The sequence below is a fragment of the Ictidomys tridecemlineatus genome, chromosome 10 (genome assembly GCF_052094955.1).
Source record: "Ictidomys tridecemlineatus isolate mIctTri1 chromosome 10, mIctTri1.hap1, whole genome shotgun sequence".
Classification (NCBI taxonomy): domain Eukaryota; kingdom Metazoa; phylum Chordata; class Mammalia; order Rodentia; family Sciuridae; genus Ictidomys; species Ictidomys tridecemlineatus.
Window position 1 is genome coordinate 115,952,022 of NC_135486.1, and position 67,150 is coordinate 116,019,171.

The 67,150-nt window shown below is 55.1% G+C and overlaps 6 protein-coding genes and 1 long non-coding RNA gene across 7 annotated transcripts; 6 read left to right on the top strand and 1 right to left on the bottom strand.

Annotated features, from left to right (window-relative positions):
• Positions 1 to 5,350: 5,350 nt before the first annotated feature.
• Muc3a (mucin 3A, cell surface associated) lies at positions 5,351 to 20,105 on the top strand. The gene is made up of 3 exons (XM_078024720.1): positions 5,351 to 19,364; positions 19,472 to 19,660; positions 20,092 to 20,105. The coding sequence occupies exons 1-3, from the start codon at positions 5,474 to 5,476 to the stop codon at positions 20,103 to 20,105; spliced, it is 14,094 nt and encodes a 4,697-aa protein (XP_077880846.1). The 5' UTR covers positions 5,351 to 5,473.
• An 860-nt stretch (positions 20,106 to 20,965) lies between these two features.
• LOC101963142 (mucin-3A) lies at positions 20,966 to 24,856 on the top strand. The gene is made up of 9 exons (XM_078023825.1): positions 20,966 to 21,077; positions 21,178 to 21,236; positions 21,712 to 21,860; positions 22,218 to 22,283; positions 22,619 to 22,781; positions 22,939 to 23,112; positions 23,196 to 23,287; positions 23,536 to 23,588; positions 23,724 to 24,856. Exons 1-9 carry the CDS (start codon positions 20,985 to 20,987, stop codon positions 23,763 to 23,765), a joined length of 891 nt encoding a protein of 296 aa, XP_077879951.1. The 5' UTR covers positions 20,966 to 20,984; the 3' UTR covers positions 23,766 to 24,856.
• A 7,769-nt stretch (positions 24,857 to 32,625) lies between these two features.
• Positions 32,626 to 44,096, bottom strand: LOC120887540 (uncharacterized). The gene is made up of 4 exons (XR_005730830.2): positions 43,758 to 44,096; positions 33,754 to 34,014; positions 33,472 to 33,591; positions 32,626 to 33,362 (listed from the first exon to the last, which is right to left on the bottom strand). It is a non-coding gene; the product is annotated as an uncharacterized LOC120887540 (long non-coding RNA).
• On the top strand, positions 38,155 to 42,876 carry LOC144367285 (uncharacterized). Its single transcript, XM_078023017.1, has 4 exons — positions 38,155 to 39,632; positions 40,788 to 41,145; positions 41,221 to 42,704; positions 42,860 to 42,876. Exons 1-4 carry the CDS (start codon positions 38,255 to 38,257, stop codon positions 42,874 to 42,876), a joined length of 3,237 nt encoding a protein of 1,078 aa, XP_077879143.1. The 5' UTR covers positions 38,155 to 38,254.
• An 869-nt stretch (positions 44,097 to 44,965) lies between the features above and the next one.
• Positions 44,966 to 48,279, top strand: LOC144367634 (uncharacterized). Its single transcript, XM_078024721.1, has 2 exons — positions 44,966 to 46,299; positions 48,111 to 48,279. The coding sequence occupies exons 1-2, from the start codon at positions 44,966 to 44,968 to the stop codon at positions 48,277 to 48,279; spliced, it is 1,503 nt and encodes a 500-aa protein (XP_077880847.1).
• A 5,147-nt stretch (positions 48,280 to 53,426) lies between these two features.
• Positions 53,427 to 56,500, top strand: LOC144367635 (uncharacterized). Its single transcript, XM_078024722.1, has 2 exons — positions 53,427 to 56,012; positions 56,478 to 56,500. The coding sequence occupies exons 1-2, from the start codon at positions 53,528 to 53,530 to the stop codon at positions 56,498 to 56,500; spliced, it is 2,508 nt and encodes an 835-aa protein (XP_077880848.1). The 5' UTR covers positions 53,427 to 53,527.
• A 459-nt stretch (positions 56,501 to 56,959) lies between these two features.
• Positions 56,960 to 63,407, top strand: Muc12 (mucin 12, cell surface associated). Its single transcript, XM_040278111.2, has 9 exons — positions 56,960 to 57,065; positions 57,343 to 57,407; positions 59,454 to 59,605; positions 59,934 to 60,005; positions 60,112 to 60,274; positions 60,919 to 61,080; positions 61,737 to 61,813; positions 62,904 to 62,992; positions 63,079 to 63,407. The coding sequence occupies exons 2-9, from the start codon at positions 57,343 to 57,345 to the stop codon at positions 63,118 to 63,120; spliced, it is 822 nt and encodes a 273-aa protein (XP_040134045.2). The 5' UTR covers positions 56,960 to 57,065; the 3' UTR covers positions 63,121 to 63,407.
• Positions 63,408 to 67,150: the final 3,743 nt, after the last annotated feature.

A 67,150-nucleotide genomic window follows, 5' to 3' on the forward strand; every position in this document is an offset into this window, starting at 1 on the left:
GCCTCCAGAGCTGCTGCAATACAAGGTGTGTGCCACTGTACCCGGCACAGATGAGCCCTTTACAAAGTTACCTGAATGGAATTATTGTGCATAAATTCCTCAGCAAATTGATTCTTATCTTTTACGTTGCCCTATTTCTCATACTAGTACCAAAGAACTTTCCATTACCATTTCATCTCTTCTACAAAGTGACCAGAAGTGACAGTTATCATCTCTGCTTCTTGTGTTGACAAGTGACCCTGTATTGACCACAGTGTCCAGTTCAATGTAGGAGTGTCCCCTCCTGTGTTGCTTGGGGTTCTTCGACATCCCTGACCACTGGGGCCAAGCCTACCAGTACCCCCAACTATCCTTCCTCATTCTGTCCTCAAAGGACCCTCTCAACTTTGGCTTTGACTAAGACTCACCAAGGATTCAATCCTGTCTGCCAGTGTCCCTGTTGGAATCTTTATATATGTATATTTTAGTTGTAGATGGACACAATGCCTTTACTTTATTCTTATGTGGTGTTGAGGATCGAACCCAGTGCCACAGACGTGCCAGGCACATGCTCTACCCCTGAGCCCCAGCCCAGCTCCCCTGGTGGAATCTTGAATAGCATAAGCCATAACCATGCCAGGATCCCAGCTGTGGCAGGCTGTGTTGCTGTTGGGACTATTTGCTTTCCCTTCCTGGGGTGGATTAGACCTCCCCGCCCCTCTGATATCATGATTGATGTCTATTTGACTGATAGTCTTTAATCTCCTTGTCCTGTCAAACTGCAGGAGAACCAGGTGACTTGCTTTGATCAACAAAACATGGGTCGGAATGTGCGTGTCATTTTTTTTTTTTTTTAGTTGTAGATGGACACAATACCTTTGTCTTATTTATTTTTATGTGGTGCTGAGGATCAAACCCAGTGCCTCACATGTGCTAGGCAAGCGTTTTAGGCAACCACTGAGTCACAACCCTAGTCCTGCATGTTGTTTCTTGAGAGCAGCCTTGAGAACCATGGGATGGTTTTGTCACCTGCCATTTTCTACTGCCGTGAGATTGACAAATATCCCAGACAGAAGCTGCTCCAACAGCCTGGGTCCCAGAGTGAAGTATGGAGGAGAGGGTAGGCATTGAGATGGGCAAGCAGCAGGAGTGAGAAGTAAACTTTTATAGTTGTAAGCCACTGAGTTTTTAGGCCTACTTGTTACCGCAGCATAACCTGACATCTCCTGACTGACATACTAACCCTCACTGGCTTCCATTTGTCTCAAAATCAAGTATTAGTTGCCATCAAGAAAATCAATGCCCCCTCCCCACCCACCACGACTTCAGAGAGAACTCTGGGCCTGTCAACTGCCACCACCCTGATCCCATTGGCAAGATCCACAGCCACGATCCAGGCCTAACATTTCCAGCCTCCTCCTCCCTTCCTCGCACCTTGGGGGGAGAAAGGGTGACCCATTCCTGGCTCTACTTTCAACACTTTGCCCCCAAACCTTGGCTTTTGGGGAATGGCTGCAGCTTCCCCCAGGTCCCTGTGAATGGCCAGACTTCCGAGAGAAGCCTGTGCCTCCCTTTAACTTCCCGGGAGTCCCACTTTCATACTGCCTGGCCTGTGGATTAAGGCACTGTGAGGTGCCCCTGCAGTGGGTGTCACTGAAGATCATCCTCAGCCCCTGTTTCCCCACCTCTGCCTTTTCTTGCTTCCCAAGGAGCCTGCTGGTTCACCTGGCACTCCGCTCCGGCTGGGTTTGTATTAATGTCTGGGCTCACGTCTGGGCCTCAGCTGCATGGAGGCGGCCCAGACAAAGGCAGTTCAGCAGGGCTTCCCAGCTCCTGCGGGTGTTGCACCACAGGGCCCTGCCCGCTGTGCTCTCCAGCCTCCCCACCACGCCTCCATCGGCAGTGAGGGACTGCAGCAGCCTTAACCGGCCCTCTCCTCCCCCCATGGTGCTACCATGACTCTAGAGACACAGCAGCCACCGCCCCAGCGCACAGTACAGGGGAGATCCCCTCTTCCTTGTGGGCAGGCATTCAAATGGCTGAACTGTCAAGTGCCATGGGGGAGCCACCAGTAACCGGCACCACTGAATTGCAGGAGTTCACTTCCTGATTGATATATTGCTTTCTGGTAAAGGTGAGAAAGGCCCGGAGTGTGAAGGTCAGGAGGAGGAAGAGAGGTGCAGAGGGTACTTGGGGGTAGAGCAGCTCAGGCAGAGGCCCAGAGGAGGTGAATGGGGGGGGGGCAGCTAGGGGCCCTGTTGGTGGGAGCAGGAAGGAAGGTGTGAGCAGAGGGGAATGGAGCAGAGTGGGGGACCATAGTCTTTGTCCCAGGGAGCCTGTGTTTCAACAAGGACCCGTCATAGTGTGGCTCCAGCATCACATTGAGCATTTTATGGTGTCTGAGAGTTTAAAAAGGGGGAAAAAATAGAGCAGAAACTCCCCAACTTTCCAGTTGTTCTCAGTGTCTTGGTTCGTGCTTGACTACATGGCTTTGGTGGTTTCCATGGAAACTGCTCTGGAAAACAACACGACTTTTTGAAAACAAATACAGATTCTCCTTGACTATTGGTAGGGTTACTTCCTTGTTTGAACCCAGGGTATTTTGGTACCAGGGATTGAACTCAGGGGCACTCGATCACGGAGCCACACCCTCAGCCCTATTTTGTATTTAGAGATAGGGTCTCACTGAGCTGCTTAATGCCTTGATTTTGCTGAGGCTGGCTTTGAACTCGTGACCCTCCTGCCTCAGCTTCCCGAGTCACTGGGATTACAGGTGTGCGCCACTGTGCCTGACTGGAAATTGAAAATATCTTAATGTCAAAAGTGCATTTAATTCACCTCACCTATCAAACATCACACCTTAACCTAGCCTACCTCCGGTGTGCTCAGAACACTTAGGTTGGCTTATGTGGTGCAAAAGCATCTCGCTTGAAGCCTACCTTATACCAGAGTGTCGAATTTCTCAGGTACTTTATTGAATACTGTGGAATACAGGTGGCTGTAGGGTCAAGGACCATCTGTCTTACACTGGGCAAATGGACTCTGAGAATAGTCTTGTGTCCTGGGCCACAGCAATGGTGTCATTGTGTGGCTGTGGGCGCGACTTCACTTGGATGCTCTTTTTACTCCTTTGGGTACATCCCCAGTTGAACCACATGCCTTCTGAAGCCAGGGCAGATAACATTCTCCAATTTTATTACCATGAGGCCTGTGACAAGTGCCAGTCAGAGTTGGGTGCTGGGTGTTCACGACCCCTGTCCTCCCAGTGACTGGATCTAGACAAGGTCTCCCAGGAGTCAGGACAGCATAGCCCCTGGAGGACCTCCCAGTGGGCCTGGCCTCTCCAGCTGCCTTTGCAACCCTTTTGCCCCCTCTGAGCCCTGGGCCTGCTGGGAAGCAAGGGATTTCAGGCTTCCTCTCTGCACAGCCTCATCCCAAGGTCTTAGGGATGGTCCCACCCCCAGCCCCCTTCATTTCACCTGGAGCAGAGGAACTGCTAACTGTGTCCCCTTTAGGTACTGAAGCCAAGGTCACCTGGATGTGAGGTTGCAGCCCCAGAGCCCAGCTGAGGTGGGGTGCAGAGAGGGAGGCAGCAGGGGTGAGAGGGTCCTTGGCAGGTGGGGCTGATGCTAAGGGGTGGCTGCAAGCTTCCCCAGACTCCAGAGATCAAGCCTCAGCCAGGTGTACCTGACTGGGGAGGGGGAGGGGGAGGGAGGAAAGCCGCGTCCTTGGACTGAAAGGCTGGCGTGGGCTTGGCCGGATGGGGTGGGTCCTAGTTAGCTCTCCCTGCCTGACCCCTGGAGCTTGTCTCAGCCCCTCTTCTCCCTTCTCTTTGCACAGCGCTGAGGTCCCGGATTAGGGAGAAGGGGTGGGGAAGGCTGGGCTGTGCAAAGGTGACACGCTGGCCCTCACGCCCAGCAGGGCAGGTAATCACCACTTTCAGTTGCAGCCACGGCCGGCCGGGCTCTGCTGTGCAGGCCCTGGCTGTGTCCCTGCTGCCACCCTAGTCCTGGCACCTGCTCTGCTCCCAGGCTCCTCTGCCCACCCGTCCATGCTGCTGCTCAGGCTCCTCGGCCTCCTCTGGATGCTCAGGGCCTCCCCAGGGGCCACAGGTGAGAGGGACTGCGAGCAGGAAGGGAGCTGCTGTTCTGAGGCGCAGTGGGGGTGGCTCTGAGGCTCACACTGGAGGGCTGAGGAGGGGTCACTGTGGTCCCCCCTGGGTGCACAGGAGGGCGGCTGAGCTGCTGTGCTCTTGACCAACGGCTGAGCAGGCTGCAGGACTGGGCACTCTCTATCAGCATCTGGAGGGTGGGAGTGCACCTTCCAGAACCTTCCAGGGACAGTGTTCCTCTGACTTGGTCCCCCTCATGCCCACTGCTGCTGTCTACCCCAGCCTTGGTCTTCCTCCCACCCTGGACCTCCGGGACGGCACCCTCTGCAGTCCTGGCAATCCTCTGTCCCCGGCTCCTCTTTCCCTCTCTTGGGCTTTTCTGCCTTTGGTTTCTCTACTTCTCTCCCCAGTTCTGTCCCTCATGTCCCTAACCCAGCCAGGTCATTAGCTGCTGTGATCAGGGCTGGGGTCAATACAGTCCCCTTTGTTTCACCCAGAGGGTGGCTCTGAGACCACCCACCCTAGGCCACCCAGGTTTGTGCCTCTCACTCCTTTTCAGGGCCACATTCTGGCTGTAAGAGGCCCAGGCTTGCTTTCCTCATGATTCCTCCACCCCACCTCCCTGACATCCCCAGCCAGCCTGAGAAGTGACACCCAGCCCTTAGGAGGAAGCACCACAAGTCCCCATCTGAGAAGGACTGTGGCTGAGTGGCAGGAGGGGGGAGGGATGCTTCCTGCCTGTCTCCCCCACCCCTCACCCCCAGCCCAGCCGACCGCTGATCCTCAGTATTACCATGTATAAAATGGGTTGGTGATCTCTAAAGAACGACGGGGTACACTAGTTAACCCAGTGGCTGGAACAGAACTAGCTGTAAGAAAATGTCCATTTTTAAAAAATTAACTGCAAGGACTTAGGTCTTCAGAACTCCTGCCCGATGGCTCCTGTTTCCTCTTTTTTGGGGAGTTTGTTTCTTTTCTGTGCTCCTTGACGTATCAGTTCCTCAATCTCAGCACAGTCTGAGCTGCAATCTCTTTTCCCCCTTCGGGGTCCTCTTTGCACATCTCCCTCTCTGATCCCTGACTTCTGATTTCTGTGACATGCTCCCTCGCCCGGCACAGCCTTGAGAGTTGTCTCTCCTTCTCTGGTGTGGGGGGGGAGGGGCTGGAGGACGCTGGGCAGCAGATGGACAAGGGGAAGAAGGAGGGGAAGGGAAGGGCCCTGGGGTGTGGAGGAGGGAGGAGGAGTGAACTGGGGTGCTCAGCACCGCCTAGCAAGGGGCTGAGGGTGTCCTCTGCTGTGCGGGGACAGACCTCTAGATGGTGGGCTTCAGGACCCCAAAGCCCCCAGCTCCAAACTGCCCCTGACAGGGAAGGAGCTGGGATATGTGTCAGGAAGCTGAGAGAGTGACTAACTTACGTGTTGTGACAAGGACAAATGTCCTACAGATTCACTCATGGCCTCTCTGTTGCTGTACCGCCAACACAGGGGCTTTCTCCACGGCCACATCTTCCTCTGCTGCAGCCCACCCTGCCCTGCGCTCCAGGGGTGCAGCATGGGGGCCCCTGGGTGCTCCCCACACAGCTCCTCCCACGCCTGGCCACAGAGGAAACACACCTAGGCCTCTCATGTCCACTCACCTCAAAGCCGGTTCTGAAATAGGGCCCAAATCCCCAGTCAATGCCAACCCCTCCACCACCCCCGGGGCCACCTTCGCCATCAGGGTTGGAACCACGCCCCCTACAGTCTTTGTCTACAAGTCTACCACTGAGTGTATAAATCCCAGGACCCTTGTCTTTACCGCCACCTACCCCACCACCACCTGTATGACCAGGATCAGAGTGCCCCTCACTGGTTCATACACTACCACTCCCGTGACACAGAAGCCAGTGACAACCATCACCAGGACTTACCCTGTCACCACTACCCAGAAGGTGACCTCAGTCATGACCTCTACCACTATGGGGAGCACCTCCATGATAATGGCCATACCCTCCTTCTCTTCTTCAACCTCAGATACCACCAGGGACTCTGTGACCTCCTCTATAAAGGGGACCACAGGATGGAATACCCTGACCCCATCAGGTGTCCATGCAACCAAGTCTCCAACCCCAGGAATGACCTCTCTGACTGCTACTGTCCCTTCTCTAATGCCAACAAAAACCTTCCTAACAAGAGTCACTAGTAACACCTCATCACCCACCACTAGGGGTAGTTTGGTCACAACACAGTTTCCTAACACCAGCAGCACATTTGAAACAGAAACTGCCACCACGCATTCAGCTGGTGCCACCCACAGATTAACAACACCTGTTGCTTCGGCTTCTGTGCAAACACACACTCATCCAGACAAACCAACAATGATAATGACGTCCAGGAAAACCACACACACTCCCATCGCTGACACTCCCAGAGAAACTCCCACCACAGAAAAGATATCCTCCTCCCCAGGGATGTCAACTGTCACACTGGCCGGTACACTCCTTACCTTGAAACCCAACACTGCTCCACCAGTGGCCTCAGAAACCTTAACAATACCAAAAAGCACGCTTCTATCTTCCACAAACCCCACTACCAACCACACGAGGTCCACCGTGTCCACAACTGGCATCACCTCAGCTCCCACCACCTCAGGTACCATGGAAACTTCCAGAATAGTAATAGCAGCTTCAACGAGTAGAGGTTTCTCCACCACAACACCGACATCTAGCAGTCACTCAAGTGAGATCACAACAGGCTTGTTCTCTGTGGGGACAGGACTCATTTCAACCCAAAGAGCAACCCAGAGCCATTTCATTTCCTTGTCCCCCACCGTCCAGAACACAGAAACACCACGGGCTAGCACCACCCTGACCGCCACTCCCAGCGTGACCACTAATCTCATGAGTTCTGGAAGCTCCCCAACAGGTTCCCTGGCAACAGGGACTCCAGCCACATCTGCACCCTCCTCAACCATGGCAGCCAGCAGCTCTTCTGCCATGACCAGCAACATGGTCATGTCCCCCACAAGTACAATCCAGTCTTCTGCCCAATTCCCAGGCACACACCCAGTCACTGCTGCCACTACGCACACCATCCCATCATCTCCCTTGGTCACCACACTCCCAACCACCACTGCCACGTCTACAGGGTCATCAGAGATATCCTCAGCCAGTTCTCCCTCTAGTGGTGTCACACATTCCACATCTGATGTCACCTCTCCTTCCACCATGACACACACACAGACCAGCAGTGCTGCTTCCCTCACTCCCACCTGGTTTTCTGTGTCCACCTCAGAAACCTCCAAAACTTATCTCACAATGCAGGTGACTGTGGCCACCATGACCACCTCTCATGGAACACACAGTGACACCACTTCCAATGTCTACCCCACTCATAGCACATCCCTAACTGCCACCTCCTCACCCCCTAGGACCTCAGATAGCACAGAGACCTCCACACCCAGGATCACACCTTCCTCCAGTCCTGGCCTCCCTACAGTCACAGTGACAACCAATGCCACCTCATCTACAGATAACACTGGTCCATTGACCACGATGACAGAGATGACCTCCACCTCTACAGCTTCCAGCAATCCAGCAACCCTCACTAAGACCCTTGGCTTGTCTCCCACTGTCCAGAGCACGCAGACAACACCAATGACTAGCACCACCCTAACCGCCACTCCCAGGGCCACCACGAGTCCTGGAAGCTCCCAAACAGGTTCCCTGGCCACAGGGACTCCAGCCACATCTGCATCCTCCCCATCCATGGCAGCCAGCACCTCTCCTGCCATGACCAGCAACGAGATCACATCCCCCACTAGTTCAATCCTCTCTTCTGCCCCTGTCCCAAGCACAGACTCAGTCACTATTGCTAACACTCATAACACCCTATTATCCACCTTGGTCACCACAGTACCTACGACAGATGCCAGGTCTATAGGGACATCAGAGATGTCCTCAGCCAATTCTCCCTCTAGTAGTGTCACACATTCCACATCTGATGTCACCTCTCCTTCCACCATGACACTCACACAGACCAGTACTGCTTTGTTCACACCCACTTTACCCTCTATGTCCACCTCAGACACCTCCAAGACTGCTCCCACTATGAAGGTGACTGTGGCCACAATGACCACCTCTCATGGCACACACAGTGTCACCACTTCCAATGTCTACCCCACACATAGCACATCCCCAACTGCCACCTCCTCACCCCCTAGGACCTCAGACAGCACAGAGACATCCACACCCAGAATCACATCTTCCTCCAGTCCAGGCCTCCCTTCAATCACACTAACAACCAATGCCACGTCATCTACAGACAACAGTGGGCCATTGACCACGATGACAGACATGACCTCCACCTACACAGCCTCCAGCAATCCAGCAACCCTCACCAAGACCATTGGCTCGTCCCCCATTGTCCAGAACACCCAAACAACACCACTGACTAGTACCACCCTGACCACCAATCCCAGGGCCACCATGAGTCCTGGAAGCTCCCCAACAGGTTCCCTAGCCACAGGGACTCCAGCCACATCGGCAACCTCCCCATCCATGACAGCCATCACCTCTCCGGCCATGACCAGCAACGTGTTCACGTCCCCCACAAGTATGATCCTGTCTCCTACCTCTGTCCCAAGCACAGACCCTGTCATTACTACTACCACCGATAACTCCACATCATTGACCTTGCTCACCACAGTATATGTGACAGAAGCCATGTCTACAGGGACATCAGAGATGTCCTCAGCCAGTTCTCCCTCTAGTGGTGTCACACATTCCATATCTGTTGACACCTCTCCTTCCACCATGACACACACACAGACTAGTGCTACTTCCCTCACTCCCACCTGGGCCTCTGTGTCCACCTTAGACACCTCCAAGACTGCTCCCTCAATGCAGGTGACTGTGGCCACCATGACCACCTCTGATGGCACACACAGCTTCACCACTTCAAGTGGTTACCCCACTCATACCACATCCCCAACTGCCCTCTCCTCCCCTCCAAGCACCTCGGGTACCACAGAGACATCCACAACGAGACTCACACATTCCTCCAGTCCAGGCCTCCCTTCAATCACACTGACAACCAATACCACCTCATCTACGGACAACACTGGGCCATTGACCACGATGACAGAGATGACCTCCACCTACACAGCCTCCAGCAATCCAGCAACCCTCACCAACACCATTGGCTCATTCCCCACTGTCCAGAACACCCCAAAACCACCACTGACTAGTACCACCCTGACCGCCACTCCCAGGGCCACCATGAGTCCTGGAAGCCCCCCAACAGATTCCCTGGCCACAGGGACTCCAGCCACATCGGCAACCTCCCCATCCATGGCAGCCAGCACCTCTCCTGCCATGACCAGCAACATGTTCATGTCCCCCCTGTCTTCCACCTCTGTCCCAAGCATAGACCCTGCAACTACTACTACCACCCATAAGACCACATCATCTACCTTGGTCACCATAGTGCCTATGACAGATACCACATCTACAGGGACATCAGAGATGTCCTCAGTTAGTTCTCCCTCTATTAGTGTCACATATTCCACATCTGATGTCACCTCTCCTTCAACCATGACACACACACAGACTAGTGCTGCTTCCCTCACTCCCACCTGGGCTTCTGTGTCCATCTCAGAAACCTCCAAGACTGCTCCCACTATGGAGGTGACTGTGGCCACCATGACCACCTCTCACAGCACATACAGCGTCACCACTTCCAACGTCTACCCAACTCATAGCACATCCCCAACTGCCACCTCCACACCCCCTAGGACCTCAGAGAACACAGAGACACTCACATCAAGGCTCACACCTTCCTCCAGTCCAGGCCTTCCTACGGTCACAGTGACAACCAATGTCACCTCATCTGCGGACAACACTGGGCCATTGACCACGATGACAGAGATGACCTCCATCTACACAGCCTCCAGCAATCCAGCAACCCTCACCAACACCATTGGCTTGTCCCCCACTGTCCAGAGCACGGAGACAACACCAATGACTAGGACTGCCACTCCCAAGGAGACCATGAGTCCTGGAAGCTCCCCAACAGGTTCCCTGGCCACAAGGACTCCAGCCACATTGGCAACCTCCCCACCCATGGCAGCCAGTAGCATCAGCACCACACACACTGGCAGTGTCTCCTCAGCTCCAACCACCCCCCGTTCACTTCACACAATAGCCACATTCACACCAACCTCATCTCCAGGACCACCTCCCACCACTGCACCAGTGACCAGAACAACTCAGGACCCCCTCACCACCCCCAGGGCCTCGTCCCCTGCAGAATCCACACTGGCTCCTACCACACACATTCCCACAGGATCTCACATGACAGAAGTCATTACTACTCCCCCGATCACTCCTTCAGTCCCCCTCACAAATACACTCACTGTGGCCACTTCCAACACTTCTCCTGCATTGACCAGCAACGAGATCACATCCCCCACGAGTAGTACAATCCTGTCTTCTACCCCTGTCCCTAGCACAGACCCAGTCACTACTACTACCACCCATAACATCCCATCATCCACCTTGATCACCACAGTACCTATGATAGATGCCAGGTCTACAGGGACATCAGAGATGTCCTCAGCCAATTCTCCCTCTAGTAGTGTCACACATTCCACATCTGATGTCACCTCTCCTTCCACCGTGACACTCACACAGACCAGTACTGCTTTGTTCACACCCACTTTGCCCTCTATGTCCACCTCAGACACCTCCAAGACTGCTCCCACTATGAAGGTGACTGTGGCCACCATGACCACCTCTCATGGCACACACAGTGTCACCACTTCCAATGTCTACCCCACACATAGCACATCCCCAACTGCCACCTCCACACCCCCTAGGACCTCAGAGAGCACAGAGACATCCACACCCAGACTCACACCTTCCTCCAGTCCAGGCCTCCCTTCAATCACACTAACAACCAATGCCACGTCATCTACAGACAACAGTGGGCCGTTGACCACGATGACAGACATGACCTCCACCTCCACAGCCTCCAGCAATCCAGCAACCCTCACCAACACCATTGGCTCGTCCCCCACTTTCCAGAGCACCCAAACAACACCACTGACTAGTACCACCCTGACTGCCACTCCCAGGGTGACCATGAGTCCTGGAAGCTCCCCAACAGGTTCCCTAGCCACAGGGACTCCAGCCACATCTGCAACCTCACTATCCATGGCAGCCAGCACCTCTCCTGCCATGACCACCAACGTGTTCACGTCCCCCACAAGTACGATCCTGTCTTCCACCTCTGTCCCAAGCATAGACCCTGTCACTACTACTAGCACCGATAACTCCACATCATTGACCTTGGTCACCATAGTGCCTATGACAGTTACCACATCTACAGGGACATCAGAGATGTCCTCAGTCAGTTCTCCCCTTAGTGTCACACATTCCACATCTGATGTCACCTCTCCTTCCACCATGACACACACACAGACTAGTGCTGCTTCCCTCACTCCTACCTGGGCCTCTGTGTCCACCTTGGACACCTCCAAGACTGCTCCCTCAATGCAGGTAACTGTGGCCACCATGACCACCTCTCATGGCACACACAGTGTCACCACTTCCAATGTCTACCCCACTCATAGCACATCCCTAACTGCCACCTCCTCACCCCCTAGGACCTCAGATAGCACAGAGACCTCCACACCCAGGATCACACCTTCCTCCAGTCCTGGCCTCCCTACAGTCACAGTGACAACCAATGCCACCTCATCTACAGATAACACTGGTCCATTGACCACGATGACAGAGATGACCTCCACCTCTACAGCTTCCAGCAATCCAGCAACCCTCACTAAGACCCTTGGCTTGTCTCCCACTGTCCAGAGCACGCAGACAACACCAATGACTAGCACCACCCTAACCGCCACTCCCAGGGCCACCACGAGTCCTGGAAGCTCCCAAACAGGTTCCCTGGCCACAGGGACTCCAGCCACATCTGCATCCTCCCCATCCATGGCAGCCAGCACCTCTCCTGCAATGACCAGCAACGAGATCACATCCCCCACTAGTTCAATCCTCTCTTCTGCCCCTGTCCCAAGCACAGACTCAGTCACTATTGCTAACACTCATAACACCCTATTATCCACCTTGGTCACCACAGTACCTACGACAGATGCCAGGTCTATAGGGACATCAGAGATGTCCTCAGCCAATTCTCCCTCTAGTAGTGTCACACATTCCACATCTGATGTCACCTCTCCTTCCACCGTGACACTCACACAGACCAGTACTGCTTTGTTCACACCCACTTTACCCTCTATGTCCACCTCAGACACCTCCAAGACTGCTCCCACTATGAAGGTGACTGTGGCCACAATGACCACCTCTCATGGCACACACAGTGTCACCACTTCCAATGTCTACCCCACACATAGCACATCCCCAACTGCCACCTCCTCACCCCCTAGGACCTCAGACAGCACAGAGACATCCACACCCAGAATCACATCTTCCTCCAGTCCAGGCCTCCCTTCAATCACACTAACAACCAATGCCACGTCATCTACAGACAACAGTGGGCCATTGACCACGATGACAGACATGACCTCCACCTACACAGCCTCCAGCAATCCAGCAACCCTCACCAAGACCATTGGCTCGTCCCCCATTGTCCAGAACACCCAAACAACACCACTGACTAGTACCACCCTGACCACCAATCCCAGGGCCACCATGAGTCCTGGAAGCTCCCCAACAGGTTCCCTAGCCACAGGGACTCCAGCCACATCGGCAACCTCCCCATCCATGACAGCCATCACCTCTCCGGCCATGACCAGCAACGTGTTCACGTCCCCCACAAGTATGATCCTGTCTCCTACCTCTGTCCCAAGCACAGACCCTGTCATTACTACTACCACCGATAACTCCACATCATTGACCTTGCTCACCACAGTATATGTGACAGAAGCCATGTCTACAGGGACATCAGAGATGTCCTCAGCCAGTTCTCCCTCTAGTGGTGTCACACATTCCATATCTGTTGACACCTCTCCTTCCACCATGACACACACACAGACTAGTGCTACTTCCCTCACTCCCACCTGGGCCTCTGTGTCCACCTTAGACACCTCCAAGACTGCTCCCTCAATGCAGGTGACTGTGGCCACCATGACCACCTCTGATGGCACACACAGCTTCACCACTTCAAGTGGTTACCCCACTCATACCACATCCCCAACTGCCCTCTCCTCCCCTCCAAGCACCTCGGGTACCACAGAGACATCCACAACGAGACTCACACATTCCTCCAGTCCAGGCCTCCCTTCAATCACACTGACAACCAATACCACCTCATCTACGGACAACACTGGGCCATTGACCACGATGACAGAGATGACCTCCACCTACACAGCCTCCAGCAATCCAGCAACCCTCACCAACACCATTGGCTCGTCCCCCACTGTCCAGAGCACAGAGACAACACCACTGACTAGGACCACCTTGACCACCACTCCCAGTGTGACCATGAGTCCTGGAAGCTCCCCAACAGGTTCCCTGGCCACAGGGACTCCAGCCACATCGGCAACCTCCCCATCCATGGCAGCCAGTAGCGCCAGCACCACACACACTGGCAGTGTCTCCTCAGCTCCAACCACCCCCCATTCACTTCACACTACAGCCATATCCACCCCGACACCACCCACTGACGCCACATTCACACCAACCTCATCTCCAGGACCACCTCCCACCACTGCACCAGTGACCAGAACAACTCAGGACCCCCTCACCACCCCCAGGGCCTCGTCCCCTGCAGAATCCACACTGGCTCTTACCACACACATTCCCACAGGATCTCACATGACAGAAGTCATTACTACTCCCCCGATCACTCCTTCAATCCCCCTCACAAATACACTCACTGTGGCCACTTCCAACACTTCTCCTGCATTGACCAGCAATGAGATCAGGTTCCCCACCAGTAGTACAATCCTCTCTTCTGCCCCTGTCCCTAGCACAGACCCAGTCACTACTGCTACCACCCATAACATCCCATCATCCACTTTGGTCACCACAGTACCTATGACAGATGCCAGGTCTAAAGGGACATCAGAGATGTCCTCAGCCAATTCTCCCTCTAGTGGTGTCACACATTCCACATCTGATGTCACCTCTCCTTCCACCATGTCACACACACAGACCAGTACCCCTTCTCTCACTCCCACCTGGCCCTCTGTGTCCACCTCAGAAACCTCCAAGACTGTTCCCACAATACAAGTGACTGTGGCCACCATGACCACTTCTCATGGCACACACAGTGTCACCACTTCCAATGTCTACCCCACACATAGCACATCCCCAACTGCCACCTCCACACCCCCTAGGACCTCAGAGAGCACAGAGACATCCACACCCAGACTCACACCTTCCTCCAGTCCAGGCCTCCCTTCAATCACACTAACAACCAATGCCACGTCATCTACAGACAACAGTGGGCCGTTGACCACGATGACAGACATGACCTCCACCTCCACAGCCTCCAGCAATCCAGCAACCCTCACCAACACCATTGGCTCGTCCCCCACTTTCCAGAGCACCCAAACAACACCACTGACTAGCACCACCCTGACCGCCACTCCCAGGGCCACTATGAGTCCTGGAAGCTCCCAAACAGGTTCCCTGGCCACAGGGACTCCGGCCACATCTGCAACCTCCCCATCCATGGCAGCCAGCACCTCTCCTGCCATGACCAGCAACATGTTCACATCCCCAACAAGTACGATCCTGTCTCCTACCTCTGTCCCAAGCACAGACCCTGTCACTACTACTACCACCCGTAACACCACATTACTGACCTTGCTCACCACAGTATCTATGACAGATGCCAGTTCTACAGGGACATCAGAGATGTCCTCAGCCAGTTCTCCCTCTAGTGGTGTCACACATTCCACATCTGTTGTCACCTCTCCTTTCACCATGACACACACACAGACCAGTGCTGCTTCCCTCACTCCCACCTGGGCCTCTGTGTCCGCCTCAGAAACCTCCAAGACTGCTCCCACAATGCAAGTGACTGTGGCTACCATGACCACCTCTGATGGCACACACAGTGTCACCACTTCCAACATCTACCCAACTCATAGTACATCCCCCACTGCCACCTCCTCACCCCCTAGGACCTCAGATAGCACAGAGACATCCACACCCAGGCTCACACCTTCCTCCAGTCCAGGCCTCCCTACGGTCACAGTGACAACCAATGCCACGTCATCTACATTGACCATGATGACAGAGATGACCTCCACCTACACAGCCTCCAGCAATCCAGCAACCCTCACCAACACCATTGGCTCATCCCCCACTGTCCAGAGCACGGAGACAACACCACTGTCTAGCACCACCCTGACTGCCACTCCCAGGGCCACCATGAGTCCTGGAAGCTCCCCAACAGGCTCCCTGGCCACAGGGACTCCAGCCACATCTGCATCCTCCCCATCCATGGCAGCCAGCACCTCTCCTGCCATGACCAGCAACATGTTCATGTCCCCCACAAGTAGGATCCTGTCTCCTACCTCTGTCCCAAGCACAGACCCTGTCGCTACTACTACCACCCATAAGACCACATCATCTACCTTGGTCACCACAGTATATATGACAGAAGCCATGTCTACAGGGACATCAGAGATGTCCTCAGCCAGTTCTCCCTCTAGTATTGTCACACATTCCACATCTGATGTCACCTCTCCTTCAACCATGACACACACACAGACCAGTACCCTTTCCCTCACTCCCACCTGGCCCTCTGTGTCCACCTCAGAAACCTCCAAGACTGCTCCCACTATGGAGGTGACTGTGGCCACCATGACCACCTCTCACAGCACATACAGCGTCACCACTTCCAATGTCTACCCCACACATAGCACATCCCCAACTGCCACCTCCACACCCCCTAGAACCTCAGAGAACACAGAGACATTCACATCAAGGCTCACACCTTCCTCCAGTCCAGGCCTCCCTATGGTCACAGTGACAACCAATGTCACCTCATCTACGGACAACACTGGGCCATTGACCACGATGACAGAGATGACCTCCACCTACACAGCCTCCAGCAATCCAGCAACCCTCACCAACACCATTGGCTCGTCCCCCACTGTCCAGAGCACCCAAACAACACCACTGACTAGCACCACCCTGACCGCCATGAGTCCTGGAAGCTCCCCAACAGATTCCCTGGCCACAGGGACTCCAGCCACATCGGCAACCTCCCCATCCATGGCAGCCAGCAGCGCCAGCACCACACACACTGGCAGTGTCTCCTCAGCTCCAACCACCCCCCCTTCACTTCAAACGACAACCATATCCACCCCGACACCACCCACTGACGCCACATTCACACCAACCTCATCTCCAGGACCACCTCCCACCACTGCACCAGTGACCAGAACAACTCAGGACCCCTTCACCACCCCCAGGGCCTCATCCCCTGCAGAATCCACACTGGCTCCTACCACACACATTCCCACAGGATCTCACATGACAGAAGTCATTACTACTCCCCCGATCACTCCTTCAATCCACCTCACAAATACACTCACTGTGGCCACTTCCAACACTTCTCCTGCATTGACCAGCAATGAGATCAGGTTCCCCACCAGTAGTACAATCCTCTCTTCTGCCCCTGTCCCTAGCACAGACCCAGTCACTACTGCTACCACCCATAACATCCCATCATCCACCTTGGTCACCACAGTACCTACAACAGATGCCAGGTCTAAAGGGACATCAGAGATGTCCTCAGCCAATTCTCCCTCTAGTGGTGTCACACATTCCACATCTGATGTCACCTCTCCTACCACTGTGACACTCACACAGACCAGTACTTCTTTGTTCACACCCACTTTGCCCTCTATGTCCACCTCAGACACCGCCAAGACTGTTCCCACTATGAAGGTGACTGTGCCCACCATGACCACCTCTCATGGCACACACAGTGTCACCACTTCCAATGTCTACCCCACACATAGCACATCCCCAACTGCTACCTCCACACCCCCTAGGACCTCAGAGAGCACAGAGACATCCACACCCAGACTCACACCTTCCTCCAGTCCAGGCCTCCCTTCAATCACACTAACAACCAATGCCACGTCATCTACAGACAACAGTGGGCCGTTGACCACGATGACAGACATGACCTCCACCTCCACAGCCTCCAGCAATCCAGCAACCCTCACCAACACCATTGGCTCGTCCCCCACTTTCCAGAGCACCCAAACAACACCACTGACTAGCACCACCCTGACCGCCACTCCCAGGGCCACTATGAGTCCTGGAAGCTCCCAAACAGGTTCCCTGGCCACAGGGACTCCAGCCACATCTGCATCCTCCCCATCCATGGCAGCCAGCACCTCTCCTGCCATGACCACCAACGTGTTCACATCCCCCACAAGTAGGATCCTATCTTCTGCCCCTGTCCCAAGCACAGACTCAGTCACTATTGCTAACACTCATAACACCCTATTATCCACCTTGGTCACCACAGTACCTACGACAGATGCCAGATCTATAGGGACATCAGAGATGTCCTCAGCCAATTCTCCCTCTAGCAGTGTCACACATTCCACATCTGTTGTCACCTCTCCTTCCACCATGACACACACACAGACCAGTGCTGCTTCCCTCACTCCCACCTGGCCCTCTGTGTCCAGCTCAGAAACCTTCAAGACTGCTCCCTCAACGGAGGTGCCTGTGGCCACCATGACCACCTCTGATGGCACACACAGCTTCACCACTTCAAGTGGTTACCCCACTCATAGCGTATCCACAGCTGCCCTCTCCTCACCTCCTAGGACCTCAGAGAGTACAGGGACATCCACTTCTACCTCCTGGTCTTCTTTTCATCCAGGCATGACCTCCATCACTCCTGCATCCAACACGCCCCCTTCTATCAGTCCCTCATCTGTGGGCGACACCAGTCCACTGAGCACAGTGACAGGCAACTCCTCCCCCCACACTAGGACCATCGCCTGGTCTCCCACTGTCCAGGACATGGACTCCACACCACTCGTTAGTACAATCCACATCACCCCCAGTGTGCAAACTCCCCTGGCAAGTACTGAGAGCACCTGGGGAAGTTCTCTTGATACAAGTATTCAGGTGACATCTGACACCTCACTGCCAATGTCCTCCTCTGCTATATTTACCTCTGATGGAGGGTCCTCCTTTTCTCCTGAACATGGTACTTTTTCTCCTGTAAGTACGGATTCTTCCCTCTCTTCTCTTCCTCCCTTCACTCCATCACCACACTCGAGTACTCTCATGTCAACGTCACATGTCTCTATGACACGTAATGACTTATCCACTCTTACAACCTCTGTCTCCACCCCTCCAGTGGTAACCTCACTCACTACCTCCCGTGAGTCCAGCACAGAAGCCTTCACTAGGGAGACCACTTCCACCAATGCAATAATGACGTCCTTTGGGACCTTGATCTCTTCTACACCCACAGTAAGACTGTCCTCTCCTCTCTCTTCTCCCACCAGCAATTCCATGCTCCCCACTACCACCAATGCTGGCCCCACCTCCCCACCTATCTCCAATTCAGAACAAGTCAGCTCTTCCACCACCACCTCTTCTCTGTCCTCTTTTGCAACTACCAGAACTTCTCCAACCATTTCCTCACTGACCACAACTCTCACCGAAATAACCCCCTTTTCTTTTATTTCTCTTCCTTCCTCCACACCCTGCCCAGAAACTATCACCATTACAATAGTCCCCACCTCTCCCACTCCTCCATGCATAGAAGTTGATCCCAGCACTGATGTTACCTCTTCTCCCACCACGCCATTCTCGGTCCTTCCCTCTTCTACTGAAATGGTCACCCTTCCCAGTTCTACCAGTATAAGAACCATGTTTCCAACACATTCGGATGCTCCTACTTCCATGACTCCGGAATCTGAGCCCACCAACATTATAACTGATGCTCCTAGTTCTTCTGGCCCTACAACTGTACCCATGAGCACAGATTTAATGAGCACCCAAATGCCCTCCAGTGAGACCCCACCTAGCTCCGACTCTGTTACCACCCCACATATGCCTGGCTCCACTAATCTCCCACGGACCACAAAGCCAAGCAGTAGCCCTCCAATGGTCACGACTTCCAGCAAGTTGACACACCCCACTCCACCCACCACCAGAAGCCCAGAGACACCAGTGGCCACCACGAAGACTCCCACCACCCTGACGTCCCCAAGAACAACTCTGACCACCACTCAGATGACTACAGTGTCAAGAACAACCCCAGGTTGGACCTTCTCTCTCTCTCCTCTCTTTCCTTCCTCCTCCTGCCAAATTCCCATGTCCCCAAGAGCAGGTCCTTTTGGAACTTCAACTTTTCTCTGTGCTTTCCAGGTAACTGTGACAATGGTGGTACCTGGGAACAGGGCCAGTGCTCTTGTCGCCCTGGGTTCTCTGGGGATCGCTGTCAGCACAAGGATATCGGGTGCCAGAATGGGGGTACATGGGATGGCCTTAAGTGCCTCTGCCCCACCACCTTTTATGGCCCTCTCTGTGAGTTTCCGGCGGAACAGCTGGAGCTAGGTGAGTTGCTAAAGCTGCATGTTCTCCGCTTCCTCCTGTGGGTGCCTCTGGGAGACCTGAGCTACCCATGTACCATCTTTCTAGTCCTCCCATCCTTGGCTTCTCTCCCATGCCCTGTGCTGTCTCATGCCATGTCCTACTCCCTTACCACCCCCTCCTGGTTGGGGCTGCTTGGTGCTGTCTTCTTTCCTGTATAACAAATGACCCTAAACCTATCAGCTGAAACAACACACGTGATCATTTCACACTTCTGTGGATTAGATGTCAGATGTGGTTCTCACTGGTATCACCAGGGCTGTGTTTTTCTCCAGCAGATCTGGGGAAGAATCCAATTCCTTGCTACTTTCGGTGTCTAGAGCTTCCTACATTCCTCGTGTCAAGGTCTCCCCCCCCCCAAAACCACCTGGGTCCTCTGTGTCTTTCTTCCATAGTTGTCTTCCTCTGATTGATTCTGATCTCCTCTGCCTCCTTCTTCTACTGTTAGTGACCCTTGTGATCACATGGGACCCACCTGATTGGGCCAGGTTAATTTTCCCATATGGAGGTAAACTGATAAACAGTGGGATTTTATCTTCATTTTTAACATGGATTATCTGTAATCTAATGGGGTGCAGTGGCTCACGTCTGCAATCCCAGGTACTTGAGGGTCTGAAACAGGAGGCTTGCAAGTTCAAGACCAGGCTGGGCAATTTAGCAAGTCCCTGTCTCAAAATAAAAAATAAAAAGGGCTGGGGATGTGGCTCAGTGGTTCAGTGTCCCAAGTTCACTCCCCAATATCATACACAAAAATAATCTGTAATTTTTTTTTGGTATCAGGGATTGAACCCAGGGGCATTTAAGCACTGAGCCACATCCTCAGCCCTTTTTAATATTTTATTTAGAGACAGAGTCTCACTGAGTTGCTTAGGACCTTGCTAAGTTACAGAGGCTGGCTTTGAACTCGAGATCCTCCTGCCTCAGCCTCCCAAGCTATTGGGATTACAGGTGTGCACCACTGTGTCCATCTGTAATTTAATTTTATACTATGACCTTTTCTGGGGACCAGGGCAGGACAACTTTGGGGGTCATTACTCTGCCTACCCCAGGAGGGACTGCGCAGTCTGGCTGCCATGCTTCTGGACCACTTTCCCTTACCTCCAGACAACTTGTCCCAGAATTTCTTCTTTTCTCTCTACTGCCATTCAGTTAGTCCTCAGAGACAAGGAAGCAGGCAGAGCTGGGAGCCTGGGGGTGGGGGTGTGGATGGTGGGGGTGGTGATGACAGATGGGGTAGTGACCAGATCGGAGTGTACTGTATGCAGGCACAGTGGAAGCTGAAGTGGGCATGGAGGTGTCTGTTGACCAGGAATTTTCTCCGGACCTCAGTGACAACACTTCCAAGGCCTACAGAGATTTCAACAAGACCTTCCAGGATCAGGTGAGGGGCAAAGGGAGGGGAAGTGAAGGGTCCTCCCCTGCAGCGGGCGCCCTCAGGTCCACAGGTTCAGATGTGAGCCCAGGGATTCTTGACATTTCAGATGATGAAGATTTACAAAGGCGTGCAGGGGTTCAGGGCTGTGAAAATCCTCTCCTTGAGGTAGGAGATCCTGCTGGGGATGTGGAAGCAGCCTTAGGAAGGGACAGGGGCGTGAAGAAGGGCTGGGGCATCTATCCCTTGCTTCTTGAAGCATTTGCTTTCATAAAGAGAGGGGTGGAGGAAGTACACAGGGACAGGCAGGGAAGTGTCAGGACTGTTGTCTTGTCCTCTGTCTGGCACTGGCTCTGCTAGCGTCAGTCAGCATGAGAGAGACAGATGGGGAAGACAGAGAGCCCCGGAGAAACAGCTTTGGTGGTTTGGTGACGGCTTGATGTCATGCAAAGAAAACTCCCATTATCAGGGATGCTGGCAGCCCCTTTTGAAAAGCATGTGTGGGTAAAAGAAAAGCATGGGTGGCTTTTCACCTCGGGACCTCTAACCCTTTTGCATGCACTGTGATTGGTTCTGGAGGAGCCCCTCCCAGGACCTGTGTGCCCCAAGCCTGGGCACCCTCTAAGGTTCCTGGCCCCCTCAGGAGTGGCAGCATCGTGGTGGATTATCTGGTCCTACTGGAGCTGTCCTTCAGCCCGAAGTTGGAGAGCCAGTATGAAAAGGTGAAGACGGTCCTGAAGGAGGAGCTCCAAAGTGTCATTCAGGATGGGGACAGCTGCCAGCATAACCAGAGTGAGCAGAAGCTGAAGGGAGGGGTCAGAGTGGTCATCCCAGCTTGCTCCAGCTCAGTCCAGGGGACTCTTAGGGTTCAGGGGCCGTCCCGTGGTTCCTCTGGCAGGGGCACAAGTCTACACCCAACTGGGTCAAGGGTGGCCTCAGGAGGGCTCAGAACAGGGGTGCTAGGAAGAGATCCCCTGGCAGGTATGCTCAGTGCTTCTGGGATGCTTGGGTGTCTGATTATTCAGCAGGGAGGAGGGAGGCAGCAGCAGCCTTCCCTAGTTGCCCCTCCACATCTGGGGAGTATGGAGAGAGCCCTCTTAGCCCTCCCCATCCCTGCCCGCCCCATTTCATCTGAACCTGTTTCCCCAGCCCTGTGCTTTAAGCCTAACTCCGTCAAAGTGAATGAGAACATCAGGACAGAGCTGACCCCGAAAGGTGAGGAGGGGGCAAAGGGCTGAGTGGCTTCAGGTGGCCATGATTCTTCCCACAGGGGACACTTGTCCATTGAAGTTCCCCTGGGGGAGCAGGGGGAGAACTTTTGGGGAGGCAAGAGATGAGGGCCCTTCCTGCCCTTCTGGGCTCCAGGTAGTAGCTTACACCTGAGTTCCCGCAAGGCAAGGTGAGAGGGTGGGGAGCGGGAGGCTATCTTTCCTGCTTCTAATCCCAACACCCGCGCTCCGAAGAGTTCTCCCCATGCGTTTCGGTCCCCACAACCAGGCCCTGAGAGGAATGAATGAGACCCTGGTCTCTACACCCCCCTCCTCCCCCAGCCATCTGTAGCAGAGCGGCTGCCAAGGGCTATGAGGAATTCTACTTCCCCCTGGTGGAGCAGAATCGGCTCCGTTGCGTCACCAACTGTACGCCCGGCTTGGACGGTGCCATCAACTGTGGACAGGGCCAATGCCTTCTGGAGAGGAGCGGTCCAGTGTGCAGGTGAGGCCCCGCCCTCGGTGGAAGCCCCGCCCCTCGTCCAGGGACACGCCCTCCAGGCCCGCGCCCCGCCCCAGGCCCTGCCCACTCGCCTTAGGGTGGAGCCCCGCCCCTGAGGCCCCGCTTGTGACCTGTCTTGAGACCTGTGACCTTTCCCCAGATGTTTCTCCACTGACACTCATTGGTTCTCGGGGTCGCGTTGCGAGATGGCCATCCACTGGAGGGCGCTGGTCGGGGGCCTGGCAGGGGGCGCCGGGGTGCTGCTGCTGCTGCTGGGGCTGCTGAGCGTCTGGCTGGTGCGCTCCCGGGGAAAGGACCGCCAGCGCCGAGGACAGTGAGTGCTCTAGGGCCGCGGTGGGGGCGGCCAGAGGGGCCCAGGGACTGGGGCTTGCCTGACCGCATGGCGCCGCCACCTAGGTCCTGGGACGACGACAGGCAATGGTTTGAGATCTGGGATGAAGACACCGTGGGGACTTTTTCCAACATTGGCTTCGAGGACGACAGAATAGGTGAGTCTTTCTTGGGAAGATGGCAGGGTTTCCCTGGGCATCACTGTGGCCTAGGCAGGATGGGACAGTTTTGTATGTCGTGTCAGGGAGTTTGTGTCATCCCTCCTGAGAAAGATCCTGTTCCTGCGCAGGCCATCCCCAGGCAGAGCAGCCAGCCACTTGGGGCCCTGCCTTTGGACATGGAGTTTCCACCACATCCAGTCTCACTCCTTTTCTCTCCCCTCTCCTTCTCTCTCTTCTCTCCCTAGTCAATGACGAAAGCTTCCACGTGGCCTTGGATAATGTGGACACCAGCACGAAGGTGAGGGGGCAGAGGGAGGACGCTAAGGACCTCTCCCAGCTCCAGTGCTGGATTTCCCCCAGCCACTGGCCATCTGGCCAGCCCACGCAGGTGGTCCCCTGTTCTCAATCCCTCTCACCCTATACTCTGTGGCAGGTACACATTCAGAGACCTGAGATGGCCTCATCCTCGCTCTGAGTCCCGTGGGGCCTCTTCACCACCCCCTCCACCCTGCCCAGGACTGCAGGAGGGAACCATCTACACTGCATCCATTTCCAGAGGTGGCCTCAGGCGCCTGGTGTCCTTGGGGCAAAATGAGACTGTTCCCTTTATCCCCATCCTCCCAACTGGGCTTAAATCCACCTGGAGACCCAGCTCACATCCAGGCTCTTCTGCTGTGGGACCTTGAGCGACTCAGTGTTTTCTCTCACCTCAGTTTTCTCACCTATAAAGTGGATATAACACACTTGTCCTGATACCTCCTACTGTTACTGTGAAAACCACGTGTTTGGTCAGTTTTGTTCCAATCTATCCACCTGTGTCAACCCTCATGTTTAGGTCACCTCCCTCAGGTCCCCCTTCCCCAGGTTCTTCCCCTGGTTTCCAGCCTTGGTCCCTATTTTTCTGTTTGCATCCAATTACTATTCTAGATGTTTCGGGTCCCTCACTCTGAACCCATAGGCAGCCCACCCGTCTCTTACTCTCTCTCCTAGACAACCGCTTCTGCGCCCCTTGTCTTTCCCTTACTGAGCCAGTTCCTTAAACCGGTCCCCTCCCCCAGCCCTATATCTCCCCCAGTTTTTGAATTCCTATCTCCCACCCTGGTACTCTCAGCCCTGAATCCTTGCCTCTCCCATCCCAGTGCTTTCCCGAAATCCTACCTCCTCCCCACATGCCTGTTCCTAGACAGAGACAGATACTCCTGGCTTCTGAGGGTCCCCCAACTGGCACTCCCCTAGCCTCACCATTCTGAGGCTCTACCCCTTCCTCTCACCCCAGGGCACCTGGATCCCTGTGGGCAGGGGTGGAGCCTGAGTTTCCAGAGCTCCCAAGGATGGGGGGGAAGTGAGGCTCCCTCCTCCTTGTTTCCCTGACCCGCCTCCTCCCCTCTCCCCTCAGCCTCACGGCCTCCTTCCCATCGCTCCTGCTTCTTCTTCTTCCCCTCTCTCCTTCGGATTACCCCATCCCTGCAGCGATCTCTGAGCCTGAAGCCCTCGGACCTCCTTTGCCAGGAAGATCAAGTTTGGGGATGGGGAGTTGTGGAATCTCCAGTTCCCCAAGTGAACACAATATAGCATTTATTATCAAAGAAACTATTCGGTATTCGGTGTCTTTCTCCCCTGCAGCCCCATCTTGTCCCCAGCAGTGTCCACTTGGTTGGAGAACAGGGACTTCCTGATGAGATGTAGGAGGGCCAGGGAAGCATCCCTGTCTCCCAGGGTGGAAGGAAGATCTGTGGGCAGCCCTCAGGGCCATGACTACCTCAAGCTTGGTGGGGGGACCCATTTTGTTAGCTATTGGTTGGGTGGCAGGGAGTCTCTCCATTAGCAGCAGGTGAGGGTCTCAGATTTTGTCACCTGTGTCCTTCCCCTTTTGACCTCAGAAGCTTAGGGCTGGGTTTGGAAGGAGTTAGACCCTGGGACTGGGGCAGGGAGGTGTCCAGTTTGGGCTTGCTGCCTTTTCTGTAGAAATATAAAGTTGAGCCCCCAAAGACCTTGAGCATCCCAGATCCCTTCTTGCAAACACGTCCTCCCACCAGGGCCTGTTTGTGCGGGCTCAGACCCTCCTGTTGCCACCATTATGGGCTCTTGGTCCTGCTTGGCTGGGGCTGAGATGGTCAGAAATAATCTATCCCCGTGATCCTTTGGGTGGGGGTTTGGGAGAGGCCCCCATGGACCTTTGCCCTAGGCAGAAGCTGGCCCATGGCCTTTCGTCACCTCTGATTCTGGCCAGGGGTGGAGTCGGGCCATAAAGCCTCAGGTGTGAATGGGCGCCCCACCTGATGGGAAAGCACTGGGAATTCTGAAGGGGCAGCTGGAGGTGGGTGGTGGGGAGAGAAGGCCGAGAGAGCAAGGGGGTGCTCCTTGGGCAAGATTCTCCTTCACCTGTCCTGAGGGGTGTCCCTCCTGGGACACCCCTCCCTCCACAGTCACCTCTCCCTGGCGTTTCTTGGTCCCGCCCCTCTATCATTGTCTCAAGCTCACACCCCTGCCTGCCTCCTGTCCCTCCCTCTTGACTTGTCCCACCCTGTGACACTGTCTTCCTCTGGCTAGAGTGACCCTGGCTCAGGGGAGTCAGTGCGTCAGGAGTTAGAGGAGAGGAAGGTTGAGAGGCTGCCCTTTAGCCCACTCCCTGTAGTCACTGTGTGTCACCCACCCCGTGTCATCACCTTGCCCCCACCCTGGGTCAGGCGCTGTCCTTCCCCAAGGCAAAGGTCTCCAGGGTCCTTTTTATAGCTGCTCCCTCCTTGGGAGGCTCTCATTTCTTGGCCCCTCTCCTGAGAGGGAAGATCCTGGAGCCAGGGGCGCACAGCCCGGGAGATGCTGGTGACCTGGGTCCTGCTGCTGGCTCTCCAGCTCTTGACGCCCATCAGCCCTTCATCTTCAACAACAGCAGTAACAGTAGGTGAGTGAGACCCAGCCTGGTGCTTCCCGGCTTCTGACAGAGCCGCAGGTGGTTGGCTTCCCTCTGTCCTTCCACCTTGTGTCCTCATCCTGCCTCTGGGGTGCTAAAGGGACCCTGCAGAGGCTGTAGGTGCAGAGGAGGGAGTGCGTCCTGTGGTCCTGGAGCTGATGGCTAAGGCAGCCCCAGTTGGGGTGTGGCTGGGAGCCGTCCCTGCTGCTCTCTGGCCTTCTCCAGAGGATGGGGCTCTTTCTTCACATCCACGGTGCTCTCTGCCCTCAGCCTCGGGGCTGCCCTGCCTGGAAACCTGGGTGTTTCCAAGCCTCCCAGAGGCACCTCAGAAGCTCCTGGCCCTGGCAGGGAGGGAAGGTGTTGGGAGGCATCTGGCAGCTTCCCCACTTGACTTGGGAGGAGCTGCAGGTACACCTGGGAAAGGTGGAAATGACCATTAGAGATGGTGGGTGGGCTGTTAGAAGTGGTTAGAGGCTGGCTTTGGAGGGTTCTTGTTGAGCCTGGCCACAGTCATGTCTGGGAAGTGACTAGTGACAAGCTGGTTTTGCTTGTTCAGGATATACTTTCTGATTCCCTCAAGGGAGGGCAGAGCTCTCATGGAATTGGGAAGGCTGAGAGGAGGAGAAGTGAGGTCCCAGGAGGAAGAGGGGGGCCTGAGTGAAGGCCAGGGAGTGGGCTGCGGAATGTGGGGTGGGGTATCTAGAGCCCTGCGGGGCGGCCATCAGGAAGTCCCAAGGCCTTAGGGGCCTCCTCAGGCCAACAAGCCCTGACAGACCTCCCCCTCCCCGTAAGCCGAGGAGAGAGGAGCAAGGACCTGGTGGACCTTGGAGATTTAAGGACATTATGAGAGGACATTAATACCAGGTCCATTCACTTCCAGTTAACATACCAAGAGGAGGAAGCTGCGAGCGGGGGTCTCTCTTAAGAAGGGTCCTCCTGTCCCTCCCCAGGCCCGGCCCAGTGTGGTACAGGACATCCCTCTGGCCAGGTTATCTGAGGGGCGGGACGAGGTGATGTGTGGGTGGATGATGAGGGGCCCAACCAGGCTCATTACCCAGCTAGGCACGGGAAACCCCAACCGACCAAAGCCCATGTCCCCCCAGTGCTTAAAACTGGGTTGAAACGATAACACGAGTGAAGCCATGGGTGTGCAAAGAGCCAGGAGAACATCTGTCTACGGCAAGTGCCAAGGGCCGTCTGGAGGGTGAGGCCAGGCACGGGGGCTGCTGAGGGGGATTCAGGGGCCTGCCCATACCCAGGGGCCCTCCCCGCAGAGGGCGCTGCTCTTTCCAGAACCACTTCCCAGGGGCAGCTCCTGGGATGATTCTCACATGGATGTGGAGGGAAGTCAGGACAAGGAGGAGACAGGCCCAGAGAGGGTGAGTGACTTACTGGGGGCCACACACCCTGGGTTTGTGCCTGCGTCCCTCCTGGGTGGGTCCTCTGCACCCTGCTCCCTCCCCCTAGGCATGGGTTCTGGGTCCTCAGGGAGCAGCTCAGGTGTCAGGCCAGGGATCGCTGTGGGAGTTGGGGGGTCGGTAGTTTCCTTTCCTTTCTACTTTGTCCCCCCTTCTGGTTACTCTCTGTGAGAACTGATGAGGTTTTGGATAAGCAGACAGTTGGGGGGAAGAAGACCTCAGTGAGACTCTGGGGAAATCATTCCGGTGGCTGTGGGGGGACCAAGGCCTAGGGAGGCCCCGGGAGGTGAGGAGGGGGCGTGTGCCAGGCAGAGCGAGTGTTCAGTGGGGGCGAGCGCTGTGGTGTTGGGTCATCTGTGGGTGGTGGGAACAGAAGAGCCAGGCTGAGGCTTTAGATACCAGAGGAACCCGTGTGGGCTGAGCCAGGCTGGGGACATCCCTGCCATGGGGCAGACAGGCATCAGAGGCCTGTGGAGAGGCACAGAGAGGAGCCACCTGGAAGGCAGAGGACGGCTCCACCCAGTCTCCAGGGAATGGAGGCTTCCCTGGTAGAGGGCTGTGGGGGCACCCAGATGGATGGTTCTGTCGACTGGGAGGGCAGGAGCCTCTTGATGGTGGATAACAAGTGTCTAAAGTTGAGCCTGTTGGGTTTGGGATGAGCATGGGGTTTCTGGTGAAGCTGTCCTAGGGCCTCCGGGGAGGGGGACACAGCCAGGAATTCTCCATTTTCCATCAGAGAATTCCAGAAAGTCCCAGGGATAAACATGAGGGTCACAACCCAAGGTCTGTTTTGTGGACGTGAAGTTCAAGGTGTTTGTAGTAAGGTGTGGGGGGAGGGGAGCTCCTTGGGTGACATGGAGCAGGGGAGAGTGTCGATCCTGGAGGGGCTGGGGCAGGGGTCTGAAGGGACCAGACCGGTGGAGGTGGATGTAAAAATGTTCCCCATCTACAAAATCAGGAAGGATGTGCTGGAGGTGAGAATGGATTTCTCACAAGAGACAAGGGGCAACCTTTGAACCCCATGTAATGTGAATTCCGAGCCCCGAAAAGGAAGTGCTGCTTCCCAACCTGAGTCATAAACTTACTCATTCGGCAAACACCGGGGACCGAGGGCCAGCTCAGCCTGGGCAGGTGCTGTGGACAAAGCAGTAGGAATAAAAAGTTTATAGTGGATTTAATGAGATGGGAACAGCGCAGTGAGCCACAGCCCCCTGTGGTGCTGAAGCTGAGGGAGGCCCAGGCTGGAATTGGGGTAGGGGTGCAGCCTGGGGTTCAGAGGCTGCTTTTGCTGGACCACCAGGCTCCAGGGAGAGGTAGCATTTAGGTCTGGTGGCTACTGGGGAGTAGTACAGGAAGAATTTTTTTTTCATACTACAGATTGAATCCAGGGTTCCTTTATCACTGAACTGCATCTCTAGCCCTTTTTATTTTATTTTTTAAATTTGGAGACAGAGTCTTGCTAAGTCACTGAGGGTTTCACTAAGTTAGTTGCCCAGGCTGGCCTCAAACTTGGGATCCTCCTGCCTCAGCCTCCCATTTGCTGGCAGGAAGGATTAATAGATGCTCAAAGGCTTTCAATAAATATAGAACTAACCAAGCCATACATAGCTATGGAGAGAACTGGAATACTGATGAGCAGATGCCCCAGGGAACAGCAAACAGGGGAAGCCATGCTGACTCTGGTTAATATTAATATTAAAACTTTCTGATGTTCAGTGAGGGTCTACTTTGTGCTAGGTACTGTTCTAAATATCTGCTATTTCATTTAACTTTTACAACAGTATTAGAAGAAGGGTCCCATTATCAATTCTGTTTTTGTTCATGGGGACTCTGAGGCACAGAGATCATCATTAATTTGCTCTCAGTTATCCATCCATGAAGTGAAGGAGCCAGGGCTTGAACACAAGTCTTCTGTCTCCAGAGCCCACATTCCTTACAATTTGCTGGAACTGGGGATCTCTGTGAGTATGAGTTTCCTGTGGCTGCTACAACAAATGATCCCAAACTCAGTGGTTAAAAAAAAAAAACGGATTTTTTAATTCTCTTAAGTTGTGGAGTCTGGAAATCTGAAATTGAGGTCTCTCTAGTGTCATATTCCCTCAAGGGCTCTTTGTCTTTTACAGTGTCTGGTGACTCCTTGGTGTTCCTTTGTTCATGGAACCGTCACTCCAATCTCTGCCTTCAGTCTTCCCCTGAAATCTCTCTCCAGCTCCACCTTGGCCAGGGTTCTGAAAAGGCAGGATGAATAAAAAGTTTATAGTAGATTTAATGAGATGGGAACGGTGTCCTCTTGTAAGAACACAAGTGTTTGAATTTAGGGCCCACCCTAAATCTGATCTTGAAATCTTTAACTTAATTACACCTGCAAAGACCTTATTTTCAAACAAAGTCACATTCACAGCTACCTGGGTTTAGGATGTGAACACGTTTTATGGGATGGTGTGTGGGGGGGACACTATTCAATGCACTACACTGTACCTGGTGGCAACAGGTGGTTCTTGCTTTAAGGAGGGAGTAGGCAGGAGCAAGGGACACAATACCTGCCGACACCAGAAAGTCAGAAAGCTTGTCCACTTGCCGTGATTGTGCAGGGGGTGGGAAAGAGCCAGGGTGGCACTGTTTTACTCTGCTTGCAACTCTGCAAAGCGTGAATGACCCAAGCCACCAAGTTCACACATGGCAGGGCTGAAGGTGCACCTGGGACTTCATGACCAAGATCATCCCACTGCCCCAACTTTTCCAGACTGTAGAATATGCTAGACCATTCTAGAGTGAGCAGGGTGGTCAGGGCAGACGTCATCTCTCTCTCTCTCTCTCTCTCTCTCTCTCTTTCTCTCTCTTTCACACACACACACTCACACACACACACTCACACACACTCACACACACACACACACACACACACACATCCCCCCCACACACATCCCCCACACATACATTTTCTAGGGGGAAATTAAATGGAAGTTTAGAGAGGTTCTCTGGATTGTCCCAGGTCACACAGCTGCGTAGTAGGTAGCAGCTGGGCTTGGTGACACCTGGAGCTTCCCACTCCACACACCTCAGGAACTTCCCACAGCACCACTGGCTCTTCAGGGGGGCCGCCCTGTGGACCCCAATGCAGAAATATGTTTTGGAGGTGGCAGGAGGGAGAGTCCCATAGCTCAGCAAGTCTTCAGACATCTTGTCCCCACAGTGCCTTCTAATGTTCTCCCCCCAATACGCCGTGATGTGAAAGATCAGCACCACAAACCAGCCGCGGTAATTAAATAAGAGAAAAAACCAAATTTTTTTAAGAGAAAAAACCAAATTTATGTAGAATGGAGAAGCATCACCAACTGCAAACTGGGCAGGAGGGTCCTGGGTGTTGACTACCAGGTTGTCTCAACAGCAGGTGTGCTGGCCGCAACTCCCTGACCTCTGGGCTCTCGCATGGCAAATGGATAATTCTGTTAAGTGTTTTGACTATAAAAGTTTGGACAACCCCCAGCTTGGGAATCACCTATTGTGGGTGATTTTCCATGGATTCTCCAAGGAGTAGTATTGCACATCCCTAACATACATTTTTAAAAGTCTAAACTTTTCATGTATGCACCTTTCTGTGTGTGTGTGTGTGTGTGTGTGTGTGTGTGAGAGAGAGAGAGAGAGAGAGAGAGAGACTGGGATTGAACCCAGGGACTGTACCACTGAGCGGCATCCTCAGGCCTTTTTAAATTTCTAATTTTGAAACAGGTCTCACTCAGTTGCCCAGGCTGGCCTTGAACTTGCCATCGTCCTGCCTTAGCCTCACCTCCCAAGTCGCTGGTATTATAGACCTTCCCCACCACACCTGGCTTCCTTTATACATACATAAAAATTATTACATGGGGCTGGGCGCAGTGGCGCATGCCTGTAATCCCAGTGCCTTGGGAGGACCACAAGTTCGAGGCCAGCCTCATCAATTTAGCAAGACCTTTAGCAACTTAGTGAGCCCCTGTTTCAAAATTAAAATAAAAAAGACTGGGATGGTAAAGTGCCCCTGGGTTAATTTCTCAGTTAAAAAATATATAAATAATATACATAATAGATATAAATAATATATAATATGTATAAATAATATATAAAAATATATAAATAATATATAATTATAGCTCAGTGGTCGAGTACTTGCCTAGCATGTCCAAGACCCTGGGTTCCATACTCAGCAACACCATCAATCAATCAATCAATCAGTAACATGAACACATATTTGTTGTGGTATATTTAGAGAATATAAAAAAACAAAAGAACATTTCTCTTAAACCTGCAGCTCAAATAAACATTGTTAACATTTTTGTTTATTTCTAAGTGTGTATTTATATTTGTTTTGTAGAAAATTTATTTATTTGTGCTTTTAATTTTTTTTATTATTATTATTATTATTATTTTGGTAACAGGAATTAAACTGAGGGGCACTTAACTACTGAGCCACATCCTCTGCCCCTTTTTGTATTTAGAGACAAGTTCTCGCTAAGTTGCTTAGGGCCTCGCTAAGTTGCTGAGACTGGTTTTGAATTCAAGATCTTCCTGCCTCAGCCTCCTGAGCCACTGGGATTATAGGCATGCACCACCATGTCCAGCTGTGTTTTTTTATTTTTTATTCTTGCTGTGCTGGGGTTGGAGCCAGAATCTCGTATATGCCAGGCAAGTGTTCTACCTCTGAGCTGCACCCTGAGTCCAGTGGTTTATATTTTAATGACTGATTAATATTGCATTTTGTAGAATACCACAGTCTTCTATTCAGTTTTGGATATGTTTACCCCAGGTTATCACAATAATAAAGAATGATGCAATGTACACTTTTGTATAAAGTCTTTTACACCTGCATAGATTACTCTAGGATAGGCAGCTAGAGATGGCACCCTTAAAATTATATTCCTGATCCTAAGGTCTCTGATGCATCTTTCAAACTTATTCTTTATTTTTATTTTTAATTTTTTTAAGAGAGAGGGAGAGAGAGAGAGAGAGAGAGAGAGAGAGAGAGAGAGAGAGAGAGAGAGAGAGAGAATTTTAATATTTATTTTTCAGTTTTCGGCAGACACAACATCTTTGTATGTGGTGCTGAGGATCAAACCCAGGCCGCGCGCATGCCAGGCGAGCGCGCTACGGCTTGATCCACATCCCCAGCCCCCAAACTTATTCTTTAGACACGTGATACCAAGTTAAAGTCCGAAGCTGTTATTACCCTTGGGGTGATTCCATAGGTAAAAAATAGTGTCTTGTTTTGTTTGGAACACCTTTGCTTCCTGGTGAAGCTTATTTATTTTTTCCTTCTCACAGGCTTGTCCACCACTTGGATTTCTTTGCAGAGAAGATGAGCTTTTTTCCTTTGCTCGCCTTTTTAGCAGAGCATCCTTGACCTTGAGGTTGACCTTGGGGAGGACAGCCTCCCCTGCCTCGCCTTGTCCTTAGGGGGCGCTGTTGCCACAGAATCCTGGGCTGGGCTGGGTCTGAGTGTCTTTGTCCAGGGCACCTTCGGTCCCTCCCAGGAGCGTGTGGGAGAGCCCTGGCATGAAAGTGCTTGCTTGGCAGAGGGTGGCAGGTGGCAGAGCCCAAGACTTTAGTTTGGGATTTCCCCTTAGACATCGAGCAGAGAAAAGCCACAGGAGCAGAGGACACTGAGGGCTTGGTGATGCCTTGGGCATGGTGGTGGGGAGATCAGAGACTAGAAAGAGGAAGGAAAGCTTGATGAAATGGACATATTCGGTCACTCAATGCTCAGCATGACCTGAGAAGACAATTGTATAGAGAATTAATTGGATGGTTAAGGACAGACCCAATAGTAACAAAATGAAGGAATAATCACAAAAGGTAGCACAGGTTTGCCTGGAGCGCACCTCTCCTGCATTCCACAGAGCGTTCCTGTTTTCCTGGGTCCCTCAGTGGCCCACCATGTTACAGTCATGGCTTCTCGGTCTCCCTGCCTCTGCATCTTCTCACAGTCTCCAGGGCACAGCCTTAAGTTGAGATCATGGCTTTTTGCTGAATGTTCTTCTCTGCTGCTCAGCCCAGTCCAAGCCCCACCCTCAGGCTGGGGTTTGTGCCCAACCCGTCCTTCCCTCTGCCCTTACTCAGTGCCTAGCCCCATCCCAGACATGCAGGGAACACTCTTAACGCACCTCACATGCTGTTCCTTCAGCTCGACACCCTTCCCTTCCTCTTCTCTATTCCCTGAACTCTTTCTTTGTACTAAAAGTGAAATCCAGCTTCAGCATGTGCCTGGCTTTCTGTCCTACTAGCCAACGGACCCTGGGAGTTTTCTACCCGCAGAACCTCCATTCCTAGGTAGGCTAGAAATGGCAGTGTCTCGGGCGAGGCGTGTGGCTCCATGGCATAGTGCTTGCCTGGCACATGAGAGGCCCTGGCTTCAGTCCCCAGAACTGCAAAAGAAACATGAAAAAAGAAAAAAATGAGAAACTGGCAACGTCTGCTCTGTACAGTGCCAAGATGGCATTCGGCAAGGAGGAGGAGGGGCCTGGCAGATTTTCAGGAACTCGCTGACTCACTTATTTAAGAAGTTCTCACTTTGGGTGGGTCGGACAGGGCTGAGCGCGCTGTACTCTCAGGGTTTACAGCCCAGAGAGGCAAAGGCACCGCCGAGGCCGTCACAAAAGCACTGAATTTTAACTGTGTTAGGTCCTGGAGGGTGGGGCTGAGGGCGGGAGTGTGATTGACAGCCAATCAGTGCCACCTTTCCTCACCCCTATTCATTCCTGTGAGTCGGTTAAGAAGAGGGCCATAAACGGCTCTTATATAACTTTTTATTGTTTGACTTGTCACAACAAACATGTTCTACTTTTATGACCCAAGAAGTCCGGTAAAATTTATGAGTAAATCCAAGAACAGCTTTTTTTTTTTTTTTTTTTTAATAAAGAAGGAAAACACAATAGCTTACATCTGACCTCCTCCTAGAGTCCTTCCTTAACAACAGGCAGAGGGACTGGCCCTCTCCTTCTAAGGACTCCTGTTGGCTCCTCACATGGGCCTCTCCTACCTCCTCACTGACCCAGGGCTCCAGGACCCCAGGGAGGGGTGGGGGCTGGTTTGTCTTTGACCCCAGGGCCTGGCATGGTGCCTGTGGTCACCTGCAATTGGTCGAGTGGAAGCAGGAACGAGGGGTGCTCAAGGGCAGGTGAGGGCCGCGGTGGCCTCTGGGTGAGCTCACTCTCCGACTCTCTACCTACCCAAGCTCAGCGCCCCCATTTCCTTTATGTCAAATGAGACAAAGTTTAGCTCATTAGAGATGATGGGGCTGAAGGAAACGTATTTACTGACTTCAGAAAAGGTTGGGGTGGGTCTCTGTGGCAGCGGGTTTGCCTCGTATGCACCAAGCCCTGGGTTTGAGTCCAGCAGCAAAAAAAAAAAAAAAAAAAAAAAGGAAATTTAGAATTCTAAAAATCTGAGGCACTATTGCACCTTCAACCTCAACTTCATTAACTAGGGATTTGATAGTCCTCTTCTCCGGATGTTTTGCAAAACCTTGGATCCAGAACTACTGATTTCATTGACAGGACTGTTCTACTGTTGCCCCCGCCCCCACTCTGTCCTGTCTCTTTCAGGACCCTGTGAAAACAAGGCTGTCACAGGTAGCAGAGGGTGCCTTTGCCCTAGGATGGCCACAGTGCCCTCTGCAAGGGAATGAGGTTGGCTCTCTTCAGAGGTGACAGACACATAGTTCTAAGGCATCTCTGGACAGGGGAGGGTCAGACAGTAGGGACAAGGGGTCCTGTGCCCTGCCCTTGGGAGGATGTCCCCTGTGTGCCATCCTGTATAATTCCTAGTCACCCCTAGACTGATGGCACATTCGGGCTAAAGGTCCTGTCTGCACCCCACCTTACGCATTACATGGGCAGGATGAAGAGGACCCAGGGTTGATGTTCTCACTTGACATAGAAAAACTGTCCTCAATGTACAGCTGCACATTCTCGGTGTGACAGAGAGGATGGATACGCCCTCTGGCCACAGGTCAAGTCTAACCCTCATACTTCCACATGGTGGCCCACTAATGTGGACCCTAGGGGAGGAGAGCTCTCGGAATTCAGTGGTGGAGACAACAGAGTGGCCAGAGAGAGGCGCTGATATTCTGGGGAGGGTGGTTAGCCCTCATGTATGCAAATGTATCTAGGGAGAAAGGACACTGAGAAAAATTTTGCATGGTCACAGGTGACCACCTTAGCTCTCCTGTTGCTGGGAGGTTAGCGGCAAACGCTGGGTTAGAAGGGAGTTTGAGAAGTAAAGAATGGAGGTGGGTGTTCATCGGACTGAGTAAAAGCCAGAGGGTGTAAGGCAAGAATGTGACTTGTAAAGGACAGAATGTGAAGAGCAAAAGGAATGTTCCGGACACTGAAAAGGACAGGCCAGAGTCACTGTCATGAGCTATGCCTCAGCCCAGCAGGAATGAGAGACAAGAAAAATGAAAAATTCATAATATATGTATCTCCTCTGATTATTCTCAATCCAGAGTCTACAACATATTCTACTTTTACATCATATACAAGTGGATCCAGTACCAGCTCCAACAGTGATGGATCAAAAGCCACCTCAGACAGCTCATCTTCACCTGCCAGCTTCCAGACCTCATACACGAAAAAAGGATCTACCACCTTACCAAGCAGCACAGGGTCAGAACGCACCACAGGGGCACCTGATAGCAAGAACACCACAGCCCCACCTGATGCAGCTACAACCATGCCAAGCAGCTCAGGGGTGGTACACACCACACTGCCCACTGGTACTTCCCAAACCATAGTTGAAGGGTTAACTAGCACCACGGGAAGTCCAGCTGCAGCAAGCACAGCCTCATCCCCTGAGAGCCCACACTCCACTGTCTTAACTGGAGCATCCACGGCCTCCCCCAGTGGCCCTGTGTCTGCCCTCACTACACTGCTATCTGGGAGCTCCCAGCCCATGGGGACAGTTAAGGCACCTACAGCCTCGCCAAGCAGCTCAGGGTCAGCACACACAGCAGCCCCATCTGACAGTCCCCAAACCACGTTGGTGTCTGAGGGATCTACACCTTTCCCAGGCAGCTCTGCTTCTGAACACAGCTCAGTGACAACCCTGATCTCTCAGTTCATCGTCCTGCCTGAAACATCAACAACTGTGCTGAGTAGTCCAAGCTCTGCACCCACAGGGGTGTCACCAGACACCTCCCAGGCCACAGTCCTGACCCGAGGGCCGACCACCCCTTCTAGCAGCCCTGCTGTGAGCACAGCCATGACCTCTGACAGCTCCCACAGCCCTGTCTCCACTGGAGCATCTGTGACCTCCTTGGGCCCTGGGTCAGCTGTCACTCCCCTGCCATCAGAGAGTTCCCAAACCACAGTGAGGGATGAAGGATCTACAAGCTTGCTAAGCAGCCCAGGGTCAGCACCCCCACCCACGCCCTCAGACACCCACCAAACCACGCTGCCCTCTGGGGGGCCAACAACCTTCTCAGGCAGCACTGGATCAGCCCTCCACACAGTGACCACCAGGAGCTCCAAGTCCACCCTCCTGACTGAAGGGTCCACACCCTTGCCAGGTAGCTCAGGTTCAGCACCCACAGCAGTGTCACCTGACAGCTCCTCAACTACTGTCTCCACTGGAGGATCCTCAACCTTTCTGAGCAGCCCTGGATCAGCTCATACCACACTGCCATCAGACAGCACCCCAACTCCAGAGCTGGGGGCAGGATCCACAGGCTTCCCAAGCAGCCCAGGTTCAGCACACCCAGTGGTGTCGACAGAGAGCTCCCAAACCACTGTGAAATCTGAAGGATGGACAATGTTGGGAAGTAGCTCAAGTTCAGCACACACTCCAGCACCACCCTATAGCTTCCAAACTTCAGCCACGTCTGAAGGATCAACAACCCTGCCAAGGAGCCCAGTTTCAGCATCTGAAAACTCCCAAAGCACAGTTCCAAAGGACACATCTCCAGGATTCCCCAGCAGCCCTGCTTCAGCTCACACAACAGAGCCAGCAGACACCGTCCCAGCCACCGTCCTACCTGAAGGATCCACGGCCTTCCAGCCCAGCCTTGGTTCAGCCCACACGACCCAGCTAGCTGACAGCTCCCAGACCACACCTGGGCCTGAAGGATCTACCACCTTGCCAAGCAGCTCAGGGTCAGAACGCACCTCAGGGGCACCTGACAGCAGCCACACCACAGCCCCATCTGATGCAGCTACAACCATGCCAAGCAGCTCAGGGGTGGCACACACCACACTGCCCACTGGTACTTCCCAATCCATAGTTGAACGGTTAACTAGCACCACGGGAAGCCCAGCTGCAGCAAGCACAGCTTCATCCCCTGAGAGCCCGCACTCCACTGTCTTAACTGGAGCATCCACGGCCTCCCCCAGTGGCCCTGTGTCTGCCCTCACTACACTGCCATCTGGGAGCTCCCAGCCCACGGGGACAGTTAAGGCACCTACAGCCTTGCCAAGCAGCTCAGAGTCAGCACGCACAGCAGAGCCCTCTGTCAGGCCCCAAACCACGTTGGTGTCCAAGGGATCTACAACTTTCCCAGGCAGCCCAAGTCCAAGACCCACAGCAGTGTCACCTGACACCTCCCAAACCTCAGTCCTGGAAGAGGCATCTACAACCTCACCAAGCAGCTCAGGGTCAGCACGCACAGCAATGCTGTCTGACAGCCCCAAAACTACGTTGGTGTCTGAAGGATCTACACCAATCCCAAGCAGCTCAAGTTCAAGACCCACAACAGTGTCACCTGACAGCTCCCAAACCTCAGCCCTGGAAGAGGCATCTACCACCTTGCCAAGCAGCTCCTATTCAGCACATGTGACAGTTACATCTGACAGTTCCCAAGGAACTACCCTTTCTGAAGGACCAAGCGTGTTCCCAAGCAGCCCAGGGTCAGAACCCACAATAGTGACATCCCCCAGCTCACAAACCTCTATTCCAACCAGAGAATCTACCAGGTTTCCAAGCAGCCCTGCTTCAGCACACACAGCAGAGCCAGCAGACAGCTCTCAGACCACAGTCCAGACTGAAGGACAGACCAGCCTCCAGACCAGCCCTGAAGCAGCTCACTCGACAGCACCAGCAGACGCCTCCCCAGTCACAGTCCTTCCAGAAGGATCCACAGCCTCCCAGAAAAGCCCTGGTTCAGCCCACACTGCACAGCTGTCTGACAGCCCCCAAACCACATGGGTGCTGGGAGGCTCTACTTCCTTTCCAAGCAGCCCAGGATCAGAGCGCACCACAGTGGCCTCTGACAGCTCCCAGCGCACGGTCCTGTCTGACGTGTCTACAGCCAGGCCAAGCAGCTCAGGCCCAGCACACACCGCAGAGCCCATGGAGAGCTCTCCAGTGACAGTGCAGTCTGGAGGGTCCACGGCCTTGCTAAGCAGCTCTGGATCAGCACACACCAGGGCACCACCAGACAGCTCCCCAGCCACACTCCCAGATGAAAGGTCAACCACTTTCCTAAGCAGCCCCAAGTCAGCACAAGCAACAGTGCCAACTGATAACTCTCAAACCACAGCTCTGACCCGGGAAGCCACCACCCTGCCAAGCAGCTCAGGTGTGGGCCAAACCACAGCGCTCACGGATATCTCCCACACCGCAGTCCCTGCTGAAGGGGGGACAACCGCCCAGGGCAGCCCAGGTGTGGTGAGCACATTGATGCCATCGGGCAGCTCCCAGCCCACTCTCTACACTGAAGCATCGACAGCTTCCCCAACAAGCCCTGGGCCAGCCCCCACTATGCTGCCATCAGACAGCTCCCAGACTGTGAGGGCTGGAGGATCCACCACCTTAATAAGCAGCTCAGGCTCAGCCCTCACAGCAGTGTCACCTGACAGCTCCCCAACTACTGTCCACACAGGAGGATCCTCAACCTTCCTGAGCAGCCCTGGATCAGCCCATGCCACACTGCCATCAGACAGCACCCCAACCCCAGAGCTGGGTGCAGGATCCACAGGCTTCCTAAGCAGCCCAGGTTCAGCACACCCAACGGTGTCACCTGCCAGCTCCCAAACCTCAGCCCTGGCAAGTGGTTCTACAGCTCTCCCTGGCAGTCCAGATGCAGCCCATACCACAGTGCCACCTCAGAGCTCCCAAACTGCAGTCCAAACACAGGGGTCAACCACCCTGCCAATCAGCTCACATTCAGCCCACTGGACCGTCACAGCTGACAGCTCCCAAGGCACCCTCTTGTCTGAAGTGTCAACCACATTCTCAAGCAGCCCAGGTTCAGAACCCACAAGAGTGACACCTCACAGCTCACAAACCACAACTTCCTCTGAAGCCACTACAATATTTCCAAGCAGCACAGGTTCATCTCTCACAACCATATTAGCTGAGAGCCCTGAAATCACAGTCCTGGCTGTGGGATCTACAACCACCCCAGCTGCAGCGAGTACAGCCACACCCTCTGACAGCTCCCACACCCCTGAATCAACTGGAGCATCTGCTACCTCCCTTCGGGGCCCTGGGTCAGCTGTCACTCCCCTGCCATCAGAGAGTTCACAAACCACAGTGAGGGATGAAGGATCTACAAGCTTGCTAAACAGCCCAGGGTCAGCACCTCCATCCATGACCTCAGACACCCACCAAACCATGCTGCCCTCTGGGGGGCCAACAACCTTCTCAGGCAGCACTGGATCAGCCCTCCACACAGTGACCACCAGGAGCTCCAAGTCCACCCTCCTGACTGAAGGGTCCACACCCTTGCCAGGTAGCTCAGGTTCAGCATCCACAGCAGTGTCACCTGACAGCTCCCCAACTACTGTCCACACAGGAGGATTCTCAACCTTCCTGAGCAGCCCAGGATCAGCCCATACTACACTGCCATCAGACAGCACCCCAACCCCAGAGCTGGGGGCAGGATCCACAGGCTTCCCAAGCAGCCCAGGTTCAGCACACCCAGTGGTGTCGACAGAGAGCTCCCAAACCACTGTGATAACTGAAGGATGGACAATGTTGGGAAGTAGCCCAAGTTCAGCACACACCCCAGCACCACCCTATAGCTTCCAAACTTCAGCCACGTCTGAAGGATCAACAACCCTGCCAAGGAGCCCAGTGTCAGCATCTGAAAACTCCCAAAGCACAGTTCCAAAGGACACATCTCCAGGATTCCCCAGCAGCCCTGCTTCAGCTCACACAACAGAGCCAGCAGACACCGTCCCAGCCACCGTCCTACCTGAAGGATCCACGGCCTTCCAGCCCAGCCTTGGTTCAGCCCACACGACCCAGCTAGCTGACAGCTCCCAGACCACACCTGGGCCTGAAGGATCTACCTCCTTGCCAAGCAGCCCAGGGTCAGAACGCACCACAGGGGCACCTGACAGCAGCCACACCACAACCCCATCTGATGCAGCTACAACCATGCCAAGCAGCTCAGGGGTGGCACACACCACAATGCCCACTGGTACTTCCCAATCCATAGTTGAAGGGTTAACTAGCACCATGGGAAGCCCAGCTGCAGCAAGCACAGCCTCATCCCCTGAGAGCCCCCACTCCACTGTCTTAACTGGAGCATCCACGGCCTCCCCCATTGGCCCTGTGTCTGCCCTCACTACACTGCCATCTGGGAGCTCCCAGCCCATGGGGACAGTTAAGGCACCTACAGCCTTGCCAAGCAGCTCAGAGTCAGCACGCACAGCAGAGCCCTCTGTCAGGCCCCAAACCACGTTGGTGTCCAAGGGATCTACAACTTTCCCAGGCAGCCCAAGTCCAAGACCCACAGCAGTGTCACCTGACACCTCCCAAACCTCAGTCCTGGAAGAGGCATCTACAACCTCACCAAGCAGCTCAGGGTCAGCACGCACAGCAATGCTGTCTGACAGCCCCAAAACTACGTTGGTGTCTGAAGGATCTACACCAATCCCAAGCAGCTCAAGTTCAAGACCCACAACAGTGTCACCTGACAGCTCCCAAACCTCAGCCCTGGAAGAGGCATCTACCACCTTGCCAAGCAGCTCCTATTCAGCACATGTGACAGTTACATCTGACAGTTCCCAAGGAACTACCCTTTCTGAAGGACCAAGCGTGTTCCCAAGCAGCCCAGGGTCAGAACCCACAATAGTGACATCCCCTAGCTCACAAACCTCTATTCCAACCAGAGAATCTACCAGGTTTCCAAGCAGCCCTGCTTCAGCACACACAGCAGAGCCAGCAGAGAGCTCTCGGACCACAGTCCAGACTGAAGGACAGACCAGCCTCCAGACCAGCCCTGAAGCAGCTCACTCGACAGCACCAGCAGATGCCTCCCCAGTCACAGTCCTTCCAGAAGGATCCACAGCCTCCCAGAAAAGCCCTGGTTCAGCCCACACTCCACAGCTGTCTGACAGCCCCCAAACCACATGGGTGCTGGGAGGCTCTACTTCCTTTCCAAGCAGCCCAGGATCAGAGCGCACCACAGTGGCCTCAGACAGCTCCCAGCCCACAGTCCGGCCTGACGTGTCTACAGCCAGGCCAAGCAGCTCAGGCCCAGCACACACCGCAGAGCCCACGGAGAGCTCTCCAGTGACAGTGCAGTCTGGAGGGTCCACGGCCTTGCTAAGCAGCTCTGGATCAGCACACACCAGGGCGCCACCAGACAGCTCCCCAGCCACACTCCCAGATGAAAGGTCAACCACTTTCCTAAGCAGCCCCAAGTCAGCACAAGCAACAGTGCCAACTGATAACTCTCAAACCACAGCTCTGACCCGGGAAGCCACCACCCTGCCAAGCAGCTCAGGTGTGGGCCAAACCACAGCGCTCACGGATATCTCCCACACCGCAGTCCCTGCTGAAGGGGGGACAACCGCCCAGGGCAGCCCAGGTGTGGTGAGCACATTGATGCCATCGGGCAGCTCCCAGCCCACTCTCTACACTGAAGCATCGACAGCTTCCCCAACAAGCCCTGGGCCAGCCCCCACTATGCTGCCATCAGACAGCTCCCAGACTGTGAGGGCTGGAGGATCCACCACCTTAATAAGCAGCTCAGGCTCAGCCCTCACAGCAGTGTCACCTGACAGCTCCCCAACTACTGTCCACACAGGAGGATCCTCAACCTTTCTGAGCAGCCCTGGATCAGCCCATGCCACACTGCCATCAGACAGCACCCCAACTCCAGAGCTGGGTGCAGGATCCACGGGCTTCCCTAGCAGCCCACGTTCAGCACACCCAGTGGTGTCAACAGACAGCTCCCAATTCACAGCCGTGGCTGGGGCATCCACAACATTCCCAGGAAGCCCACATTCAGATCCCACCACAGCACCACTCTGTGGCTCTCAGTCTACTGTCCAGCCTGAAGGATCAACAACCTTGCCAGGCAGCCCAGTTTCAGCACACGTAACAGATACATCACAAAGCACAGTCCCAAAGGACACATCTCCAGGATTCCCCAGCAGCCCTGCTTCAGCTCACACAACAGAGCCAGCAGACACCGCCCCAGCCACTGTCCTATCTGAAGGATCCACGGCCTTCCAGCCCAGCCTTGGTTCAGCCCACACGACCCAGCTAGCTGACAGCTCCCACACCACATCTGGTCCTGAAGGATCTACCTCCTTGCCAAGCAGCCCAGGGTCAGCACACACACTTGTGACATCTGACAGCTCGCATGCCACTCTCTTTCCTGGAGCTCTTACAACCTCCCTAAGGGGCCCTGTTTCAACAGTCACTTCACTGCCACTAGACACTTCCCACACTACAGTGAGCATTGGAGGATCTGCAAGCTTGCCAAGCAGCCCAGGGTCAGCACCCACATCAGTGCCCTCAGACACCTACCAAACCATGCTGCCCTCTGAGGGACCTACAACAGGCAGCACTGGATCAGCACTCAACACAGTGACCACTGGAGGCTCCAAGTCCACCCTGCTGCCTGAGCGATCCACTCCCTTGCTAGGCAGCCCAGGTTCAGCACCCACAGCAGTGTCACCTGACAGCTCCCAAGCCACAGCCCTGGCAGGTGGTTCCACAGCTCTCCCAGGCAGCCCAGACGCAGCAGTGCCATCTCAAAGCCCCAAACCTGCAATCCAGACAGAGGGGTCAACAACTCAGCCAAGCTCCTCAAATTCAGCAAACATGACAGTCACATCTGACAGTCCCCAAAGCACCAGCTTCTCTGGAGGATCAGCCACTTCCTTAGGCAGCCCAGGATCAGGACCCACAAGAGAGACGTCTCCCAGCTCACCAACCACAATTTCCCCTGAAAGATCTTCAGGATTTCCAAGCAGCCCTGCTTCAGCACATACAGCAGAGCCAGCAGACAGCTCTCAGACCACAGTCCAGACTGAAGGACAGACCAGCCTCCAGACCAGCCCTGAAGCAGCTCACTCGACAGCACCAGCAGACGCCTCCCCAGTCACAGTCCTTCCAGAAGGATCCACAGCCTCCCAGAAAAGCCCTGGTTCAGCCCACACTCCACAGCTGTCTGACAGCCCCCAAACCACACGGGTGCTGGGAGGCTCTACTTCCTTTCCAAGCAGCCCAGGATCAGAGCGCACCACAGAGGCCTCTGACAGCTCCCAGCCCACAGTCCGGCCTGACGTGTCTACAGCCAGGCCAAGCAGCTCAGGCCCAGCACACACCGCAGAGCCCACGGAGAGCTCCCCAGTGACAGTGCAGTCTGGAGGGTCCACGGCCTTGCTAAGCAGCTCTGGATCAGCATTCACTTCATCACCACCAGACAGCTCCCCAACCCCAGGGTTGGTTGAAGGATCTACAGTCGTGCCAAGCAGCTCAGGTTCGGCACACACAAAGGTGCCACTGGACACCGCACTCAGCACAGTCCTGCCTGAAGGAGCAACAACACACCCAAACAGCCTTGGTTCAGTCCAAACAGCCGTGTCATCTGACCACTCCAAAACCACAGCTCTGCCTGACGTGTCTACAACCTGGCCAAGCAGCTCAGCTTCAGAGCATACCACAGTACCCCCTGAAAGGTCCCAAACCACAGTCCTGGGTGTAGAAACAACATCTGCCCCAGGCAGCCCAGCTGCAGCCAGCACAGCCATGTCCTCTGACAGCTCCCACCCCACTCTCTTCACTGAAGCACCCACAGCCTCCCCAAGCAGCCCTGGGTCAGGCTTCACTCCACTGCCATCAGACAGCTCCCCAACCCCAGGGCTGGTTGAAGGATCCACAGGCTTCCCAAGCAGCCCAGGTTCAGCACACCCAGCAGGGTCAATGGCCACCTCCCAAACCACAGCCCTGCCTGGGCCATCGACAACTTCCCTAGGCAGCCCGGACACAACGCACACAACAGTGCCACCTGAGACCTCTCACACCATAGTCCTGGCTGACGGATCTACTATGATGCCAAGCAGCTCCAATTCAGCACACATGACAGTCACATCTGACAGTCCCCAAACCACAAGGGTGCCTGAAGGATCTACACTAATGCCAAGCAGCCCAGGGTCAGCACCTCCATCAGTGCCCCCAGACACCTACCAAACCACGATCCCCTCTGGGGGGTCAACAACCTTCTCAGGCAGCACTGGATCAGCCCTCCAAACAGTGACCACCAGGAGCTCCCAATCCACTCTCCTACTTGAAGGGTCCACACCCTTGCCAGGCAGCTCAGGTTCAGCACCCACAGCACTGTCACCTGACAGCTCCCAGTCCACAGTCCTGGCAAGTGGTGCTACTTTCCCAGGCACAGCCCTCACAACGGTGCCACCTCAGAGCTCCCAAACCTCAGCCCCGGCAGAAGGATCTACAGCCTTGCCAAGTAGCTCCTATTTAGCACACACGACCATCCCATCTGAGAGATCCCAAAGCACCCTCCTCTCTGAAGGGTCAACCACATTCTCAAGCAGCCAAGGTTCAGCACCCACAAGAGTGTCACCTGACAGCTCCCCAACTACTGTCTCCACTGGAGGATCCTCAACCTTCCTGAGCAGCCCTGGATCAGCGCATACCACACTGCCATCAGACAGCACCCCAACTCCAGAGCTGGGGGCAGGATCCACGGGCTTCCCAAGCACCCCAGGTTCAGCACACCCAGCGGTATCAACAGACAGCTCCCAACCCACAGCCGTGGCTGGGGCATCCACAACATTCCCAGGAAGCCCACATTCAGATCCCACCACAGCACCACTCTATGGCTCTCAGTCTACTGTCCAGCCTGAAGGATCAACAACCTTGCCAAGCAGTCCAGTTTCAGCACATGTAACAGATGCATCACAAAACACAGTTCCAAAGGACACATCTCCAGGATTCCCCAGCAGCCCTGCTTCAGCTCACACAACAGAGGCAGCAGACACTGCCCCAGCCACTGTCCTAACTGAAGGATCCACGGCCTTCCAGCCCAGCCTTGGTTCAGCCCACACGACCCAGCTAGCTGACAGCTTCCAGACCACACCTGGGCCTGAAGGATCTACCTCCTTGCCAAGCAGCCCAGGGTCAGAACGCAACACAGGGGCACCTGACAGCAGTCACACCACAGCCCCACCTGATGCAGCTACAACCATGCCAAGCAGCTCAGGGGTGGCACACACCACACTGCCCACTGGTACTTCCCAAGCCACAGTTGAAGGGTTAACTGGCACCACGGGAATCCCAGCTACAGATAGCACAGCCTCGTCCCCTGAGAGTCCCCACTCCACTGCCTTAACTGGAGCATCCACGGCCTCCCCCATTGGCCCTGTGTCTGCCCTCACTACACTGCTATCTGGGAGCTCCCAACCCACGGGGACAGTTAAGGCATCTACAGCCTCACCAAGCAGCTCAGGGTCAGCACGCACAGCTGTGCCATCTGACAGCCCCCAAACCATGTTGGTGTCCAAAGGATCTACACCTTTCCCAGGCAGCTCTGCTTCTGAACACAGCTCAGTGACAACCGTGATCTCTCAGTTCACCGTCCTGCCTGAAACATCAACAACTGTGCTGAGTAGTCCAAGATCTGCAACCACAGGGGTGTCACCAAACACCTCCCAGGCAACAGTCCTGACCCCAGGGCCGACCACCCCTTCTGGCAGCCCTGCTGTGAGCACAGCCACGCCCTCTGACAGCTCCCACACCAAAGTCTCCAGTGGAGCATCTGCAACCTCCCTTTGGGGTCCTGGGTCAGCTGTCACTCCCCTGCCATCAGAGAGTTCCCAAACCACAGTGAGGGATGAAGTATCTACAAGCTTGCTAAGCAGCCCAGGGTCAGCACCCCCACCAATGCCCTCAGACACCCACCAAACCATGCTGCCCTCTGGGGGGCCAACAACCTTCTCAGGCAGCACTGGATCAGCCCTCCACACAGTGACCACCAGGAGCTCCCAATCCACCCTCCTGCCTGAAGGATCCACTCTCTTGCCAGGCAGCTCAGGTTCAGCACCCACAGCAGTGTCACCGGACACCTCCCAAGTCACAGCCCTGGCAAGTAGTTCCACAGCTCTCCCAGGCAGCACAGACACAGTTCACGTGACAATGCCATCTCAGAGCTCCCAGACCTCAGCCCCAGGAGAGGGATCAACAACCTTGCCCAGAAGCTCAAATTCAGCACAGACAACAATCACATCGGACAGCCACCAAACCCCTCCAGTGGCTGAAGGATCTACCACCTTGCCAAGCAGCCCAGGGTCAGAACGCACCACAGGGGCACCTGACAGCAGTCACACCACAGCCCCACCTGATGCAGCTACAACCATGCCAAGCAGCTCAGGGGTGGCACACACCACACTGCCCACTGGTACTTCCCAAGCCACAGTTGAGGGGTTAACTAGCACCACAGGAAGCCCAGCTGCAGCAAGCACAGCCTCAACGTCCTCTGAGAGCCCCCACTCCACTGTCTTAACTGGAGCATCCACGGCCTCCCCCAGTGGCTCTGTGTCTGCCCTCACTACACTGCCATCTGGGAGCTCCCAGCCCTCGGGGACGGTTAATGCACCTACAGCCTGGCCAAGCAGCTCAGGGTCAGCACCCACAGCATTACACTCTGACAGCCCCCAAACCATGTTGTGGTCTAAAGGATCTACACCTTTCCCAGGCAGCTCTGCTTCTGAACACAGCACAGTGACAACCGTGATCTCTCAGTTCACTGTCCTGCCTGAAACATCAACAACTGTGCTGAGTAGTCCAAGCTCTGCACCCACAGAGGTGTCACAAGACACCTCCCAGGCCACAGTCCTGACTCCAGGGCCAACCACCCCTTCTGGCAGCCCTGCTGCAGTGAGCACAGCCATGACCTCCGACAGCTCCCACATCACAGTCTCGACTGGAGCATCTGCAACCTCTCTTTGGGGCCCTGGGTCAGCTGTCACTCCTCTGCCATCAGAGAGTTCACAAACCACAGTGAGGGATGAAGGATCTACAAGCTTGATAAGTAGCCAAGGGTCAACACCCCCATCCATGCCCTCAGACACCCACCAAACCATGCTGCCCTCTGGGGGGCCAACAACCTTCTCAGGCAGCACTGGATCAGCCCTCCACACAGTGACCACCAGGAGCTCCCAATCCACCCTCCTGACTGAAGGGTCCACACCCTTGCCAGGCAGCTCAGGTTCAGCACTCACAGCAGTGTCACCTGACAGGTCCCCAACTACTGTCCACACAGGAGGATTCTCAACCTTCCTGAGCAGCCCTGGATCAGCCCATACTACACTGCCATCAGACAGCACCCCAACTCCAGAGCTGGGGGCAGGATCCACGGGCTTCCCAAGCAGCCCAGGTTCAGCACACCCAGTGATGTCGACAGAGAGCTCCCAAACCACTGTGATATCTGAAGGATGGACAATGTTGGGAAGTAGCTCAAGTTCAGCACACACTCCAGCACCACCCTATAGCTTCCAAACTTCAGCCACGTCTGAAGGATCAATGACCTTGTCAGGCAGCCCAGTGTCAGCATTTGAAAACTCCCAAAGCACAGTTCCAAAGGACACATCTCCAGGATTCCCCAGCAGCCATGCTTCAGCTCACACAACAGAGCCAGCAGACACCGTCCCAGCCACCGTCCTACCTGAAGGATCCACGGCCTTCCAGCCCAGCCTTGGTTCAGCCCACACGACCCAGCTAGCTGACAGCTCCCAGACCATACCTGGGCCTACCTCCTTGCCAAGCAGCTCAGGGTCAGAACGCACCTCAGGGGCACCTGACAGCAGCTACACCACAGCCCCATCTGATGCAGCTACAACCATGCCAAGCAGCTCAGGGGTGGCACACACCACACTGCCCACTGGTATTTCCCAAGCCACAGTTGAAGGGTTAACTAGCACCACGGGAAGCCCAGCTGCAGCAAGCACAGGCTCATCCCCTGAGAGCCCCCACTCCACTGTCTTAACTGGAGCATCCACGGCCTCCCCCATTGGCCCTGTGTCTGCCCTCACTACACTGCCATCTGGGAGCTCCCAGGCCACGGGGACAGTTAGGGCAACTATAACCTCGCCAAGCAGCTCAGGGTCCACAAGCACAGCAGCCCCATCTGACAGTCCCCTAACCATGTTGGTGTCTAAAGGATCTACACCTTTCCCAGGCAGCTCTGCTTCTGAACACAGCTCAGTGACAACCGTGATTTCTCAGTTCACCATCCTGCCTGAAACATCAACAACTGTGCTGAGTAGTCAAGGCTCTGCACCCACAGAGGTGTCACCAGACACCTCCCAGGCCACAGTCCTGACTCCAGGACCAACCACCCCTTCTGGCAGCCCTGCTGTGAGCACAGCCATGACCTCCGACAGCTCCCACACCTCTGTCTCCACTGGAGCATCTGCAACCTCTCTTTGGGGCCCTGGGTCAGCTGTCACTCCCCTGCCATCAGAGAGTTCCCAAACCACAGTGAGGGATGAAGGATCTACAAGCTTGCTAAGCAGCCCAGGGTCAGCACCCCCACCCACGCCCTCAGACACCCACCAAACCACGCTGCCCTCTGGGGGGCCAACAACCTTCTCAGGCAGCACTGGATCAGCCCTCCACACAGTGACCACCAGGAGCTCCCAATCCACCCTCCTGACTGAAGGGTCCACACCCTTGCCAGGCAGCCCAGGTTCAGCACCCACAGCAATGTCACCAGACACCTCCCAAATCACAGCCCTGGTAAGTGGTTCCACAGCTCTTCTAGGCAGCACAGACACAGTTCACGTGACAGTACCACCTCAGAGCTCCCAGACCTCGGCCCCAGCAGAGGGATCAACAACCTTGCCCAGAAGCTCAAATTTAGCACAGACAACAATCACATCGGACAGCCACCAAACCCCTCCAGTGGCTGAAGGATCTACCACCTTGCCAAGCAGCCCAGGGTCAGAACGCACCACAGGGGCACCTGACAGCAGCCACACCACAGCCCCACCTGATGCAGCTACAACCATGCCAAGCAGCTCAAGGGTGGCACACACCACACTGCCCACTGGTGCTTCCCAAGCCACAGTTGAGGGGTTCACCAGAACCACGGGAAGCCCAGCTGCAGCAAGCACAGCCTCATCATCCTCTGAGAGCCCCCACTCCACTGTCTTAACTGGAGTATCCACGGCCTCCCCCAGTGGCCCTGTGTCTGCCCTCACTACACTGCCATCTGGGAGCTCCCAGCCCTCGGGGACAGTTAATGCACATACAGCCTGGCCAAGCAGCTCAGGGTCAGCACACACAGCAGTGCCATCTGACAGTCCCCAAACCATGTTGTTGTCTAAAGGATCTACACCTTTCCCAGGCAGCTCTGCTTCTGAACACAGCACAGTGACAACTGTGATCTCTCAGTTCACCGTCCTGCCTGAAACATCAACAACTGTGCTGAGTAGTCCAAGATCTGCAACCACAGGGGTGTCACCAAACACCTCCCAGGCAACAGTCCTGACTCCAGGGCTGACCACCCCTTCTGGCAGCCCTGCTGCAGTGAGCACAGCCATGACCTCTGACAGCTCCCACAGTCCTGTCTCCACTGGAGCATCTGTGACCTCCTTGGGCCCTGGATCAGCTGTCACTCCCCTGCCATCAGAGAGTTCCCAAACCACAGTGAGGGATGAAGGATCTACAAGCTTGCTAAGCAGCCCAGGGTCAGCACCCCCATCCATGTCCTCAGACACCCACCAAACCATGCTGCCCTCTGGGGGGCCAACAACCTTCTCAGGCAGCACTGGATCAGCCCTCCACACAGTGACCACCAGGAGCTCCAAGTCCACCCTCCTGACTGAAGGGTCCACACCCTTGTCAGGCAGCTCAGGTTCAGCATCCACAGCAATGTCACCTGACAGGTCCCCAACTACTGTCCACACAGGAGGATCCTCAACCTTCCTGAGCAGCCCTGGATCAGCCCATACTACACTGCCATCAGACAGCACCCCAACTCCAGAGCTGGGGGAAGGATCCACGGGCTTCCCAAGCAGCCCAGGTTCAGCACACCCAGTGATGTCGACAGAAAGCTCCCAAACCACTGTGATATCTGAAGGATGGACAATGTTGGGAAGTAGCTCAAGTTCAGCACACACTCCAGCACCACCCTATAGCTTCCAAACTTCAGCCACGTCTGAAGGATCAACGACCTTGTCAGGCAGCCCAGTGTCAGCATCTGAAAACTCCCAAAGCACAGTTCCAAAGGAGGCATCTCCAGGATTCCCCAGCAGCCCTGCTTCAGCTCACACAACAGAGCCAGCAGATACCACCCCAGCCACTGTCCTAACTGAAGGATCCACGGCCTTCCAGCCCAGCCTTGGTTCAGCCCACACGACCCAGCTAGCTGACAGCTCCCAGACCACACCTGGGCCTGAAGGATCTACCTCCTTGCCAAGCAGCCCACGGTCAGAACACACCACAGGGGCACCTGACAGCAGCCACACCACAACCCCATCTCATGCAGCTACAACCATGCCAAGCAGCTCAGGGGTGGCACACACCACACTGCCCACTGGTACTTCCCAAGCCACAGTTGAGGGGTTAACTAGCACCACAGGAAGCCCAGCTGCAGCGAGCACAGGCTCATCCCCTGAGAGCCCCCACTCCACTGTCTTAACTGGAGCATCCACGGCCTCCCCCATTGGCCCTGTGTCTGCCCTCACTACACTGCCATCTGGGAGCCCCCAGCCCACGGGGACGGTTAGGGCAACTATAACCTCGCCAAGCAGCTTAGGGTCAGCAAGCACAGCAGCTCCATCTGACAGCCCCCTAACCATGTTGGTGTCTAAAGGATCTACACCTTTCCCAGTCAGCTCTGCTTCTGAACACAGCTCAGTGACAACCGTGATCTCTCAGTTCACCGTCCTGCCTGAAACATCAACAACTGTGCTGAGTAGTCCAAGCTCTGCACCCACAGGGGTGTCACAAGACACCTCCCAGGCCACAGTCCTGACTCCAGGGCCAACCACCCCTTCTGGCAGCCCTGCTACAGTGAGCACAGCCATGACCTCCGACAGCTCCCACACCTCTGTCTCCACTGGAGCATCTGTGACCTCCCTTCGGGGCCCTGGGTCAGCTGTCACTCCCCTGCCATCAGAGAGTTCACAAACCACAGGGAGGGATGAAGTATCTACAAGCTTGCTAAGCAGCCCAGGGTCAGCACCCCCATCCATGCCCTCAGACACCCACCAAACCACGCTGCCCTCTGGGGGGCCAACAACCTTCTCAGGCAGCACTGGATCAGCCCTCCACACAGTGACCACCAGGAGCTCCCAATCCACCCTCCTGACTGAAGGGTCCACACCCTTGTCAGGCAGCTCAGGTTCAGCACTCACAGCACTGGCACCTGACAGGTCCCCAACTAGTGTCTCCACTGGAGGATCCTCAACCTTCCTGAGCAGCCCTGGATCAGCCCATACCACACTGCCATCAGACAGCACCCCAACTCCAGAGCTGGGGGCAGGATCCACAGGCTTCCCAAGCAGCCCAGGTTCAGCACACCCAGTGATGTCGACAGAGAGCTCCCAAACCACTGTGAAATCTGCAGGATGGACAATGTTGGGAAGTAGCTCAAGTTCAGCACACACTCCAGCACCACCCTATAGCTTTCAAACTTCAGCCATGTCTGAAGGATCAACAGCTCTGCCAGGCAGCCCAGTTTCGGCATCTGAAAACTCCCAAAGCACAATTCCAAAGGACACATCTCCAGGATTCCCCAGCAGCCCTGCTTCAGCTCACACAACAGAGTCAGCAGACACCGCCCCAGCCACTGTCCTGACTGAAGGATCCACGGCCTTCCAGCCCAGCCTTGGTTCAGCCCACACGACCCAGCTAGCTGTCAGCTCCCAGACCACACCTGGGCCTGAAGGATCTACCACCTTGCCAAGCAGCCCAGGGTCAGAACGCACCACAGGGGCACCTGACAGCAGCCACACCACAGCCCCACCTGATGCAGCTACAACCAGCTCAGGGGTGGCACACACCACAATGCCCACTGGTACTTCCCAAGCCACAGTTGAGGGGTTAACTAGCACCACAGGAAGCCCAGCTGCAGAGAGCACAACCTTGTCCCCTGAGAGTCCACACTCCACTGTCTTAACTGGAGCATCCACGGCCTCCCCCATTGGCCCTGTGTCTGTCCTCACTACACTGTCATCTGGGAGCTCCCAAACCACGGGGACAGTTAAGGCACCTACAGCCTCGCCAAGCAGCTCAGGGTCAGCACGCACAGCAACCCCATCTGACAGCCCCCAAACCACGTTGGTGTCTAAGGGGTCTACACCTTTCCCAGGCAGCTCTGCTTCTGAACACAGCTCAGTGACAACCGTGATCTCTCAGTTCACCGTCACGACTGAAGCATCAACAACTGTGCTGAGTATTCCAAGCTCTGCACCCACAGGGGTGTCACCAGACACCTCCCAGGCCACAGTCCTGACCCTAGGGCCGACCACCCCTTCTGGCAGCCCTGCTGCAGTGAGCACAGCCATGACCTCTGATAGCTCCCACACCACAGTCTCGACTGGAGCATCTGCAACTTCCCTTTGGGGCCCTGGGTCAGCTGTCACTCCCCTGCCATCAGAGAGTTCCCAAACCACAGTGAAGGATGAAGTATCTACAAGTTTGCTAAGCAGCCCAGGGTCAACACCCTCATCCATGCCCTCAGACACCCACCAAACCACACTGCCCTCTGGGGGGCCAACAACCTTCTCAGGCAGCACTGGATCAGCCCTCCACACAGTGACCACCAGGAGCTCCCAATCCACCCTCCTGACTGAAGGGTCCACACCCTTGCCAGGCAGCTCAGGTTCAGCACTTACAGCACTGGCACCGGACACCTCCCAAGTCACAGACCTGGCAAGTGGTTCCACAGCTCTCCCAGGTAGCCCAGATGCAGCCCACACCAGAGTGCCATCTCAGAGCTCCCAAACTGCAGTCCAAACAGAGGCGTCAACAACCCTGCCAAGCAGCTCCAATTCAGCACACATGACAGTCACTTCTGACAGCCCCCAAACCACACGGGTGCTGGGAGGCTCTACTTTCTTTCCAAGCAGCCCAGGATCAGAGCGCACCACAGTGGCCTCAGACAGCTCCCAGCCCACAGTCCGGCCTGACATGTCTACAGCCAGGCCAAGCAGCTCAGGCCCAGCACACACTGCAGTGCCCACAGAGAGCTCTCCAGTGACAGTGCAGTCTGGAGGGTCCACGGCCTTGCTAAGCAGCTCTGGATCAGCACACACCAGGGCGCCACCAGACAGCTCCCCAGCCACACTCCCAGATGAAAGGTCAACCACTTTCCTAAGCAGCCCCAAGTCAGCACAAGCTACGGTGCCAACTGATAACTCTCAAACCACAGCTCTGACCCGGGAAGCCACCACCCTGCCAAGCAGCTCAGGTGTGGGCCAAACCACAGCGCTCACGGATATCTCCCACACCGCAGTCCCTGCTGAAGGGGGGACAACCGCCCAGGGCAGCCCAGGTGTGGTGAGCACATTGATGCCATCGGGCAGCTCCCAGCCCACTCTCTACACTGAAACATCGACAGCTTCCCCAACAAGCCCTGGGCCAGCCCCCACTATGCTGCCATCAGACAGCTCCCAGACTCTGAGGGCTGGAGCATCCACCACCTTAATAAGCAGCTCAGGCTCAGCCCTCACAGCAGTGTCACCTGCCAGCTCCCCAACTACTCTCCACACAGGAGGATCCTCAACCTTCCTGAGCAGCCCTGGATCAGCCCATCCCACACTGCCATCAGACAGCACCCCAACCCCAGAGCTGGGGGCAGGATCCACAGGCTTCCTAAGCAGCCCGGGTTCAGCACACCCAGTGGTGTCAACAGAGAGCTCTCAAACCACTGTGATATCTGAAGGATGGACAATGTTGGGAAGTAGCCCAAGTTCAGCACACACTCCAGCACCACCCTATAGCTTCCAAACTTCAGCCACGTCTGAAGCATCAACAACCCTGCCAAACAGCCGAGTTTCAGCATCTGAAAACTCCCAAAGCACAGTTCCAAAGGACACATCTCCAGGATTCCCCAGCAGCCCTGCTTCAGCTCACACAACAGAGCCAGCAGACACTGCCCCAGCCACTGTCCTAACTGAAGGATCCACGGCCTTCCAGCCCAGCCTTGGTTCAGCCCACACGACCCAGCTAGCTGTCAGCTCCCAGATCACACCTGGGCCTGAAGGATCTACCACCTTGTCAAGCAGCTCAGGGTCAGCACGCACAGCAATGCTGTCTGACAGCCCCCAAACTACGTTGGTGTCTGAAGGATCTACACCTTTCCTAAGCAGCCCAGGTTCAAGACCCACAATGGTGTCACCTGACACCTCCCAAACCTCAGTCCTGAAAGATGCATCTACCACCTTGCCAAGCAGCTCCTATTCAGCACACGTGACACCTACATCTCACAGCTCCCAAAGCACTGCCCTTTCTGAGGGACCTAGTGTGTTCCCACACAGCCCAGGGTCAGAACCCACAAGAGTGACATCCCCCAGCTCACAAACCTCTATTCCAACCAGAGAATCTACCAGGTTTCCAAGCAGCCCTGCTTCAGCACACACGGCAGAGCCAGCAGGCAGCTCTCGGACCACAGTCCAGACTGAAGGACAGACCAGCCTCCAGACCACCTCTGAAGCATCTCACTCGACAGCACCAGCAGACGCCTCCCCAGTCACAGTCCTTCCAGAAGGATCCACAGCCTCCCAGAAAAGCCCTGGTTCAGCCCACTCTAGACCACCCTTGGATGTCTCCCAAACCTCCGTGTCAGTTGAAGTATCTACAGCCTTGCCGAGCATCCCAGGTTCTGACCACACCACGGTGCCATCTTATACGTCCCAAACCAAGGTCTCGACTGAAAGATGGACAGCCTTCCCCAGCAGCTCAGGTTCAGGATACACGACGGCACCACCTCGCAGCTCTGGAACCACGGTCCTCCATGCCACCTCTTGGAGTTCTTTCTCGATGTCCTCCTTCTCAGCAGTCTCTAATGCTTCTGTTCCTACAAGTTCTCCTGGTTTTTCTTCTCACTCTACTTCATCCCCAGCCCCCGTGTTCCCAACCAATTCCACCGCTGGTCCTGCATTCACCAGCAACCACACCACTTCCATGACCACCAGCTCTTCCTCTTTGCCACCAGGTGCGTCTCTGTGTGTGTCATCTGTGTGTCCCGTGCTCTGATCACCTGTTCCCGTTGTCGTTTTCCACTTTTCCTGCTCTCTCTGGCCACCATGCCTTTCACCCACATTGATAGCTGTTGTCCTTCTGGGGTTCTCAGGGCTCTTCTTTGTCTATTTCTTGTTTCCTTGCTCTCAGCCTGTCTCCTCCTTCCCCTACTTACTCTGGGAACAGGGTGGGACCTGAGGGTCCTCCGTGGCTGCAGGATCACCTGGTCCTATCTTTCTCTTTAATGTAATGCCTGCGTGCTGAGACCTGGCTGGGAGCCAGTGTTTCTGCTCCTCGGGCTTCCTTGATGACCTACAGGAATTCTGTCCCTCCACAGTGGATTGCTACAACGGTGGACATTGGAATGGAAAAGAATGCGTCTGTCCCCAAGGCTACTTTGGTTACCAGTGCCAGACCCTCCTGTATTCCTTCCCCATAGGTAATGACCTCTCAGACCTATAGATCCTTCCATGCCCCTTAGCGCTTAAAATAAGATGGTAGTGTTGGAAGCACTGGCCACGTCCTCGCTGGGCAGGCAGAGGCCATGATGAGACTTGTCCAGGCTACAGCTCGGGTAGGACGTGAACCTTTGGCCACCATCTTTAGGGGACTTTTCACTAGTTCTCCTGCCCATTCCATCAGGGGGTTTCTATCTCCCAACTTCCTGGAGTCTTCCACTTAATTCCCTCTGGGTCTCAATCCTGGCCACTAGCTTCTCATGGGATTGGGAGACCAGGGACAGAAGTCTCAGTGACCCCACCTGACTCTTGATTTTCCCAGCCTCTGGTCCTAACCCACGTGGTTCTCTGCCATGAGACCCAGAGGCAGAGAATTTACCAGTCCCCAGCGGTACTTGGGGAGGTTGTTCTCTCATGCACAGTGTGGCCTGTCCCCCACAGAAGTCCCAGACGTCCTCAATGCCACCGTAACAGTGATAGTGAAAGTGATTCACAGGAACTTCACAAATGACCTGAATAACGCATCCTCCCAGGCGTACCAGAATTTCACAGAACTTTTCAAGCAAGAGGTAAGAGCAGGGGTGCCCAGGGGTGCTGGGCTGGGGGACTCACCCATGCTCTGCAGCTCATGGGCCTCTCTGTCTCCCAAGTCTCAAGAGGGGACCCTCTGATAGCCTCCACCCGGGAACCCCACCCACCCTGCACGTGTCTGGCAGAGTGGGCTTCCTGTGCCTTTCTGTCCTCTCTCCTGTGGGCCCCCGCAGGAGAGAGCCTGGGGCTGCCAGGAGATGGGGGCGTGGCCTCTGCACTCTGGAGCCCTGTGTTGATCTCAGCAGTTTCTTTCAGATGAACAAAGTCTACATGGGGAAGGACCTTTCTGAATACAGAGAGGTGATCATCAGGAAATTGCTGTAAGTATGTTGGGGGGCAGGTTTATACGCTGTAGGGAGCCCCTCTCTCTAGCCCTGCTGTCCTGCCTCCTCCGTTATGAATGGTTAGCATGTCCACCCCCGGCTGGGCCACACCTGAGGGAGTCCATGCCTCCATTCATCCACCTCGTGATTCATTCTTTTGTTAGCTCTTTCATTACTTGTTCATTGATTCTTGATTAATTATCCATTGACACTTGATCCTTCATTCACTCAACAATCGTTTATTAAAAGCCAGCCCTGTGCTAGATGGCGGGAGCACATGAGTCCCAGTTTCCTGGAGCTCAGAGTGGCACAGTGGCTGTGCAGTCTGGAGCGAGGTGGGGTCAGGGACCCTCGGGGTGCCACCGGGGTGGGGGGTCCTGAAAGCAAGCCTGGGGAGGTAGGAGGATTCTTCCTGGGAGATGGGGCGACTAAGTCAAACCTTGAGGGATGAGGGAGAGTGAGGCAGGGCCAGGGAAGGGAGGGGGAGAGAGGGACAGCCAAGGGCAGAGACCAGGACGAGGAGCCCAGAGTTGAGGGAGGGGGGAAGATTCCAGGAACTTAAAGGTGCTCTAGTCGGCTGGCGGCCTGGGGAAGAGCAGGCGCACTGGGACAAGGTTGGAGACCTGGCGGGTGTCAGGTTAGTTAGACCTGAGGCGTCTACAGGTCCAGCCGTGACAGGGGGTATCTGACTTTCAGGGCAGGCTGCTCAGGGTGGAGAACGGGTGCCCAGGGGTCTAACCTGGAGGTGAAGGTGGTAAAGACCAGAGAGAGGTGACAGTCAGGAGAAAAGGAGTTCAGTGGGAAAGGTCATGGGAGGCAGGACCAGCCCTAGAGGATGACGGGTGTCTGTTATTGGGGGTGGAAGAGGAACCGATGAGGATCGGCCACGATTCTGGGATGCTGGGGTGTGGGGTGCTCTGTGCTGGGACAAGGAGAAGAACAGAGAAGAAGTCAGAGTGTGGTGTGGCTGTGTCCAGGTTCGAGTGCCCGAGCCCAGCCATGGGCTGATGGGGACTGAACTCTGAAGAGCCCTGATGGAAACACAGTCACCGAGGCTGGCTTTGAACTCTTGATCCTCCTGCCTCAGCCTCCTGAGTCACTGGGATTACAGGTGTGCACCACAGCCTTCAGTTTTATTTTTAGTCTTAATTTACCTTTTGTTGGTGCATTATCACGATACATAACAGTGTGATTCCTTATACCACAGTCATAACATGATTTGATCGGTCTGCTGGGTGGCGCATGCCTATAATCCCAGTGACTCAGGAGGCTGAGGCAGGAGGATTGCAAGTCTGAGGTCAGCCTCGGCAACTTAGCAAGGCCTTAAATAATGCAGTGAGAACCTGTCTCAAAAATAAATAAATAAATAAATAAAAAAGGCTGAGAATGAGAGTGTGACTCAGTTGCAAAGGCCTCTGGGTTCTGTTTCTAGAAAAAAAAAATCATATTATTAATCTCATTCCCCAGTACATTTCCTTTGTGATCCCTCCTCCCTTCCCTCATCCACTTGCTCTACTCCTACCAACCTCCCTTTCATTATTATTATTATTATTATTATTATTATTATTATTATTATTATTTTAATCAGTGCATTATCGTCACATACATAGGCAGGCTCCTGGTGGTGTGTACGTACATGGACACGTATGATTTGGTGATCTTGCTGTCCAGGTCCTCTGCTCCCCTTCCCCATCTCCTTCTCTTCTCCATCAGTCTCCTTCTATTTTCATGAGATCTACCCCCTCTCTTTTCATTCCTCCCTCCACCCCCCGCCCCCAGCCAGCTTCCGCATCAGGCGCCTCTGGGTTCACAGAGATGGATTCCACCCGTGGACATTACAGTGGCTGCTGCTCTTTCTGGACCTTACCTGGTCTTGCTCCACTGCCTCCTCCATGGTTAGCAGCTCAAGAGAGGAACTCTCTTCTTCCCTGTCTCTGGGGCTACTTTGTCCCCCATTTCTCCTCCTGCTTCTTCGGGGGGGGGCCACCCTTGCTGGGCAGGTGGGTGACATCGGGGACCTGAGGAAACAACTCCTCATTCCAGCAACGGCAGCATCGTGGTGGAAAGTGACGTGGTCCTGGAGACCAACTATACCTCGGAGTTTCGGACACACTTCCAGAACCTCAAAAATATCGTGAAGGCCAAGATCACGAATGCAACCAGAGAGATCCAGAAAGATATTCTCAAGTGTCAAAGTAGGCTCCCCCAAAACTCCTTGGCATCGGTGGTAAAGGGGGTCTCGGTCTCGGCCTCCTGCTCCCTGACTCCGGAAGCTTCACGTAGAGAAATCTAGAACCCAGGTCAGGGGACCTCCCCTGACCCCATCCTCCTTCCTGCCTTCAGTACCCTCAATGGCCCCCCTTGAGCCTGTCCACAGGCCCTTTGCATATCCGGGGATGGGCCACCACCCCTCTGGTGCTGGCCCAGTGAGGAAGGTGTGGTAGAGATTGGGGAGCCCTGGCTACACCCGTGGAGGTGGAGGGAAGCATTTCTCTTGGTTTTCTTCTCCCTCGTCCCCGGCAGATTCCATATTGTGTTACAACTCAGAGGACACTAGGGTGGAAGAGGATGTGAAGTTGGGCTACGACCCCCAGGGTGAGCATCTCGGGTGGACAGAAGGGGGTGGGGTGTGGGCAGTGAGCCTGGAGTCGAAGGGGAGCTGTAGCCAGGCTGACACCCACTGCCCGTCCCTCACCTCCAGAGCAATGTGCCCGGGGAGCTGCCCAGGGCTACGGCCAATTCTACTACGTGGATGAACTGGACGGAAGGCTGGCCTGCGTGACCAAGTGCACCCCAGGGACAAAGTCGCAACTCAACTGTAACCAGGGCGAGTGCCAGCTGCAGCAGAGTGGCCCCCGCTGCCTGTGAGCACCCACCTTCTCCTAGTGGAAAGGCTCTCCCCACCCTTGTCCGCTCCCATGGGTCAAGTGGAGGTGGCCAAGCTTGGAAGGCACCTTCTCCTTCCTCCTCTCCATGTTTTCTCCTTCTACCTGGGTCTGCCATCGCCCCTCACCCCCATGAGAGTCAAGGATGGGCACATTGTAGAGTCGGGCATCTGTGGCCAAGCCATCCCCTTCCTGATAAAGCTCAGCCGGTCAACTTCCCCCCTCTCTCTCTCTGTCTGCCTGTCTCTGTGACTGTCACTTATGTTATCTCGCTGTGGTACCATTATCACTTTCAGCTGTGGCCTAGAATTAAGTTCCCAAGACCATAAATTAAAGTATAAAATCTAAAACAAGATAACAAGCGCATCAGATGCCAGCTACTTGGAGATTAGATGGGTAAACCTCACTGCCTGGGCCAACTTGCCCAGCTCCCTGGGATCCCTCTGAGCCCGAGTCTTCAGAATTCCTGTTCTGCTGGCCCTGAGTCCCTGACCTTTAGGAGTCAGGCTTTCTGAGTACCCAGTCTCTGTCCCCAGCTTTGGAATTGATGTTTGCTTTGGAGATTAGCCCTCCTTGACCAGAGGGATGCCTGTGGACTGGCTTGAGTTTGTGTGTGTCCCCAGGTGCCCGAACACGAACACACACTGGTACTGGGGAGAGACCTGTGAGTTGAGCCTCAGCAAGAATCTCGTGTATGGGATAGTGGCTGCTGTGGTGGCGGTGATGCTGATCGTCGTGGTCATCCTGACCATCCTCCTTGGTCGATCCCAGAGGAAACTGCACAGGTGAGCAGTGGGGACGGCACAGTGGGCCCAGAGAGAGGAGACAGAAGGAGAGAAGGGACCCTGGGCAGCCAGGGTCCTGAGGCTCTGTTCCATTCAGCCAGACAAAGAGGCCAGCAGAGGCCAGACGGGGTGCAGGGTCCCTTCCAGCCCAGGGCCTTTGGATACATCTGTTAGGCCAAGAAATGGAAACAAAAACTTAAGCCCTGGAGTTAGATTGTGCAATGAGATCATTTGCGGTTTATTATCACCTGGCCGGCTCTTGGGCAACTTAGCTGTACTGGTTAGTTGGGAATGAGCCAGCTCGGTCCTGCTTTCCCAGCTATAAATAGAATAAGACACGCGTGCGAAGACTGAGGTGAAATACTGGGTGCAGCACCTGGCCCCAGGTCTGTAGCTGGAGGGATCCACCCTGACCCTATTGCAATGTCCCCATCACAGAGTCAAGGAACTGAGGGGACTGAAGGGCACCCAGGAAGTCCAGCCAGGACCCTCAGAGGGTGGGGAGGTCATGATGAACTTCTTCATTCACTGCAGGGCCCTCCCTGACTCAGGGCTGTGGCCGTGACAGTCCCCTAGGGGAAGCCCAGGGGTCGGACCCTTCGAGCCCCTTCCTTGGCCTCCCCGCGTCCCGCTGCTCACCACACTTCTGTTAACAGGCAAGAGTACGATCCTTCTCGGGAGTGGCAGAGAGAAGGCATCCCTGGCACCTTCCAGAACACAGACATCTGGGAAGGTACCTGTCGTCAGGGCACAGGGCGGGGGAACCTGGAGGGACCCTCCGTTTTCTCAGCTTCTCCCTATTGGATTGCTGGGTCCTGCACCGCCACCCTCCCCCTCCTGGCCTTTGCACATGCTGGGGCACCATCTAGAACATTCCCACTCTGCAGGCCCCGATCCCAGTCTGTTTCCAGGATCTGGTTTAGACACTGGCCCCTCCAGGAAGCCTCCTTGTCCTTCAGCCGACTCTGGCTCCAGAGTCGCTCAGGAAGCCCCTCGTGCCATGTCTGCCCCTGTCCCTGCCTCCATAGCCTCTCCCCCAAGAGTGTGGCTGGCCTCTGCCCCGGTCCTGCCCCTGAGCAAGCCCAGCCTTCCGGGCTTCCCAGTTCTTTCTGACGCGCCATGCTCTGCCCTGTACACAGTGGAGTGGAGGGTGCTGAGGGCCGGCTTCTGCCGTAAAAGAGCACCTGGCAACGGTATCAGACATGCCCTGCACCAAGTGAGATGGCAGGGTGGTGCCCAGCCCGTGACTGGAACACGGAGGAGGCCTGGCCCAGCCTGGGTGGGGGTCAGAAAAGGCTTCTGAGGAGGTGCCACCTGAGTTGAGTGTGGTTCTCCAAGCAATGGGTCAGAGGTGGACTTCCTGCTCCCAGAAGAGTCCCATTAAGACAGGGAAAGGGCTGGGGGAGCGTCTGCCCCACACAAGGAAGGGGACAACCCAGCATTCCTGGCCAAGCTGGGCTCTTCCTGTTGTGGTTACTGTTGCTATGGGTGGGGCAGGTTGGGGACACCTGCTGAGTCAGGTGGCTGCCTCCTGTTCCAATCTATAACCTCATTACATTGTACCATGGCGCACCAGGCCCCTGGCCATGGCCCCCACTTCCTGGGCTATGACATTTCACCCCTGTCATGTGATGGTGGGCTGCCGCTCAGCTTGCCTTCTGTCCCTAGGTCCTGCTGGGCCAGCTACCCAGGCAAGCTCCAAACCCCCAAGACCCCATCAGAGGGCTGAATGGTGGGAGGATTCTCTTTCTTTTTTTGGAAACTACCCCCTGTGTCACCCAGCCCCTCCTTGATCCCCTCTCACTTCACACCTCTCCCTACAGACAAGAACCTGAAGGAGGACAAATTTGGCCTTGAGAATGGCTACAGTCACTTCCGACCCTCCCTGGAGAAGGTGGACCCCACCACAGAGGTGACTCAGATAAGCTTGTCCCAGCCCCAGAGTTTCCCCAGCCCTGGGGCTGCCCCTTGTCATCACCTGTCCCTTCTCTCCACCAGCTCCACATTCAGAAGCCAGAAGTGGTGACAACGGCTCTGTGAGGGACATGGCTCCCACCCTCCATCCAGATTTGGACAACAGAGAGAGGCCCACCGCAGGCAACCCTGGGTAGTCAGGAGCAAGCCGAGGCCAGACCGGCAGATCTGCTCCGGGTGGCGGACTCGCCAGTGGTCCCTTGCCCTGGGCCATGAAGAGGCAGCAGGGGCCAAGAGCCCTCATCCCTCTGTCCAGGAGCCCCAAGGTTTCCAGACACCCTGCCATCTTGTTTGCTCTTGGGTGATTCCTTGGTCTGGAATTTACCTCTAATAAAAGCAACTCTTAAAGTGCAGAGTGACGTCAGAGCTTTCCTCCCCCCTCCGCCCCCACCCTCCACGGGGCTGGCTGTAGGCCTGGGTCTGAGGGCTGGTGTCGGGGTGACGGTGGGGGAGGCGGGGCAGGGAGACAATCCTCCCAGGTCAGGGGTCCTTTCCTGTATCCAGATATGAACCTCTCACCTGCTCTAGCTGGGGCAGGGCCAGGCCCACCTCTGCCTGAGGACAAGCTCAGGGTCAGTTTCTGGGGACCTCAGGCCCAAGGAGTGAGGGGTGGGAGCCCCCAGAAGGCCAAGGAGTGAGCACTTGGCTCTGCTCACCTGAGGATTTGGTGGGTCACTCTGGATGGCCACGGGGGGAAGCCATGTTTACCTTTGAACATATATCCCAAGGACCCCTGGCCATCCCAGGGTTGGGCCTGGCCTGAGTCTGGCCAGGAACTGTACCCTATGTCCTGCTGGAGCATCCACGGGGTAAAGAAAGCCTTTAGGAATGTGATGTCCTTGTCAGGGGCTGGGGGGAACGCAGGCTGTCTTCCTCTCCTCCTCAGGCCTAGTCCCTTGGGTCATTTCACCTCTCTCCTCTCTCCTGAGGGGCAGGGGGTCTTCTCAGTTCTCCCTGGGTACCTCAGCTCCCCTTGTGCTGCCCCTCTAGTGGTGATAAGTCTGATTGCCTGCGTGCTATGCGCTGCCCGTCCAGGGAGAGGTTCTCCTCCCTTTGCCCTTTGGCCCTGCACCCCCAGTCATGAGGGAAGATCCTTGGATTAACTCAGGTTTGGATTGGCCCCAAGATTTTCAGTCTCGGAGCTCAAAGGTCTCCGGGCCCTTTTTATTTGTGGGGTTCCCCGGGTGCAATTCATTTTGCCAGCTTCCACAAGGGGTGAAGGGCAGACGCGATACTCCGTGTTCCGATGCTGAGGCTGGCAACTGCGCTGCTCTGCCTGGTCCTCGCCCACTGGCATCTGCCCCACCATGCTGCCGCTGAGCAGGGTGAGTAACATTGACAATGCTGTCCCCACAAGCCTGCTCCTGGACCTGCCCACCCCAGGGCCCAGGTGAGGGGCGCCCTCCACCCAGGGCACAGCCTTATGCCCCCTAGACTCCCCTCCTCTCCCAGAAACCTTTCTGGTAAGTATGGGACCTTGGAGCCTGCTTTGGGTTGGCCTCTCTGTTACCTCCCAGCAGGTGAGTTCAAAACACCTGCTTGTTGATCTGGCAGCTTCAAGGATCTAACGGAACACGCCAGACACAATGCCTGGCACAAGTTAGATGCTCCATCAGGAGCCTGTCTACATTCTGTGAATGTCCCTGTCCCACTCCCTCTCACCTCCTATGCCTGCACCAAACACTCCAGGGTCTTCCTTTTTGGTACTGGGAATTGAACCTGGGGTGCTTAACCCCTGAGCCACATCCCCAGCCCTTTTTATGTTTTATTTAGAGACAGGGTCTCACTAAGTTGCTTTGGGTCTTGCTGAGTTGCTGAGGCTGGCTTTGAACTCACAATCCTCCTGCCTCAGCCTCCCGAGTGGCTGGGATCACAGGTGTGCATGTCTCCCTTCTGCCCAGGGTCTTCTTTATGTACCATGAGACACTTTGCCTGAAAGTTCTGTTTCCTCTAACATCTGTCTTGACCGTTTCTGCATTACTTCACCCCTGCTTTGTGCCCTGAGATTGGTCACAAGACGGAGTCTCAGGAGCCCCAGATTCTAAACCTGCCAGGAGCCAGCTACGTGCCATGGGCCACTCCATTATCTCTGGCCTCTGTGTCTTCCTTGAAAAAACAAGGGTTGGGCCTCTAGAGGCCCTTCTGGACTTAATTACCTTGAGCTCCACAGCCATGGGGACCAGGTTCACGGCAGCAGGAGATGACAGTGGATTGTGTTCAGACTATCAGGGGCTCCCTCTGTCCCTTGCCTGTCCCCAGAGAAGGAAGGAGGGAAACCGAGGCAGAAACCCAGCCCAAGGGCCTCAGTGTTTCCATCCCCTAGAACTGTCCCCTTGGGAGGGTCTGGGTAGGAAGAAAGGGGACTCGGAGCCAGAAGTGGAATTCTCTTGCCTAGCCCAGTAGAGGTCATCTCCAGAGACCCACCCTGGACTTTGCCCTGCCTTGAGGGTACTTCCTGAAACAGCGTGGGGCCCAGAGGAGGGGGCCGGTCCCTGCCAGCCAGCTGTTGTCTAAGGAGGACATGCATGGGCATGGGAGGGAATACAGCTGAGCGGAATCCTTGGTTCTGGGGCTTTGGGTGGTGGCATCTGAGACACGGACATGAGCCTCAGTGGAGAGGAACTTCCCGGCTCCTCTCATCCTCTGTCCTCCCTTCTCTCCTCCATTCCCTTTTTTGTGGTAGTTGATTTTGTACCAGGGATTGAACCTAGGGGCGCTCTACCACTGAGCCACATCCCCAGGCACCCCCCCCCCCGCCTTTTTATGTTTTATTTAGTGACAGGGTCTCTCTGAGCTGCTTAGGGCCCGCAAAGTTGCTGAGGCTGGCTTTGAACTCGTGATCCTCCTGCCTCAGCCTCCAGAGCTGCTGGGATTGCAGGTGTGGCCACCGTGCCTGGCTCCATTTCCTCTTTCTGGGTTCTCTCCTCCTCATCCCCCCCTTTTCCATTCCCCACCTCCTTCCTCGTCTTCTGGCCTCTTCCCACCTGCTACATGCTGGGCCTCGTTGATCTTGACCTCCGTCTCCCGCTCCTGCCATGGGAGCTTGGAGGGCTCTGCCCCTGCTCTACAGGATTCTGGGGTTTCCCCCATGTCTGGGCCTGGGATCAGCTGTTCCCTTGGGCCCCCGGCCAGCTCTGAGAGGCATCTGATTCTTCCCTGTTCCCTCTGCAGAGATTCAATGACTCATCCCTCAGGGATGCTGGACTGGGGGTGCCGGGATAGGGTGTGTGTTCTAGAGAAAGAGCTTTGTGGCCTCAGCCCAGCCCTTCCCAGCAGATGCCCTCTCACCTCCCAGAGCAACGGGTATATGGCCTATTAACAAACACAGTGTTCCCTGGTCAGGCCCAGCCCTAAGTAAGTGCCCTCTCACCCCCACACCCAGCATGAATGGACCTGGAGGTCAGTCCCCAGTCCACTGCGTGTGTCCCTCTGCCCTCCCTCACCCACCGACCCCACCGCCTGTCAACAGGGCCCAGCTCCTCTGAGAAGCCTTCCCAGGCCCCCCCCAACTATCTCCTCTCCACTGAAACCCACCTTGCTACCAAAGGTGACAGATAAGAAGCTGGACTTGCTTCCTGGGGCTGCTTAGAACAATTGAAATGTATTGTTTCACAGACCTGGGTAGAGGTCTAAGGTCCAAGGGCTCAGCAGGGCCACACTCCCTCTGAAGGTGCTCAGGAGGCTCGGGTGGTGCCTGGAGTTCGTCCTGACCTCTTCCTGTGTGGATCTGTCTTGTGCATGTGTCTGTCTCTGTGTCCAAACTTCTCCATTTTATAAGGACACCGGTGATACTGGAGTAGGGCCCGTGTTAATGACCTCAGTTTAACTTGGACACCTGCAAACGCGGTCTCCAAGTAAATGTGCGTTTACTTGGGCTTCAGTCCAGCTCCTAAGAGGAAGGAGTGGGAGGAGACCCTAGGGGTGGGGAAGGGGTCTGTTTATTTTTGAGGTGCTGGGGATGGAATCCCGTGCCCTGTGCATTCTGGGTAAGCACTACCCAAGGACTTTTTTTTTTTTTTAAAGTAATTGCTATTAATCAGAAAGAAGAGCAGGGGAGGTGAGCTGGTGGGGAGAAACTGGTGGGGTGACCCCCGTT

Coding starts and splice junctions, on each gene's coding strand:
- Muc3a (XM_078024720.1), top strand. CDS start 5,474: ATGTGTCAGGAAGCTGAGAGAGTGACTAACTTACGTGTTGTGACAAGG. Junction 19,365..19,471: donor AGTGTCAAGAACAACCCCAG/GTTGGACCTTCT, acceptor TGTGCTTTCCAG/GTAACTGTGACAATGGTGGT.
- LOC101963142 (XM_078023825.1), top strand. CDS start 20,985: ATGGAGGTGTCTGTTGACCAGGAATTTTCTCCGGACCTCAGTGACAAC. Junction 21,861..22,217: donor CAGCTGCCAGCATAACCAGA/GTGAGCAGAAGC, acceptor CTGTTTCCCCAG/CCCTGTGCTTTAAGCCTAAC. Junction 23,589..23,723: donor ATGTGGACACCAGCACGAAG/GTGAGGGGGCAG, acceptor ACTCTGTGGCAG/GTACACATTCAGAGACCTGA.
- LOC144367285 (XM_078023017.1), top strand. CDS start 38,255: ATGCTGTCTGACAGCCCCAAAACTACGTTGGTGTCTGAAGGATCTACA. Junction 39,633..40,787: donor CCAAACCTCAGCCCTGGCAA/GTGGTTCTACAG, acceptor TCCTACCTGAAG/GATCCACGGCCTTCCAGCCC. Junction 41,146..41,220: donor GCCTCCCCCATTGGCCCTGT/GTCTGCCCTCAC, acceptor AGCCTTGCCAAG/CAGCTCAGAGTCAGCACGCA.
- LOC144367634 (XM_078024721.1), top strand. CDS start 44,966: ATGCCAAGCAGCCCAGGGTCAGCACCTCCATCAGTGCCCCCAGACACC. Junction 46,300..48,110: donor GCCTCACCAAGCAGCTCAGG/GTCAGCACGCAC, acceptor CTGTCCACACAG/GAGGATTCTCAACCTTCCTG.
- LOC144367635 (XM_078024722.1), top strand. CDS start 53,528: ATGCCCTCAGACACCCACCAAACCACACTGCCCTCTGGGGGGCCAACA. Junction 56,013..56,477: donor CTCTTCCTCTTTGCCACCAG/GTGCGTCTCTGT, acceptor CCTTCCCCATAG/GTAATGACCTCTCAGACCTA.
- Muc12 (XM_040278111.2), top strand. CDS start 57,343: ATGAACAAAGTCTACATGGGGAAGGACCTTTCTGAATACAGAGAGGTG. Junction 59,606..59,933: donor AGATATTCTCAAGTGTCAAA/GTAGGCTCCCCC, acceptor CGTCCCCGGCAG/ATTCCATATTGTGTTACAAC. Junction 62,993..63,078: donor AGGTGGACCCCACCACAGAG/GTGACTCAGATA, acceptor TCTCTCCACCAG/CTCCACATTCAGAAGCCAGA.